Source organism: Lactuca serriola, chromosome 5, assembly GCF_051521515.1.
Source record: "Lactuca serriola cultivar US96UC23 chromosome 5, Lser_US96UC23_V15, whole genome shotgun sequence".
Classification (NCBI taxonomy): Eukaryota; Viridiplantae; Streptophyta; class Magnoliopsida; order Asterales; family Asteraceae; genus Lactuca; species Lactuca serriola.
In genome coordinates, this window is record NC_136412.1 from 283,568,548 (window position 1) to 283,628,274 (window position 59,727).

General features: G+C 35.3%; 6 protein-coding genes and 1 non-coding gene across 8 annotated transcripts; 3 read left to right on the top strand and 4 right to left on the bottom strand.

Annotated features, from left to right (window-relative positions):
- Positions 1-11,942: 11,942 nt before the first annotated feature.
- On the bottom strand, positions 11,943-14,427 carry LOC145054494 (Pentatricopeptide repeat (PPR-like) superfamily protein). The gene has a single exon (XM_079002703.1). It carries the CDS (start codon positions 14,339-14,341, stop codon positions 12,194-12,196), a length of 2,148 nt encoding a protein of 715 aa, XP_078858829.1. The 5' UTR covers positions 14,342-14,427; the 3' UTR covers positions 11,943-12,193.
- Positions 14,428-16,395: 1,968 nt separating this feature from the next.
- MED9 (mediator of RNA polymerase II transcription subunit-like protein) lies at positions 16,396-17,858 on the bottom strand. The gene is made up of 5 exons (XM_079002705.1): positions 17,454-17,858; positions 17,302-17,364; positions 16,991-17,071; positions 16,735-16,793; positions 16,396-16,660 (listed from the first exon to the last, which is right to left on the bottom strand). The coding sequence occupies exons 1-5, from the start codon at positions 17,742-17,744 to the stop codon at positions 16,603-16,605; spliced, it is 552 nt and encodes a 183-aa protein (XP_078858831.1). The 5' UTR covers positions 17,745-17,858; the 3' UTR covers positions 16,396-16,602.
- A 9,262-nt stretch (positions 17,859-27,120) lies between these two features.
- On the top strand, positions 27,121-30,406 carry GLYR2 (glyoxylate reductase 2). Of its 2 annotated transcripts, XM_079002706.1 has the most exons (12): positions 27,121-27,374; positions 27,679-27,757; positions 27,846-27,911; positions 28,278-28,353; positions 28,446-28,501; positions 28,822-28,906; positions 29,073-29,133; positions 29,207-29,259; positions 29,327-29,397; positions 29,520-29,592; positions 29,874-29,978; positions 30,101-30,406. In XM_079002706.1, the coding sequence occupies exons 1-12, from the start codon at positions 27,215-27,217 to the stop codon at positions 30,257-30,259; spliced, it is 1,044 nt and encodes a 347-aa protein (XP_078858832.1). In that variant the 5' UTR covers positions 27,121-27,214; the 3' UTR covers positions 30,260-30,406. The 2 variants fall into 2 exon arrangements, with proteins under 2 accessions (XP_078858832.1, XP_078858833.1); XM_079002707.1 differs by lacking the exon at positions 27,121-27,374 and having other exon boundaries at positions 27,672-27,757.
- Positions 30,407-38,118: 7,712 nt separating this feature from the next.
- Positions 38,119-40,890, top strand: LOC145054497 (Survival protein SurE-like phosphatase/nucleotidase). Its single transcript, XM_079002708.1, has 9 exons — positions 38,119-38,713; positions 39,015-39,177; positions 39,248-39,291; positions 39,386-39,463; positions 39,540-39,693; positions 39,771-39,923; positions 40,018-40,128; positions 40,248-40,313; positions 40,435-40,890. The coding sequence occupies exons 1-9, from the start codon at positions 38,427-38,429 to the stop codon at positions 40,531-40,533; spliced, it is 1,155 nt and encodes a 384-aa protein (XP_078858834.1). The 5' UTR covers positions 38,119-38,426; the 3' UTR covers positions 40,534-40,890.
- Positions 40,891-42,395: 1,505 nt separating this feature from the next.
- Positions 42,396-43,052, bottom strand: LOC145050567 (uncharacterized). The gene has a single exon (XM_078998793.1). The coding sequence runs from the start codon at positions 43,050-43,052 to the stop codon at positions 42,396-42,398; it is 657 nt and encodes a 218-aa protein (XP_078854919.1).
- A 4,256-nt stretch (positions 43,053-47,308) lies between these two features.
- LOC145054498 (Ribosomal protein L34) lies at positions 47,309-48,498 on the top strand. The gene is made up of 3 exons (XM_079002709.1): positions 47,309-47,660; positions 48,031-48,127; positions 48,214-48,498. Exons 1-3 carry the CDS (start codon positions 47,390-47,392, stop codon positions 48,284-48,286), a joined length of 441 nt encoding a protein of 146 aa, XP_078858835.1. The 5' UTR covers positions 47,309-47,389; the 3' UTR covers positions 48,287-48,498.
- Positions 48,499-51,704: 3,206 nt separating this feature from the next.
- TRNAN-GUU (transfer RNA asparagine (anticodon GUU)) lies at positions 51,705-51,778 on the bottom strand. Its single transcript has one exon. It is a non-coding gene; the product is annotated as a tRNA-Asn (tRNA).
- Between the last annotated feature and the right edge of the window lie 7,949 nt (positions 51,779-59,727).

Genomic DNA, 59,727 nt, shown 5'->3' on the forward strand with positions numbered 1-59,727 from the left:
ACAAATCCGATGATCTCAGCCTTGATCATCTCAACCTTCCAATTCTCCTCTCGAACACCCTTGGCATGGGCCTACAAGCGGAGAATCCATGAATATCCTTATACATGACACCTCATCAAAAGGTCCGGTCGACTTGCGGCTCAAAGCATCCGCCGCCACGTTCACTTTACCCGGATGCTAAAGGCTCTTGTAGTCATAATCCTTGACCACGTCCAGCCACCTGTGCTGCCTCATGTTCAGGTTCGACTGATCCATAATGTGTCTCAAGCTCTTGTGATCTGTGTAGATAGTACAACGGACCCCATAAAGATAATACCTCAAAATCTTAAGGGAAAAAACCACCGACCCCAACTCAAGATCATGCGTGGGATACCTCGACTCATGTGGCTTTAGCTGCCGCGAAGCATAAGCTATCACTCATCCTCTCAACATGAGGACCGCCCCTAACCCAGTGATGGACGCATCACCGAAAACCACAATATCCTCAATTCCCTCCGGGAGGGTCAAAACTAGGGCCTCGCAAAGCCTCCGCTGAAGGGTCTCAAATGATTATTGCTACTTAGGGCCCCACCGTAAATCCACCCCCTTTCTCATCAGATGAATGAGGGGTATTGCAATCTTGGAGAAATCCTGAATAAATCTTCGGTAGTACCCAACCAATCCCAAGAAACTTCGGATATCCGAGGGAGATTTCAGAACCTCCCACTGCATCACAACCTCGATCTTGTTCGGATCAACTAGTATCCCATCCTAGTTAACGAGATGTCCAAGGAACTGAACCTCTCGCAACCAAAACTCACACTTTGAGAACTTGGCATACAGTTGTTCTCGCCTCAACACCACTAGAAGCTCGCGAAAATGCTCCTCATGCTGCTCTCTGGTCTTGGAATATACCAAGATATCATCAATAAACACGATAACCAAACGATTGAGCATCGGTCTGCATACCCGATTCATCAAATCCATAAATACTACAGGCGCATTGGTGAGCCAGAATGACATCACCACGAACTTGTAATGCCCATAATGAGTTCGGAACGCGATCTTCTCCACGTCCTCCTCTCTCACCCTGACCTGACGGTACCCGGAGCTCAGATCTATCTTGGAGAACCAAGATGCTCTGCAACTGATCAGAGAGATCATCAACCCGCGGTAGGGGATAACGGTTATTCACCGTTAACTTGTTCAACTCTCGGTAATCGATGCACATCCGGTGTGAACCATCCTTGTTCTTCATGAATAAAATCGGTGCTCCCCTTGGAGAACTGCTCGGATGTAACATCCCGGGTTTTCAGTTATTTTTTAATCCTTCCATTCGTATTTTAATATGTCATTTTTGTCCTTGATGTTGGTTGTAATTAGCCCTAAGAAGCCCTAGTGGCAAATTAGTAATTCTTGGGAGCTTGAGTTGTATGTTGGGCGTACATGTGGGTACACTAAGCATACTAGGGCATGCCCTAGTACGTTGGGTGTACACATATGTACACAGGATGTACGCGTGTCCGGGTGAAACCCTAATTTTTAGGTTTTGTGGAGTATTTAAGCACCATTATGGGTCATCTTGACTCACTCTTTCATCCTCCAAGCCCCTTAGCCATTTTTAGAGAACCTTAACCCCCATAGTGAGCATATTGAGCTTATAGTGTGATTTTTGTGTGCCAAAAGGTGAAGTTAGTGCATCTAAGGAGTCAAGGATGGAAGCAAGCTTGTAGATATGGGATTATCATCTTCTTTGGAAGCTTCATAAGGTATAAAGCTTCTACCTTTATGTTTGGATTGTTTAGATCTTGTTTTGGTTGCTTTTTTGGTATTCTTCTTGTCCCAAGAGTCCCAATGTTGTGCATGCCTTGTTTTGGTCGTGTTGAGGGTTTCTTTCAGAACCTAGGATGGGTCCTAAAGCATAAAAATGAGGTCCCTTGAGCTAGTTTGGTCCCTTTTTCTTTGTAGGAGGTCTTAATGGATTTATACCATGCATTAAGACCTTTTTAGACTACCAAAGTCTTAAATTTTGAGACTTTATGGTTCTAGAGTGCTTTTGAGACATAGATCTGAAGTTTGAGCTTAAATGATTAATCCATTAAGCACTTATGAAGGTATTAAGTCTTGCGAGGGTACGCACCGTGTAAGGCAACGTACGCCCCACGTACTGCGTCAACCACCCAGATGGTGGTCAATGTGAGACGAAGTACACCCAGCATACCGAAGGGGTACTCCCCACGTATGCCTTCTGTATGGGTTTCGGAATTTGGGCTTCGGGTGTTGGGCCATCAGTTGGGCCTTGACACTTGGGCCATAATGGACCATCTGGATGAGTGTGTTTTGGGCTAATTAGAGGATCAGATCTTTGGGTGAGGCCTAATAAGGGGTTTGGGCCAATTTGGAAAATTGGGCCAATCATGGGCCTTGAAGTAATTTGGGCCTTTTGGATCAAAGATTTGGGCTTGGGCCTTGGGCCTTGGTCCAATTAGGGAAAAGGGTAAAATGGACAATTACCCTATGTTTAGGCCCTTAGTCAAGAATGGTATCCCAATTGTTAATTGGGTGTTTGTTTATTGTGATAGTTCAGGATTTTCTATGAGTAAGTAGTCGGAGGTTTGAGTTCAGTTCGACATTGTGAGGTGAGTCTCCTCACTGTACTTACGGTTCGAAGGCACCAAGGTCGACCCTTTGGATTTGATATCCTACTGTGCATGCTATAGTGTTGTAGTAATATGTTAAGTCAGTATCTTGGTGATTGGGATGTTTCTATGATTAGTGATATGTGAGATCTGACTGTCTATTTGCTGACTGGTTAGTAGTATGTTTATTTGTATTATGTGTACATGATTGGTTGGTGGTTGAGGCTTCACTGCTTTGTGCATAAGCCAACAGGCCAAGACATTCCAACCCGATGGTTGAGGGCCTAGAGTATTCCATCCCGAGGGTGATTGGACCCATAATATGTTGGCATTCCAACCCGATGGTTGAGGGGTTTGGGGTATTCCATCCCGAGGATGATTAAACCCATAGTATGTTGGCATTCCAACCCGATAGTTGAGGGGCTTGGGGTATTCCAACCTGATGGTTGATTGGGCCCATAGTATGTTGTTATTATAATTATGCTATTTGTTATGTATTGGTATTTTGGGGGAACTCACTAAGCTTTGAGATTATAGATTGGATTATGGTTCAGGTACTTCAGAGGATCGTGGGAAGGGGAAGGCGTGATCTTGCACCTCCTCATGTTTTGTTTTACGATTTTGGGATATCTCTAATGTGAAAATATTTTTGAAAACAAATTGTGATGAATGTTGGTTTTGTGGTTGTTTAAAAAAGTATAAAATTTTCAAGAATTTTATGAGTGTTACATCAGACGAATGAACTGCTTGCCTAGCAGCTCCTGCAACTGAGATGACATCTCCTGCATCTCAGGTGGTGCCAAATAGTATGACGCCTTGGCGATAGGGATCACACCGGGCACCAGGTCAATCCTGAACTTGACTTGCCTCTCAGGAGGCTCACTATGTAACTCCTCCAGGAATACATTGGCAAACTACCTGGCCGCCGGGACCTCTGAAACTGAAACCTAATCCCTAACACGTGTATCACCACATAAGCCAAATAACCCGCACACCCATGCTGAATATACTGTCGAGCTCTGACTGTAGAACAAAATCCTGAACCCATCCTGGTGCCCTCTCCATAGATAATCAGTTCTCCCCTACTTGGGGTTCGGCTAATCCATTCCTACAATCACGCAGACGTCCCCTATGGGAATAGGGATCAAATTGATCGGAAAGGATACGCCAAAGATCTGTAGAACACATCCTTGATATACTGATGATGCAGAAACCTCGTGTTTGTTGGCGATAGAGACTTGCAACGAACACTCTAACTCCCCAATAGGCATGTTAAAATCCCTACTAAACGATCCAGATACAAATGACCGACTCGCACCCGAGTCAAACAATACAAGAGCAGGAAAACAGTTCACTAGGAACGTACCTAACAGAAGTACACACATAAGCATAACACAAAACATAATCAAAATTATAAGGGATGGAAACATACCATCCACGACATCTGGTGCTGCTTTCGTCTCCTCGACGGTAAGTTGGAAGGTAGGCTGGAAAGCGTGACCTCAAGCCCTTGGGGGCTCCGTCTTGCCCTGACTCCCATCTGTGATCCGCAAAGTAGCTGGTGTTGGAGCTTGCGTCGGCTTAGCAGCAAGAGATAGGCAGTTGGCCTTCACATGGCCAACCCGGTCACAATGATAACAAATCCTGGAACCGAGTGCTGGAGCCCGCTAGCGGTAATCCCTCGCCATGTGGCCATGTGATATTGCCATATTTATACATATTTTTAGGCAATATTTAAGTACATTTTTATATATATTTTGGTCATTTGCATAGAATAATGATACTTATAAGGTTAAATTATATTTTCAGCCAAAATTAGGGTTGTTCACTATTTAGATAAAACCGAATTGTCCAATTGGACAATTCGGATTGGATTATTTGGTTCGGATATTCGGATTTTTGGATTGGTTTTCAACAAATAAACCGAATTATTATTTTGGATTTCGGATTGGTTTTGGTTTATAAAATAAGAACCAAATAGTCCAAAAAACCGAATAAACATTTATTATTTATTTATTTATAATATATATCTATAGTTATTTATTAATTTTGTAATTTATTTTTTCAAATAGATTCAAAACGTTTCACCCAATAAAAAAACATTAATATGCATTTTCTCTCAAAAGTTTTCTATCTATAAAATATTTAACTATAATATATATATATTCTTAGTAATTTTTTTATAAATTTTTAATCACAACTAAATAATTTGTTTTCGCTTCTTGTGTAAAGTTGGGTAATATTATAATTATATGTCGTTTTAAAATGTTTCGGTTTTTGAAAACCGAATTATAAAAACCGATCCAACCGAATTGTAATTGGATTGGATCGGATTGGATTTGAATTTAGTTTGGACTATTTGGATCCATGTTTTGAAAACCAAAATCAATTTGGATTCAATTGATTGGATCGGATCAAACCGATCCATCCAAATGAACACCCCTAGCCAAAATAGAAGACATTTTGAAGAAAGGGACTAAAAGCGTTAAAGGATGGAACTTTGGAGGTCGAAGGCTTGAAAGACAATAGAAACACCCAAAAAAGACGTATTCACGACGTGAACAGTTGATGGTTCACGACGTGAGTGAAAAGAATTAGAAGATAAGCATCCGGGTGAAGGAATCGTTGACGATCACGATTACTCCGAGTTCACGACGTGAGTTTTAAATGCTCACGATGTGAACGATGATTTTGCAGAAAATATATATATCCTTCTCCATATCGATTGGGGATAACTTTGGTTGGTTTAGGAGGATTCCTGGAGACGAAATTCAGAGGAAAAGAAGCTCTTGAAGTTGGTTTTAACACCAAGGAAGGAAGAGTTCGTAATTTGACTTATAGATTGGTACATTTAAATATGTTTTTGATTATAGTATTCATTTGTTTAGCTGTTAATATGTCCAACTAAATCTAGCTGCTTCTGTTAGCTAGATGAAGCTGGAACTCATGGTTGTAATGCATTAGACTTAACTTTACTTGTTGGTGATATGCTTGTGTTGATTGATTTACCTAGCATGCTTGAATTGATTGCTTTGAATTCTTGTTCTGTGTAGTTAGTGAACACAAATCTGCATGAACTTGAATACCTAATAATTAGTGAACACTGGTTTATTGGAGCTAAGATCAAACCAATTTTAGATTAGTAATAGAATCATTAAATCAAGCTGTGTTAGAGAACTCATATTATGACTGTAATTGTGTTTTGATTAATCAATCTTTCATGGCTCCAATCTTATTTAATAATTGATTATGTGTTAACTATTGTATGACCATAAATAGATTTACATGAATTGAGTAATAATTAGTAGATTTAGAACTAAATTACTAATACTTCTTTAATTGGTCACCAATAATAATAGTCACAGCTAATGTATAACCATTGAGTGAAAGCGGATTCGATAAAAACTAGTAGTAAATAGATTATTAATAGTTAGATTATTAATAGTTTATCTAAACTTTCAAAATTAGATAAAAACTCCTTTTTAGTTTATTAATAGTTAGATTAATTTAGTAGTAAATAGATTAATTAATAACACCGTTCCCTATAATCGACACCCAACTTACCAAACTATTCTATAATTCGACTAGGTACACTGCCTAGGTGCATTTTAGTTAGTTAGTTTATTAGGTTATAAATTATAAAATTAGTGGGTACTATCGTGCACATCACCATGTCGACCATAATTGTGGCACCGAGATGATTATCGACAAGCACCCTCATGTGTCTTGTCACACTTGCCACAAGTGCGGCCCTTACAGCCCCCATATCTGACATCAGCGGTCTTAAATCGTTTTGGCGCAGGCTGCGACTACTCTGGGGTCGGCCTCTGCTCTCTCTTCTTCAGATCAATCTCAATCTCACGCCGCCTGGCAGCCTTCTGCATCTCCAATAATGTACCATTGCGTCGAGTAGAAACAAACTGCCTGATCTCTGTCTTGAGCATGCTCAAGTAACGGGTCATCTGATCCTGCTCAAATGTAGCAAACTCAGGGCAAAACATAGCTCTCTCCATGAACATCTTGGTGATCTCCATCACCGTTACAGTACCCTGACTCAATTCCAGATACTCCTGGGCCAACCTCTCTCGCTCCAACAACGGCACATATCAGAACGGAACATCTTAGAGAACTGCTCCCAAGTCACAACAACTCTCTGCTCAACAAAGTACGAACTGGTAGCGAGCCTCCACCAGTCCTTCACTCCAGTCCTCAGAAGGTTTAGGGCGCACCTGACCTTCTGGTCAGCAGGGCACAAGCAAGTGAAGAAACATCCCTCCACGTCAGATAACCATCTCATGGAAATGATCGCATCTTGCACCCCATCGAAAGTTGGGGGCTTCGTATTGTCGAAGTCCCGATACTGAAAAACCCAACCTCATCCAACACCCACAACAACCATGGCCGCAGAGCCTGCAACAGCAGCAATCTCAGCAACCGATGCATATCTATCATCAAAGAACTCCATCATCTCGGTCTTAATAGACCCAAAAAGCTCCGGTATCTGGTCTCGGACAATGGATAGAACATCCTCATGGGGAATTCTCCTAATCCTTGCATCCAATTCATCTGATCCAATCTATCTGTTAACCCCTGATCCTGATCCGGATCCGGTCTCAACTTGTCTCGTAGTCACCCAACTAAAAATACACCAGGAAGATATCAAATAATACACATTTTATAACGGGGAACCAACTCCTAATGAAGCCCTAAGGGTTATGACTTCCTTGCTACGCATGCGAGTCCTGTACTTTCAGTAGTACGGGCCCATACTACCTTCCACACCTACCCGTATTTGTCTCAAGGATCATCACAACACCCTAAATATACTCATAAGCATAACCGTACACTCAATCCTCACTCCCTACAAGAAAGGCTAAACATCTCACAATTGGCCGGATGACCCCACACAACTCATCCATGAAACTTCCACTAACCCTGTAGCACTCGTGTATGCTAGCCATACATAATGTTGGACCATATAGACATTCGAATATCTGATACTACCCTAAGACCTTCATCAAACAAGAACAGGAAATAAGGCCAAACCAAACATTCTCAGGCTATAAGATATTCGTTATATACAACTGTGATGCATACACTAAGCAACTACAATAATGATGTCAATTTCATATAAGTAAAACCCTAGGCTATCAGGCATCATATAAACAGGCAATTCTATCATAACAGTATGGTATTTTGGGGTCTACTTACTGGCTCCGGCTGATCGTACACATTGCATCCTCCTTGAGTATTTTGAAAACCATTTAAAAATTATTTTTGAAAATCTTTTTCCTTAGTTTGAGACTGGATTCACACGAGTGTGCCTCCAATTCACTCAAACCAAAGCTCTGATACCAACTTGTAACATTCATAAAATGATTGAAAATTTTAAACTTTTTAAACAAACCCAAAACCATCATTGTTTAGAAATTGTTTTCAAAATAAGTTGAACATCATAGAAATCCCAAAATCATAAAACAAAAACATCAGGAGGTGCATAATCACGCCTTCGTCTTCTCACGATCCTCTAAGGTACCTGAAACATAATCCAAAACTATAAGCCCAGAGCTTAGTGAGTCCCCCAAAATACCAAGACATAACTAATAGCACAAATATAATAACAGCATGCAATGGGTCCACAGCTAACAGACTGGATTACTCTTGAGCCCACAACATAAGTTTGGCTTGCCCTTGGCCCACGTCTTATGGCTGGCTTGCTCCTCGGCCTGATCATTCCTTGGACTGAATGCCACTAAGCCCTTAGCACGAGTCTGGCATGCCCTCCCCGACCCTTAGCTCGTATTTGCAATGCTCATGAGCCCTCAGTATGAGTCTGGCATGCCCTCCTTGGCCCTCAGATCATATTTGGTATGCTCCAGGGTTTGTTGGCTACAAAATGGAGCATTACAACCTCAACCCAACCCACACAATATGTCGACATATAACAAATAGTATCATATACAGATAAACATACAATATCACAGGTAGTTCCACAGATCTACCAGACTAACATATCAATACTAGCATGCATATCTATTCCATACTCAGCATATCAACAATATTAGGTTATCAAACCAATGGGTCAGCCTTGGTGTTGTCGACCCCTAAGTATAGTGAGGAAAATTCACCTCACACTGTTGAATTCCTACTGAAAGTCTCTGACTGCTGGCTCATAGAAACTTCGTAGTACCACAACATAAAATCATCCAATTAAGACTTGGATTACAATCTAGGTTAACAGCCCAGGATTAGGGTAAATGGCCTCTTTGCCCTAAGGCCCAAGACTTGACCCAAAAGGCCCAAACACTACATAACCATCCAAGGCCCATAATTGGCCCAACTTTCCAAATTGGGCCTTACTCCCACTTGAACTATCATATAAATCCTACGCCTTAGGATACATAAACTCAATAAATGGGTCGGCCTTGGTGCCTTCGACCCATTGGCATAGTGAGAGAACTCACCTTATGATCAAGGAGTAATTGCACAGAACTCTGTAACACACGCACCGGCTTTACTGTCCGCTTAAACAATAAACTGAGACCCAATTCGTAATGTTAGTCTATAATACTCCTAAAAACCCGATAGTAAAACTTGGTAAATGGTTAAAAATTCAACACTACGAAGTCAACACAGACTAAGTACGCTTTGCGTACTCGGCTAATACGTCGCGCGTACTCTTGGTCCTAGTCGGGCTCCTCACAGCATACACTCAACGTATGCCCAGGGTATGTGATGGCTTAAGAATCCCATGTTTAAGGACTTAATACTTTAAGTCATTACGTCCAAGTCTCAGATCCAACCTAAAAACATATCCCAAACCATAAAGTTTCCAACTTTTTGGTTTTACGTGCCTAGAACAAACCCAAAAACAAAACCCTAACTCTTCTTAACCGCTACAGCTCTTAATGACTTGCATGAAAGGATCCTAGGGGCCAAGATCATATTTTTATGACTCTAGACATGGAAAAACGTCCAAAAGAACAATCCAAATGTTCTATAGCATGCCACAGGAAAGACCATATTTGGGGACAAAAGCTCATATTATCACCAAACAAGTTAGATCTAGCAACTTAATCATCAATGTGGGAACTTTATACCTTCTGTAGGTTGAGGGTAATGCAAGACTTCCATATACAAGCTTGCTTCTAGCTTCTAAGCTTCACTACTACCTTCTCCTTCCTTTAGAACACACAAGAACACTCTCAAAAGTCTGAAAATGCAATAATGGGGGCTAGGGTTTGCAAGAAAACGTCTCAAGTGATGGAGGATGGAATGGAGTGGGGAGTTAGGGCTTAAGGATCAATATATAAGGTCCTAAACCCAAGATTTAGGGGTTTCGTCTAGACCGAGTATGCTCAACGTACACTAGTGTATGCCTAGCGTACTCCAAAACGACGTTGTCTCCATAAGTAATCCTTATGGCCAGCGAACCACCCAGGTACGCCCCGCGTAAGGACCGAACTTGCAAAAATAATAAAGTGAAGGGTAGGAAGGGAAACTAACGAGGACTCGGGTGTAACAAAAAAAAACCATACCTAGAGAGCATAACCGAAGAGACAAAGCGAAGAAGAACTCCTACAGACTAAGGACAATCATCGACCAGAAGAGAGCACCAAAACACCATGTAAACAGTAGCTCAACATTCCACCACCCCTTACAGAGCACCAAAACACCACATAAACAACAACTCAACATTCCACCATCCCTTTCCGATTACCCAAGCATACCCACCGATAAAGAAACATACCTTGTCAGGCAATCCACAGAATGAGGGAAATAATCAAGCAAAAAATAATTAAATATATAACCTGTAAAAAAACACAACTACGATAACGGGTAAAAAGAAGAGAAAAAAATTACCATAACTAATGTTCATAAGACAATGGTCTGCTTTCATTATATGTATATAAACAAGAGCTATTAAATACTTGGTTCCATTAAGAAATTGAAAATAGTTAAATACTTGGCCCGAATTATCAGATAATGAAACATTGAATTATGAAGCCTAAGCCCTAGGGATGAGCAAAGAAACCAACCCGGCTGGAACCTACTCGGGAACCGAACTTGGTAGAAAAATAGGAACCGAACCCGACCGGACCACCTGTTCTTGTCGTGTCTTCAATGTTGGAACAGGTCCTTGAGATATAGCAACATATGGTTCTGATTTTTGCCGGTTCTACCGGTTTTTACCAGTTCTACATGTTTTGGTTCCTACAGGTTCCAGTTCCAAAAATCCACAAAAATATCGTCCCGGTCCTGGCCCGACCGGTTCCATTTGGTTCCGGTTCCGATACCGATTCCGGGCGGTTCCCTGGTCCATATGCTCATCCCTACTAAGCCCAACTTTCTTTAGGGTATACTCCCGGACTACCCGTAATCGGTAGATACCCAAGCTCGTGCTCCAGCATCCGCCCTCCGCCCTCTACCAACTCGCCAAGAGACACTGACTCCGTCTGCGACAAGCCGGCACCCCACCGACACCCCTCCATCTCAGGTTTGATATTATTCTTTGTGTTTCTATGATTTGAGGCGTCATTTTGAGTTTTTGGGATGCAAGTTTATAAGTGAGAATAATATACTGTTGGCTACTCTTCCAGCTCCTCTTAAGTTCCCAGAAGTCAGTCAGGATGAGGCGCCAAAGATGAAAAATTGCATCAAATAACAAAACTACTTTGTCGTATTTATTTTGTTTATTTCATGCTTATTGATTTTGTTTGAAAAACTCATGTAATCTGAAACCGAAATTTTAGAAGCTTGCATGAAAATTTTGATTTATTGCATGTTTATTGATTTGCTTTGAAGTTTGTATATATACTCTTTAAACTCTTTAACATCAAGTATTTGTTTTTATGACAACAATTATATGTATGTATGATCTGTGTGACGTGTCTTCTTCTTCAAAAAATCAAACAAACCACATGAACGTAAGTATAGTTGGTAATTGAATACACTTCACCAAAAACCAACAAAATCACACTTTAAACACAGTTACAACCTAATACGTACTCATTGAGTTGTTATTTGTAAGTTCACATAAGATGCCACATAATATTTTATATGAGCATAAATTTTAAAAAAGATATATTTTAATTTTTTCTATAATTGGTAGAAAATTGTAAATTCATTGCTTTGGTAGGTAAAAGTTAAAGTTCGTTTGTTAAAAAAAAAAAAAAAAAAAAAAAAAAAAAAAAAAGAGTTAAAGTATGTTGCCCATAAAGGTTAAAAGACAGAGTATGTTACTATTTCGTGCAATTTACCTTATAAGTATATTTTAACAAAAACAATTTGCACTTGCAATAATCATTATTATAGATAACCAGCTTCTTAAGTTTTGCTTTGAGTTAAAAAAAAAAAAAATATTCCCAACAGGAAAACAACAACCCTTCTTAAGATCAATCCATGTCAAAGATTTCATATGTTCCAACAAAATTTTCATATCTACATCTTTTGGCTTTTTTTTTTTCATATTTCAATATTCTTCATGCGGTTATCTTCTTTCGACTCACAACTCAAAACAAATTAAACACCACCAACCCATTTATATACAGAATCAATTTTCCAAGTCATCAAAATCATTCAAAGCCCAAATGCCAAATATACCCTTCCTTCATCTTCATTTCAAAACTCAAAATTTTGATCACCATCTCAACTTCCTTCATCTCACTTTCCACAAACTCCCCTGCTGTAAAAATACGCACTTTTTTGTTTAATTCAATCCAGCTTTGACCTGGAGTTTTGGTCAAACCCTGTGCCCTAGCTGACACTCTCACTTTTGCAGACTCCTCCCATCTACCATTTCCAGCATACATATTCGAAACCAACATATAATTCCCAATTCCAAAACTACCCTCAAGTATCTTTTCAACACACCCATCATCCCAATCTATCTTCTTTTGCTTTTGCATTTGCATTTGCATTTGTATTCTACTTGAGTTCAAAAGAGCACCCCAAACACATACATTAGGTTCAATCTTCATCTTCTTCACAACTTCACTTGCTTCTTGAAAAAGTCCACCACGTCCAAGAAGGTCAACCATACATGTGTAATGCTCAATCTCTGGTTCAATCCCAAATTCATTTTTCATTTTTTTAAATACCTCACGCCCCTCACTAACAAGGCCTGCATGGCTACATGCAGAAAGTAACGAAACGAAAGTAACCCCATCAGGGGTATATCCGTCATTCACCATTTGTTTGAATGTTTTTAAAGCACTCTCACCAAATCCATGCATCCCATATCCTTTAATCATGGTGTTCCATGAGCATAAATCTTTGTTTACTATGTTCTTGAATACTATATGCCCTTCTTTCAGGCTACCACATTTGGAATAAACATTTATCAACCCGTTTCCAACTAATAAATTATCATCAATTAACATTAACCCTCTAATAACATGACAATGTATTTCCTTACCATAAACAATTGTAGATAAATCTGCACAAATTGATAACATGGTGGATATTGTTACCACATTAGGCCTCACTTTTTCAACTTGCATTTGCCTGAAGAGTTTTAAAGATTCTTCATGTCTACCCTTTGAAGCAAATCCATTTATTATATCACTCCAGGTTATTACATTAGGCGTGATATTTCCTTCTGATTTTTTCAACTCTAAGAATGTAGAGAAAGCCTCATCACATAGACCAAGTTGAGTATATGATGAAATCAAACCATTCCAACTCTCTAAACTCTTTGTTTCAATCTCTGAAAAAAGACATTCAGCAGCTTGTAAAAAACCGTGTCTTCCATACATGCATAGAAGAGAGTTTTTAGCAAATGAATAGTTTTCAAGACCTGCCTTTATGACATATCCATGAAGCTCCCTACCCTTATTAGAATCATTACATATAGACACAACCACAGCAAGTGATTCAGCAGTTGCTTTGATGCCTTTAATTCTCATTACATTGTATAATCTCAATGTTTCCTGATGATGACCACATCTAGAATGACTAGACAACAAAGATGTCCATGTCACAAGGTCAGGCTCCCATCCATCAAGTTCCATCCTTTTAAAGATCTTCAGAGCGCCACTGGAGTTATTATTGAAAGCAAATCCGGAAACCATAGTGTTCCAAGAGATGTGGTTTCTAACATGCATTTCATCGAACAGTTGGTGTGCAAGGGCCATTTGCCCAAGTCTGCCATAAGCGGCCAACAGTTCATTTGCAACGTGAAGGTTATAATGGTATCCCGTTCGTAAAGCATGGCAATGAACTAAAGCGCATGAATATCGATTGCCCGTCTTAGCGCAAGCTCTCACTGCCAAAGGGAAACTAAACTCATCAGCTAAAACACCAAGATGCCTCATGCGGGTATAAACCTCAAGGGTTCCTCGACAATGGCCATTCATGACATTAGCTCTTAACATCGAATTCCAAATAATTGTGTTGCTGAAAAGGCATTCAGTTGGGACAGCTTCAAAAACTCTTCGAGCATCACAGAGACGTTCGAATCTTCCATAGACAGATACGAGCGTAGAGGACAAGAACGCGGTTGACAAGCCACCCAATAGCACGATTTGAGCATGTACTTGTTTGAATTGTCTGGAGTTGGTGCAACCTCGTAGAAGATGATCGAAGTGATCAAAAGCTTCATTGAGTGTATATGGTTCAAACAGGGTGTGGCAGCTGTAGCCATTGGAAATCCAACGCCTTGAAACTAATGCACAGGAGATATGAAGGAAACGCCTCGAATTTGAAGGAGAAACAATGATCATCAAGCTTGTCGATTCTGAGTGAAAAGATTTGGAAACTTTCTCATCAAACAGTAGAGGAAATCAAAAATCCAAACTTGTATTTTCAATGTGTTTGACTGTGTAAGTTCAATCTATGTGCATGTGTGATTTTAAATAAGTTAACCATGTTTTGCGTACACATTTAGGAATAAATCTTTTCTTTTATATGTAATTAACTAATATTTGAAAAATTATTAGTCCTTTTCCTTTTTCTTTTGTGTGTATTTAATCATAACCTTACATAATTTTTTTTAAGTGTTCAAAAATTATGATCAACAAACAATTTAGTTTCATTTCACAGATTTTTATTTTTTTAACATTTATATATATATATATATATATATATATATATATATATATATATATATATATATATATATATATATATAAATGTGTGTGTGTGACAACTTCTTGCCCCAATTTTTTTTTCTACATTTTTTGTAAATGTATGGAACAGTGAGTATGAAAGTACGTTCCAAACGTCACTTGACAATGACAATATAATTTTGTATATTTGAACACTAAAGTCATTTTTTTCTGTATTATCCCAAAGTTTTATTGGATATCGTCTAAGGTAGTACAGAGTATGACTTACTAGATTAGATTATAGGTTATAACACGGTTGAAACAGTTTGGAGTATGATTTACTAGATTATAGGTTATAACACGGTTGAAACTTCGTTCTCAAAATTTGTATAAATCATAGGTTTTCAAAATGATGATTGGATGCGCTTCTTGGATCACAAAGTTCGGTATGCTTATTGGAATTTTTTTATAAAGTTAAGTTGAGAGACATTTAAAATAGCTTTTAGCCAAATTTGGTCTTAACCGTAAATTTATAGGTCAAGTACATATGAAAAAAGTAAACATGCTAAATGTTTACAATTACAAAAGTTGGTTACCCTCACAGCTTTATTGGTTGCCAGAAAAAAATAAAAAACCTTTAATTGTCGGTTATAATGATATTTCTTGAACACTTTATATAAGTTTATTGGTGAAATATGTAAATAAAAAATGATTGAAAATATACAATTAAAAAACCTGGTTACCCTCATAAATTATTCTATATATCAAAACCAATTTAGCAATAATATATGTTGGGTTTGAGACTTTGACCACATAACTTTTTATGTTTTGTAGGTTTTACCCTTCATTGACATTTGACTACTTTCACCATTAGACAAGGGGCATATGTTGTGACTACTTCCAGGTTCCATCATTAAACAAGGGGCATATGTTGGAAGGTTTTACCTTTCCTTTGAAATTTGACTACTTTGACCATTACACAAGGGGTATAAATATCTTCCAATAGCTCTACAAAGGCTAAATAATAATGTCCTAGAATGTTAACCCATCGTTGTGTGAGTAATAACACTACATCAAATTATGCTCCCGGGATAACATCACTCTAGTTATATTAATTTTTGAATACATTCTGGGGGTTTTGAGGGCTACCAAAAGTTCAAAATAGGAACCATATGTAAGCAAGCAAAATTGTAACAAAAAGTTAAAACCGATTTCATTTACACTATAGATACCCCTCATCCAAATTTGTTGTGGATCAAAAGGTTAAAAGTTATTGAATATAATGGTGTATGTTGTTGTTGATCCACTGGGGAAGGATGTATAATAATCATCTTATGCCAGATTTGGTAGTTGTAAGATTTTCTTTGATATTTTTGTAGCTAGGTAGTTTGTTCGATTTTTTTTGGTAAACCTCCATATTATATTATTATCTTCTATTACTTGTACATTTATATCTAAAATTTGTGGTTAAAGTAAGTTTATCTACTTGTATCTTTTGTCAAATCAAAGTGTTTTGGTGAAGTTGCAGAATACAAGGATGGTTGTTTTATAATATAGATTACAGAGAGCAATATAAGCTACCAAAAGTTTTAGACTAAAACATGGATATACACTAATTAAAAATTTTGACCTTTTTAAGACAAAACTATAGCACTTTTTTCTTATGATAAAATAAAACTGTATTTTCAAATTATTTCTCATTAGAATATTATACTTTTGATGACATGGCATAGTTAATGATAACATAATTTGATATGAATCCAATTAAAACGATATGGCATACTAGAATTGTTATTTGAGAAACATCCAATTAAATTCATTTCTCACATTTAGTGAAGATTTACACTCAAAACATCCAATAAAATGTAACTATTACTCATTTTTCTCAAGCAAGATTTTAACAGAGACACCCTACTTTCTTGATATACTCAAGTAACTTACAAATCAGACTTTGTAAGTTCTTCAACAGAATTTTTGTACTTTGCAATTAGTTCCCTGGAATCATAAAAACATAAGAATTAAAAAAATTAGAAAGTACAACTATGAATAGAATATAGCAAACCCCATACCTTCTTTGATTTAGCATTTGTTCAGCTTCATCAACTTTACGTTTTTGCCCCTCCACCGTCTAAAATAATCCCAAAGAAGAAAGATGATTCAGAAATCAGAATGATATCATTTTTGCTCTCAAAGAATGTTTCTCTCAATCGTTTGGTGGAGCATATCTAGCATGCTTTCATTCTACTTCATATTATCCGATTTGCATATAACAGATAGAACAAACAACAGATAACATCTCAAATTATATACAAGCAACAAACATACCGCAGCTTTGGTGGCAATAGATCCAGATATTGTGTTCAAGAGCTGCTGGCATTTCTCAAAGTGGCTGCTCAATTCAGTAACCTTCAACAAAAACAAAATGTCATGTGATTTATGAGAATAGTACAAACAAAACAGAACAGAACAGAACATTGGTAACTTTTAGGGCTCTGATTGCAAGTCGTCTCAGAAAAACGATCAACTTTAAGTACAATAGAGTAATGCATAGAAGTTGTAATAGCAGCATGTCAAAACACAAAACTTAGATCGCATTGGATTAAAAAAGGGGGGAATTTAATTTTAAGAACACTCACCAGTGTATCAAAATGCTGATCTCGAGTTCCATTCTCAATCGCATCTGCTAAATTCTCCACCAACTATAAGAATGAAATCAAGATGACTCGGCCAATAATCAAAATGCCAATTCTACGATTAGGGTTTAATGATATCGAAAAGAAGGGCATACGTTTTGGAGGTGGAAGTGCGAAGCCAGTGATTGTGAAGTCTGTTGCTGTTGTTGTTGTTGTTGTTGTTGTTGTTGTTGCTGCTGTTGTTGTTGTTGAGAAATCTGATACCGTTGTTGTTGCTGCTGTTGTTGTTGCAGTTGAAACTGTTGTTGTTGATGAAATTGTTGCTGCTGTTGAAATTGCTGCTGTTGCTGGAGATATAGATGATCCTGGTTGGATGGCGTGGTAGGGTTGCTATGAGTTGGCATGGTTGGGATCATATTCCAGTTTCCTCCACCGAATTGATCCATATTCAAGGCTACGTAGTCGAAATCACACACTTTCTGGGCTAGGGTTTGTGTAGACGAAGAAAACAACCGAGAGAGATGAGAGTGAAAACAGAAAACCGGTTTTATGAATTTGTTTAAGCAAATTTTTAGCTGTTATATTTTTATTATCTTTTTTACTACAACTTAAAACATCTTAAATTCTGTTTTCAATTTGTTTATAATTATACTAGCTTATAACCCGTGGAAACCACGGTTATAAAATTAATTAAACTTTCACAGTGAGAAATTAAAATTATTAAATAATTATTTTAAATAAATTATTAATTAAGAGATTTTTTTAATTGTATAAAATTATAATCGTTAATTTAAATAAATACGTGAATTTATATCACCTTATAATGTGTATTAATTTTATTTTAATGTTGTTAATTTAATGTAATTAAAGTGTGAAATTTAAAATTTGAAATTTGAAATAGAAAATTAAAAGGTTGTCAAATGACATGCATTAATTAGGATGCCTAATAGGGTGCCACATGGCAAAAAAAGAAGAGGAAATTACACGAATGGCCCTTATGGTTTAGGGTAATTTGCGTGTTTGGTCTCTAACTTATTTTTTTAACTCAAAAGGTCCCTACTGTTTGTTTTTGTTACACGTTTGGTCCCTGTTTTACCTAAAAAAACTATTTTGCCCTTGATTTTTTAAAATATTTAAATAAACAAACCCTACCCCAACCCCATCGTCTTACCTTACTTATCTCACCATTTTTTTCTATTTAAATAATAGTCTTTTTAGGTAAGACAGGGACCAATCGCGTAATAAAAACAAACAATAGGGACCAAGCGCGTAACAAAAACAAACAATAGGGACTTTCCGAGTTAAAAAAATAAGTTAGGGACCAAACATGCAAATTACCCAAACCATAGGGACCATTCATGTAATTTACTCAAAAAAGAATAAAATATGCATTAATTAGGAAGTTTAATATGATGACACATGTCAAAAGGAGATTAAAACTATTCTTTTATTAGAATAGGGATTACAAATTTGTTTATAATTACATTACAAGTAAGTTAGTTAATAGTGCTAAATAAATATAAAATTATAATTATAATTTTAAATTAAATAAATTTTAATATTAAAATAGTATTGTTTGCTTTTATTTATAAAATTATATCTCTAACTTTTAACATTATTATTATCAATTTAAAGTCATAATTTTTGAATACTTTGTATAAAATACTTAAATCTTAAATCGTTAATTAAAAAAATCCAAAAATTAGTTTGTAAATAGTTAAAGGTTATAAATTATAATGTTAAATACAAAGTCTAAGTTATAATCTCAAATTAACCGAAAACGTTTCTAAAACTATTTTTATAATCATTAAGAGTTTTTAAATAAGTAGTTTAACAATAAGCGTACGACAACAATATTTAAAACTAACATTAGATAAAAAAAAAATTATATTGTTACCTTTAAAAAACCGATGGTTTGTGTTTTATGTAATTACAATATATAAATTAAAATGTTAAGTGATTTTTTTTTAATTAACTAATCATAACAACTATAAATTACATTAAACCATATATTATATTTAATTTTATTCATGAGTAATTTGTGTGTGAATACAATTAATCCGATTGATATTATATATTAATAGATGTTTATCTTATCATATAATTCAAAATAATCAATGTTTTATATAAACCTAGTATAGGAATTATTATATCAAAGTTAGCAACAATGTCATTGTTATATTTAAAAAAACCATATATTTGTAAATATTTCAACTATATAGTTCTATTTTCGACAACACGCGGATATTCGTCTAGTTTATTAAAAAACAATTGATTTGTATATAGAAAAGTTCATGTTTATAAAGTTTTTTGAAAAAAACTCATTTTTATTAAAAAAAATAGTAAAGCAAATTTTTGTCGGGTCATTTTCCCTTATGCTTTTGCAATCTGACATGTTTGTATAGTCCTTGAGTTAGTTGTTTGTTCTCTTTGTATAGTTCTTCTCGGCAGTGGCGAAGCTTGAAGTTTTGATTTGGGGGGGCAAAAATAGAATTTGTATAAAAATTGAAGAACGGGGGGGCCAAAGTCAAACTTTATAGTTTTTGGGCATAATATGTAACTCTTTTAATACTTATGGATTAATTATTTAAAAAAATGTGTGTGTGTGTGGGGGGGGGGAGGGGTTGAGCTCCGCCAATGCTTCTCGGTCTTTGATTCTAACTTTTTCAACCTTCAAACCTCACCAAGGAGATATACTCTGAAATCCAATACCTATAAATGAAAAGATAGTAAAATAACTTAAAATTTAAAACCCTAAGAAAAACTATGAAACTTATATTTCAGTCAAAATGTTTGGATTTGATTCTATTACTTGAAATGGCAATGAACAATTTTTTTTGCAATGTTCGGTAAATTGCCATATAATTAAAGAAAACATCATGTGAGTGGATTAGAGGTGTGTAGGCCGTGTTGGTAAATTTGTGAATCCTCATCATGACCCTTTCTAAATTTATGCAAGATTTTGTAAACTTGTTTTGGCTATCCAACATACCCATTCCAGGTGCTCTTGGACTTTACCTTGAAGATCGTGTTTCCTAGATAACTTTAGAAGATTTTTAGAATGTTTCAAATACTTTGGAATGTTCTTAAATGTTTTGTAGGACCTTCGAAAGTCAATATGATAAAACATTCATGCAGTGTCTTGCAGATAGTTATTGATAACATTGCCACATGATTATGATAGAGAGAAATTACAACGTTCTCAATGAAAAGCATAAAGGCTACAAAAATAAAGCGGATATAAATACCAGCTAGACAAAAACCTAATGGGATAAAGACTAAAGGGCCCATAAATATGTGGTCTAATAATATATAGGCTAACATCCCCCCCTCAAAGTTACAATGTCACAACAATAAGCATTGAGAGTTCGTCACATAAGAACCGAAACCGAGAAGCCGATAGAGCCTTCGTAAAAATATCTGTAAGCTGCAAGGTTGATGAAACAAACAGAAGCGATATGATCCCGAGTTGTAGGTGATGACGGGTAAAGTGACAATCAATCTCAATGTGCTTCGCCCGCTCATGAAAAACAGAATTATTCGCAATTTGTATCGCACTTTTGTCATCACAATGCAGGGGAGTAGATGAAGAAATGTGAACTCCCATATCCGCAAGCAGCCTCCGTAACCAGATAATATCACATGTAGTCACTGCCATAACACGATATTCAGCCTCCGTGGAAGATCTAGAGACAACGTCCTGTTTCTTGCTCTTCCATGAAATGAGAGACTCTCCAAGAAATACACAAAATCCAGTAGTGGATTTATGATCATGCCGATCGTCATTCCAATCAGCATCACTATAGCCACATAACTCAAGAGAAGACGTCGAGGGAAATAAGAGGGTTTGAAACTGAGTGACACGAAGATAATACGGAGTACAACTCCCCGATAAATAGAGGTAGGAGCAGTAACAAACCGACTGACAACATGAACAACATAAGAAATATCTGGACGAGTAACTGTGAGATAAACCAAACTTCCCACAAAAGCGCGATAAAGATTCGAATCGGATGAAGGAACACCATCAGTAGGAGAATACCGTTCATTGGTTTCAAAAGGAGTATCAACAGTCTGATCGTCAGAGAGGTCCGTCCGTGTAAACAAATCATATATATATATATATATATATATATATATATATATATATATATATATATATATATATATATATATTTAGTTTGAGAAACAAGATACCCTTTCTTAGACTGAGCTACCTCAATACCCAAGAAATAACGTGACAAGCCTAAATCCTTCATGGCAAATCGATGAGATAGATCATGCTTCAAAGACTCAATACCAGCATGGTCATCACCAATAATAATCATGTCATCCACATGTAAGGACAAAAGAATCCGTCCTGCACTCGAGCATTTAACAAACAAAGTTGAATCATGATTACTCTGGATAAATCCAATAAAAGTAATCACTATGAAGAATTTCTTAAACCAAGTACAATGGGCTTGCTTGAGACCATACAAAGCTTTGCGAAGTTGGCAAACCTCACTCGGCTGGTGCTGAATTCGTGGGGGAGGAGTCATATAAACCTCTTCATGGAGGTCACCATTAAAAAATGCATTATTGACATTCATTTGAAAGATCTTCCATTGTCGAACGGATGTAACCACAATCATAGTATGAACTGTCGTCATCTTTGCAACTGGGGAAATGTCTCCTCATAGTCAAAACTGTATTGTTGGGAATACCCCTTTGCTACAAATTTGGCCTTGTACCACTCAGCAGACCCATCAACTTTTGCTTTTATCTTGTACACCCAATGACAACCTATCGTATGTTTCCCAAGAGAAGGGAAACCAAATCCCATGTATGAGTCTGATGAAGAGAAGTGAGTTCCTCGGCCATAACATTCTGCCAAAGAGGATCTAAAACAATTTCTCTATACGATTCAGGTTCAGACAGATGATGGATGCTAGCTATAAATGAAGAAAATGGTCATGAGTATGTAGAGTAAGCAAAATCTGGAAGCTTGGTGGACTTGACAGGACGAGTAGATATCTTGAAGGGTGGTGGTGGATCTTCAATTTCAACAGTCGAAGGAGCAGAATCAGGAACAGGGAGAGTCGATGAAATCTTTGAAGAAGCGAATGTGTCATAATCTGAAGGATCAGGTGGCATAGGTGGGTCTCAGGCCTTTATCTCTTCATCAAAAGGATCAATATGCAGAAGATATAACTTTGTTACATTATGGGCTGTAACAGGAATCGAGTATAAAGGAATATGTTCCAAAAAAGTGACATGCTGGGAAACATATAACTTTTGACTCACAAGATCATAGCAACGGTATCCTTTACGTCCAACACCATACCCCAAATTACACAAATAGCAAATTTCGGCCCTGAATTTTTCCTCTCAACATGAGGACGAAGAACAAAACAAGTACATCTGAAAACTCGTAAGGAAGAGTAGTCTGGTAGCTGACCATATAGCTTCTCAAAAAGGAGACATTCCTGAATTCAATGAAGTAGGGATACAATTAATCACATAAACAACAGTTAGGACTGCTTCTCCCCCAAATGCACTAGGGACCTGCACATACAAGAGCAATGAACAAACCGTCTCAACAATATGACGTTTTCGTTCTGCCACACCGTTTTGTTGAGGAGTGTCAGTACACGATGACTGGTGTATGGTACCATCAGAAGCAAGTAATTAAGTAAAATCATTAGAGGTATATTTCACCCCCTAAGTCACACCTAAAGCACTTAATCACGACCGAATGTTGAGTTTTAACAAGAGCTCTAAAATTGTTGTAAATGCCAATAAAATCATATTTGCGTTCATGAGATAAACTCATGTATATCGAGTATAATCATATATAAAAGATACATGATGGGTTGACCCACCCTTTGTGGATACTGGTGCAGGACCCCACACATCAGAATGAATAATATCAAAAGTACCAATAGAACAATACATACTTTTATTGAAAGGTAAAGCAGAGATTTTTTCTAGTTTACAACCACTACAATCAGAAAGATCACTAGTGTTCAAATAACCCAAAACACCACTAAATGCTAGAGAACTCAAACGTGATACATACATATGTCCCAAACGAGAATGTCAAAGATAAAAATCTGACGGATAAGGACTCAAACGAAAAGAAGACATGTACAAGATAATTAAGGACCTAATATAACCGAGAAAAAAACCGAATAAACTGTATTAGTATTCTATAACCCGAACGTATGTAAGTTTTTTTTTCTGTTACGAATGATGAGGACAAAAATGTGAATCATGATTTTGATTTATGTCGATCAGAGAAATGGGAGGAGGAATGTTTATTTAGGTCAGGTATTTAGAACCAAATAATCACTTATTTGGGTAACCCAAACCGAATAACCCGATAACCGAATAAGCATAATATTTGATACCCGAAACCCGAACCGAATTGCTTGTTCGGGCCTAATTTGGTTCGGTTTGGTTTGGGTTTTGGTTCGGTTCAGGTTTTCGGGCCAAATCCTCATCTCTGGAGGGCAAATACTATCTAAAAGTCTCAAAAACCTTGGGATCCAATGCAGATGGTGGCATGTTTCCAACAAATTCTGTGTCAACTGGTGGTGTAGGAGCAACAACAAATTGTAGATGACGAGGTGTCTATGGAGGAGTACCAGAGGAACGTGGCTGAAACTTCTGTTGACCATACCTATTTTGTTGTCTTGACTGATCCCCCCCCCCCCCCCCCCCCCGCGGTAACCCCCAAGTGAACGTATCAAACCTCCGCTCTGATACCATGATAACATTGACATATGATTATGATAGAGAAAAATTACAAGGTTCTCAATAAAAAAACATAAAGGCTACAAAGAATAAAGCAGATGTAAATACTAGCTAGACGAAACCCTAATGGGCTAAAGACTAAAGGGCCCATAAACACGTGAGCTACTAATATATAGGCTAAGAGTTATAAAACATGGCAAAATATTTTAAAACCTTATAACTATAAGACTCTAGGACCTTCCCTTTGATGATGATGTGGAAGGTTAAGCTAGCACTTATTAATAGGTTTCTCAAATCATCCAAAAAGAACACTCCAAATTCTGTTGTAAGCTCTCAATCTCTCTTGTAGCAATACAATACAATACTATATATATATATATATATATATATATATATATATATATATATATATATATATATATATATTCTACCAATAGTTTATAACTCTCTAAGAAGTTCAATTTGAAGTAAGCTAGGTGGCACACGATTCCTACTAGTTAAAGAAGTCATCTTGTTATAGAATGTCTAAAGATCAATTACATACATAATATTATAAAAACCATCAAGGCCCAACCATAAACACGGTAAAACAAGCCACCATGTTGTTTTGATTCTAAACACCATCAAACCACGATCATAACATTACAACCATCACACTTACACGACCAGGAACCAAAATCGCTAACGACAAAAGTGCAAATAAAATTTTGCATCAGTAGTAATAATCTGTAATCATAACACAAATGGTACCCGAGTTTCAAAAAATTTCCAGCAAAATGAGACCAAGAATTAAAAACACAAAAACCATTGTCATAGAAAAATTAAGATTTTCGTATGTTGATAGATTTAGTCTATATGTTCTTATAAAACGTCTATGTTTATTTTTTTCTACAAAAATTGTCCATATGTTTAAAAAATTATAAATATAATCCCAATTAATAGAAAATTTATGGATTAGGACCACATAAAAAATTATAATATCACCTTTGTTTAGTTTAATAAATCTCTCTGTTCTAATAAAAGAAAAGTTTTATTCTCCTTTTGACATGTGTCATCCTATTAGGCCTCATAATTAATGCATATTTAATTACTCTTTTGTCATGTGTCACCATATTATGTCTCATAATTAATGCATGTCATCTGTCAATAGAGATGACAAAAAAACCCGTACCCGATGGGTACCCGAAACCCTAACCCGAGTTGACCGGGTAAATCCCCAAGTTGACCTGGGACGGGGATGGGGATGGGTATTACCCGAATACAAAAACCGGGGATGGGGATGGGGATGATTCTACCTATCGGGTACCCATACCCGTACCCGAAACCAGCCCCGATGGGTATCTGATATATATATATATATATATATATATATATATATATATATATATATATATATATATATATATATATATATATATATATATATATATATAGGATATAGATCCGATAAGAAATTTTTTTTGGTAGGAAGGTAAGAAAATTTTTTTCGGCTTATTTTTTTGGCGAACAAAACAAATGAATCATTAGATGAATCAATAATAATATAATTCGGAAAAAAAAAAAAATCCCGAAAAAACATTTCGATGATTCATTTTTACGATGATTTTGTTGATATTCACTAAAATTGTCAAAAAAGTGAATTTTTTTTCTTGATTTACCAAAAAATGAATCATTAAAGTGTTTTTTCCAGATTTTTTTTCGTATGAATCATCTTACTTTTGAATCATCTAATGATTCATTTTATTTTTTTTTCCTAAGAAAATATGTATATAAAAAATTTCTTACCTTCCTACCAAAATTTTCTTTCTTATTTGATCTTGATTCTCTCTCTCTCTCTCTCTCTCTATATATATATATATATATATATATATATATATATATATATATATATATATATATATATATATATATATATATATTATTTAGGTTTTTATTTTTAATAATGCATAAGCAAATGTTCAGTAGACAATGTAAGGTTTTTTAACAATCAAACATATAGTTTTGGGAAGACTTTTTGTGACTTTTTTAGCAAAAAATGATTTAATTTGTAACCTTAAATGTTATTATTCATGTTTGAAGACATTCAGTGATTATAGTGTTTTATATTAGTTTTGTTAGTTTTTGTTTTGTTGGTTAAGATATAATTATGAGTTATTTTTCATAAAAGTTTAAAACTTTGTAACGGGTAAAAATCCCCGATTACCCATTGGGGATGAGGATAGATTTTTAATCCCCGATGGGGATGGGGTCGGGTATGGGGATGGGGATGGAGATTCGGGTATGGGGATGGGGAACACGAAACCCGGTATACCCGTACCCATTGTCATCCCTATCTGTCAATCTATTTATTTTTCATTTCAAATTCAAAATTTTCACTTTAATTACATTAAATTAATAACATTAAAATAAAAATTATAAAATGATATAATTTTACATATTTATTTAAATCAATGATTATAATTTTATATAACTAAAAAAATCTCTTAATTAATAATTTATTTAAAATAACTGATTAATAATTTTAAGTTTTTACCATAAAAATTTAATTAATTTTTATAACCTATCTCCGAGGGATTAGAGCAAACGGTGTGGGTATAAGATTTGTTTGTTGTGGCTGAGGTGGACGTCCACAACCGCATTACATCTTGTTGTACACCACCCCGGCATCTAGTTGCTTCTTGTCATGGGGCTTCTTGTTGCCGTTACAACCTAAAGCAACGAGTAAAAATGCGAACATTGCCCTCTTTTTAGCTTTTATCAACAGTCAAAACAAAAAATAAAAAAATAAATAAAACATATTTATTCTCAAAATGTTAGTGTTACATGCTGTTGATCATTTCTCCACTTGATGTTATAACACAATTTGCTTATGTACATGTGAGATGAAAGAACTTAATATTGTATCTTGTTGCCTAAACCTAACGGTCTTGTAAATTAAACTAGTAACAGTAATAATAATTTACAATACAGCAAACGAGATTCGATTATTTTAAAAAGCGCTCTTCATCAATATAAAACCAATCAACTACCTCCGTTTACCACAAATATGCGTATTTTAGCCCCTCGACTTTTAATCCCTCAACCAAACATGGTAAAATGTTATCCTTGATTAGGATAGAAACTGCATTGAAATGTGTGAGCACATTGGCGCAACGAGAGAGATAACAAAAACAAGCCTATGTTGATTCTGGCCAGAGGGGCGAATTACAGTCACCACTACGCATCCATGGCAGCAAGCTTTTGCCCCGCACTCCCCCACCACTTGAAACCAACACCCATATCCAGATTTCCCAAAGTTTCTTTCTCTTTCAAAGTATTTTCTTCTCAAACCTCCGCAGGTATCCATTTTTTTTTTCAATTCTATTTACTTCATTGTGAATTTGGAATTCTTAATGAGTGCGTTTTAGTTGTGATTATCAGTGGGGTTTGATGACGGAGTAGAATTCAGTTTATACTTCCTCGTTCCTGATTAAATTCCAATTTTGCTTCTGCAAATTTAGTTGTCCAATTGTAATCACATTAACCAACATAATGTTTAATCTGGGAAAAGATGCTGCGAGGGGGAATTTGTTTAGCAGATTATGACTTTCAAAGCACACATCCAAACACCCAATTTCATCTATCTTTTATTTTGTATGGCAGATGAAAACCCTACGCGTGTGGGCTTTCTTGGTCTTGGAATTATGGGTTCTCCAATGGCACACAATTTGATAAAAGCCGGGTAAGAGTCAAATTTTTACCTTATTCAACTTCTGGTTTTCATAAAATTGTTATATATTTATGATTATATATTGATTGGCTTGTTGTAGATGTGATGTGACTGTTTGGAATAGGACCAAGAGCAAATGTGATCCTCTCATCGATCTTGGTGCAAAGTAAGGATTCATGTGCTACTTTCAATATATTTATAGCACAACTATTGTATTGATTTTCCTGTTCTTTATGCTTAAAAGATGCGATCTTTGTGAGAATATATTTGAACTACAGATACTTGTTTAGAGTTTAGAATTCAAGTAAAGGGAAGTTGCTGAGAATAGCAATGTACTTTACTTTCTTTTACCAATATAAGATGGTTCCCATCATCCCATGACTTTAAAAAGACTATTTGATTTATCAAGAAAAAACAGTATGAACATAAAAGTTAAGATAAGAACATCATTTTATGAATTCCTATTTTTCTAATTAATATCATTTTATGAAGTCATTTGATTTGTGTAAATATTTTTGTTGTATATGTGAAGATATAAGGCATCTCCTGGGGAAGTAGCAGCATCTTGTGATGTCACATTTGCCATGCTGGCTGATCCTGAAAGTGCAGTGAGTATGTCATATTATCATGTTTTTTTTTTTTTTTTTTTAATTATTTTAATGCAATTTTTGACTAATTGTGATAATTGTTTTACAATCAGATGGTTGTTGCTTGTGGTGAACAAGGGGCTGCAAGTGGAATGAGTCCAGGAAAAGGGTATATATATGTATATTCTTATTGCTTGTAAATAAAAGCATATAATAATCCGTTATTTAGGTTAATATAATTACTTTTTAAGTAGTAAAGTTCTAATTTTGGATATAAAATACTCATCAATGAAGACAAATTAAGCGAATCTTGTGGACCAAAGTCAATGCCTTTAGTTTATGGCAACGACTTCATAAGGGCGAAAACGTAATATTAGAACGATTTTTTTACAAAAAAAAGGGTATATGCCACATTTCCCTTTAAAACAACTTTGTGAAGGTTTATTATTATTGAATATTTTAGTTTGTTCTTTAAATGGATACTTGTAGATATGTAGATATATCAACCGTTGATGGGCCCACATCCACGTTAATAAATGCACAGATAAAAGAAACCGGAGCACTATTTTTGGAGGTGAGTAGTTCTTGATCTTTCATCCGTGCAAAAGACGTAAATGCCCTCCTCATCCTCATCACTGAAAATAAAAATAGTTCTAGAATGCTTTTTAGTTTAGAGATTCACAAACAACACAACAATTTCTATTTCTTTTAAATTTTAATTTTTTTTTTTTTTTTTTTAGGCTCCGGTTTCAGGGTCTAAAAAGCCTGCAGAGGATGGACAGCTAATATTCCTCACTGCAGGTAATAAAAAAAGTAATGATATAGTTCGTTACATTTAGCCTCATTTTAAATTATATAAATGTCTTTTTTGCAGGTGACAAATCTTTATATGATAAAGTTTCTTCATATCTTGATATCATGGGAAAGGTATCATATTTATAATTATATAATTTTTTAAGAAAAATTTATATTATTATTTATGTTATTGGTCCAGTCAAGATTTTACCTAGGTGATGTTGGAAATGGAGCTGCAATGAAACTTGTTGTAAACATGATCATGGGAAGGTTGTTCAAATCCAATTTTTTTTTTATTTTTTATTTTTCAAAATTTTCTTGTTCACCAATTTTTTTCTTTGTGTATTAAATTTTATTCTTTTTTTGTTTTTTGTATTCAATACCATTTGCAGTATGATGACTTCTTTTGCTGAAGGATTGCTTCTTGGTGAGAAAGTAGGACTCGATCCAACTGTCATTGTTGAGGTACTCTACTACTCTCAAATGTATTACCTATTTATGAAATAATAATAATAATAATAATAAAAAGTCAACCGGTCAACCCAACCCGTATTTTTCTTTTTTTGCCTGTTTGACCAAATCCTATTGACACACATGATACACCATCAGAATTCACAACCTGTCCGTTTTGTCACATATACCAAAAAGATTCAGTTTTTCATGTTATTTGCTTATTCAATATACTTTTGACCAAATGTAAGCAGACATTTAAAAAAAAAATATGTATTTGGTGTTTTTTTCTGTAGGTGATTTCACAGGGTGCCATTAGTGCACCAATGTTCTCAATGAAAGGCCCTTCAATGGTGCAATCCAAGTACCCCACTGCTTTTCCCTTAAAGCATCAACAGAAGGTAAAAAAAAATATTCGACAAATAAAAAGGAAAAATAAAAAGTTATGACTTAATGGGAAAGCCACTCACTTTCTTTAAGTTATTAAATCTATAAAAGTAAAAAAAAAGAATTGTTGTTGTAGGATATGAGGCTTGCTCTTGGATTAGCTGAATCTGTTTCTCAATCAACACCAATTGCAGCTGCTGCAAATGAGCTTTACAAGGTGGCTAAGTCTCATGGCTTAAGTGACCATGACTTTTCAGCAGTTATTGAAGCACTTAAAGTCAAAATAAAAGATTAAAAACACCACTTAATACTTAATTAATACTCCTGTATGTTTTGTGTATTCATTTAAATTGAACTGAAAAGATCCTTTTTTGTATAATCGACAAGTATATGTGTCTCATTCAACTTCAAATGTATGGGATTATATTATACCTTTTGAGTATATGCTTGTTTCTTTATAAAAAAAATAACTATCTTTTTATTATTCTATGGTAAGTAACATTTGTTAAATGTAACCTGCAAAAGAATTATTCCCCTCCGACAATGAATACACGGTAGTTTCTAACAGGTTGTAAGTAATGAAGTGGTTTTATGACGTTGGAGACATAAACTATAAAACTAATTCAATTATGGTTGGTGGTGTATTTAATTTCTTTTTGACTATTTCTACAAAATATCAAAACCTGTCTTCAATTATTATCACTTTTATGCTTTTGCAACTACAAAGCAATATGATGACATGTGACACAATAAAGAAGTTGGTTACATATACCTTTGCAACTCTCTACTTTTTAACAAGTTTTATAAGGTTCAATATAATTTTTGGTCATTATCATTCTTAAAGATACGGGTGGTATTTTTCTTGGTACATAATCTTGAGAAAGCTGCAAAAATGGTTCTTGTCGTTTGCTGGGTTTTTTTTTTTTTTGGATTGGATCCGAAAGTGTCATTTTTATAAAATAAATAAATAATAAAAAACCTTGAGGAAGTTGCAAAACTTGGTCTATGTAGTTTGTTGTTTATTTGTAGATTGGATCCAGAAAAGTGTCATTTTTGAAAAAAAAAAAAAAAAAAGGTTCTTTTGACATGATTATATTGTGGTTTTGGTCTATGATTTTAACATTATGTAATTGTTGGAAAAACATGCTTATAAGTTGTGATTGTGTAATAGTTTTTTACACTTGTTTTAGGTTGATGAGACTTATTAGTGAGTTGATTGAATAATAAATCTTATTTGTTTAACATCCTATTGAAATAAACTCCTCAACCAAGTTATAAAGTTAACCAATTATAACAAGCTCTTCAATCGGAACTAATCCGCTGTATAATTATTGAAAAAGCTATCAATAATTATGTGAGAATTGCCTTAATGTTTGTACAAACTCGAAAAACCAACAATTTTATCAATGGATTTTGTAATGTCCACTAACATCTATAACGAAGACGATAACATAATTCACTACTTTAGTCAATGGCTGATTACAAAATCAAACCACCACCATAGAAATTCAATAATCTAAACCCATATTGAGTGATCAAATTCAAAAGAAATATAACAACAAAAGTTTGTTCTAACGGAATTATATGGATAAAAAAAGCCTAATCAACAACTTCTAATATTAAACCTAGTTACTCACATGATTACAAAATCAAATGCTGACACCAATAATTTAGCCATTTAAGACAACTAAACCATCCAAAACTATAAAATATTATATGAATAAGATAATCAAAGACTTATAAATGGAAGAAAATCAAGTGTTTTGGTAGTAAGAATCCTAAAAGTTTTCAAGTCGTTGTCCCCCGCTTGTTTCTCTCGTGAAAACGTGGTGCTAGAAACCAAACCTCCTATTTTTTCCGGAAAAAAATCTCTTAAAATTTGAAAATCGATGTTTTGGAAAAATGATTAACTTGGTCATGGTACGCCTAAAAACTAAACTATGTCACTCAAAATTATAACAAAGAACTTCATGATATGGTCATGTCGTGCGAAGGCCAAAAACTAACATGGTCATGTCACTCCAAAGTATGTTGTCATTTTCTTAATTTCTTTAAAAGGCATGGCTATGTCTAAAATGCATGGTCATCTCAACTCCTTTTCAAAATTTCTTTGACTTTTTGTCTTCCGTATCATGCTTAACATTCACACATTACTTTTTCAGTTTGTCTATAATTTGTCTTCAAATTAGCTCGTGTCACTCTAAAGTGATATTGTCCAAATTAGTCATATATTTTGGGGTAATTATCTTAATATTTAGGACTTGATTTATATATTTAAATATAAAAGATACATATAATGCTTTGTTTTGAATAAATTTAGGAAAAAACATGGCTTGGAGTAAAAGGAACAAATTGGAACCGAAAAGAGCTAAATAAATACTGAAAAGAGAGAAGCAACCAAAATCACGTCGTGACGAGAAAGTAGTCGCACAACGAATTTCTACGATTTCCAAAAATCAAATTCGACAACGAGAAGATCGAAGATTGACTTGAATGCAAATAAGGCTTAGCGCCACGAACCATTACCCTTAGCATTGCAAAAATATGCCAACATAAAACACTATAAATAAATGTTTTCTCAACCATAATTCTTGTGTGCAACCCTTGGGGACTTTTCCTGAGAGGTCAGAAGGTATTCTAATCGTCCAAAAACTCGATTTTGAAGGTGGATAAGTAATTTGAAGCAAAGATTTGAAGAATCAGAGCGAGAAGCATTATGATTTTGAATCGATTTGCTTAATAATCATGTTTTGTAAATCGTTTCTTATGTTTTTATGTTTTAGTTTATCGATTATGGGGTAAAACTCTAATGTTTTCACTAGATTAGATGTAACCTAGTGATTTGGTGTGATTCAATCGTACACATATTGGTTATGTTTGATATATTAAAAAATCCTTGTGTTAAAGTTATGACTTTTCTTATTTATTGCTAAAGTTAGTAGAACATAGATCATCTGTAACGTCCCTAAAATAAGACCCAAAAATCTTTTATTTTAAATTAATAAAACAGTAACCATATCGTTGTCATAAAACCAATGTAATCAAAATTTATCAATACATCATAATAATCAGAGTGAACCACAAAATGCGGAATCGAGTGGTGTGTGCTCTGCAATCCTCTCGGGCTCTTCCCTTTGAAAAGAGTAGTACCTGAAACATAAACTAAAAACTATAAGCACAAAGTTTAATGAGTTCTCCATACCACATAACACACATACATAAATAAACACATAGTGGACCCCGCCCTTCATCGGGCTCCGCTTGGTATACATATATGTAAGTCATCGGGCCCCGCCCAACATACATATAAACATATAAACATGTAAACATATAACACATGCAATAATCACGAAGATACATAACATACAAAATGGTCATTGAGCCCCGCCCTGTAAGCATACGAGTACATATCACATGCAAGAGTCACACATACATCTAGCATCCTAACATAACAAAATCATGGGTCGGCATTGGTGCCTTCGACCCGCTAAACATGGTGAGGAAACTCACCTTGCATTGCTGAATCCCACAGATAAATCTTTGGTTACTGGCCCGCTAGAATCCCCGCACTATCAATCACAAAATAATCATCCAATCAATAATTGGATCTCAACTCACACAAAGAGTCTAATCCAAGGTAAAATACCTTTTTATCCTTGGCCCAAAGCCTAGGCCCAAACCAATTGTCCAAAAGCCCAAATTCCAAAATAATCATCTCAAGCCCAATTATGGCCCAATGTTCCAAATTGGGCCTAAATCTCTTTCATGGGCCTTTTCCAAGCGAACCCAAAACAAACATTAGCCCAAAAACTTGATGGCCCAACAAGGACCTATGCATCTAAGTCCAAACATGGCTCAAACCAAAAGCCCAAGCGTCTGAAGCCCAACCTGTTGAGTACGCTGGATGTACTCAGCACATACGTGCAACGTACTCACTCTAGGGCTTGTACGTTAAGCGTACCTACTTTTACGCCCATCGTACTCCCCCATTTGTCTGACTTCCATTTTTCCAACTCTTAATCGATTAAGACCTAAACCAAACTCATATATGACTTCCTTAAGACGGTTTATCACGTAACGTTGCCAACTTTACATGCTTTTATGGCTTAATGAGGCTCTTAGAGCTCAAAAGAGATTGATAAATGACTTAATGCATGCATGAGACCATAAACACCATAAAGTTTGCACCTTTAAGCTTAATGAGCCATCCAAACATCCATATCTACAAGATTTAGCTTCTAAAACGATCTTAGCTCATCAAGACCAACCAAAAAGGACTAAAATGGCCATAAATAAGTCCAAAAGAAGATCCATAAGAGAACCTATCAAGATAAGATCTTTATACCTCAGATGACTTGCAAAAGGAGTGATGATTCTGGATCTCTAATCTTCACACTAAGAAATGAACCTTTAACCTTCTTCCATCCCTTCAAAATAAGCAAATAAGCACCAACTTTTATTCTCAAGAGCTCAAAGACACAAAATGATGGCTAAGGATTGAAATTTAAGGCTTAAGAGGTATGGAGGCTAGTAAAGAGGCCAACCCTATGGACTTGAGGAGTTTATATAGAGTGCAACACCCTAAGATTAGGGTTTCATTAAACCCTCGTACGCCCAACATAACCTTCGTACACCCAACGTACGAGGCTCGACTCCACGATCATATTTCCCCCTTAGCTTCTCAGCTAGTACGCTAAGCGTACCCTATGGTACACCCCGCGTACTAATCACATTTTTTTAACATTCAAAGCAACCCGTGAAATTTTTACATCTTATTCGAAGCTTGTGGTTAATTTGGTTTTCATGATATAACTAATGTATATTTATACATTATGGTTTGAATGTAAAAAAAACACCTTGTATTTAAATAAAAAATGTGGTTTTTAAACAAAAAAAATGTATTTATACGGTTTAAAATGTAATAAAAAATATTTATATGGTTTCAAATGGAAAATGATCAAAACTGAACAAAATTGGAAAAATGATGTTCGATTTGGAACAAAAAAATAGGGTGTCAAAACTAAATGAAAAAATTAAACTTAATCTTAAAATCGAAAAAGTTAAAATTTAATGTCTTTTGTGGAAAAAAAATCAACTTTAACACGTTAGCATGCCACGTCAGCATGTGATCGGGTTGATCGGTCAGGTGGTCATAATTGTAAAAAATTAGAAAAAACAGTGTAAACTTTGAGACAGAAAAAAGCACAGTGTCGAATTAAAATTTTGGTGTAAACTTAGTGTAACATCCCAAAATTTGAGGTTAAAAATTCTATTTTTAAATCAAGTAAATGATAATTTATGTTACCAAAGCATTGTCACTATTTCATCATTCATAAAATCATAAAATCATGTCTCGAAAACCATATCATCAGGAACAATGAAAATCAGAGTACAATCCCAGAAAATCCGATGCGGAAACCATGTGTGTGATGCGCTGCTACACCGCCGACTCTTTCCCTTTGGACGAAGAGGTACCTGAAACTGTAAGCACAAAGCTTAGTGAGTTCCCCCATCATACCACATACCACATACCACATAACACCGTCGATATCTTTCAATCGGTAACTGTCATCGGTATCTTTCAACCGATAACCATCATCGGTATCTTGCAACCGGTACACACCATCGGTATCTTTCAACCGGTAACTGGGTACTATTTCACCCCCTAGCACTAGCATACAGTAACGAGAGGTAATCATACAGTCAGGCATAACTGGGTAAGGACAACTAATCCCTTCTACACACATAGCATATCACACAGACATATCTCATGACCATAACACATTAACATACCAAGATAATTATCACAAAGACAATCATCTAAAATATAACTACCTACTGTTGGGACGACATTGGTGCCTTAGACCTACCCCTACTAGAAGGTAACTCACCTCGTAGTAGTAGCCGCTGATTTGTGCGGGAACTCTCTGTTTGCTGCTGCTGCTCCGGAAATCCTCCGGCTATAATTCCCACAAAACACTTAATCAGAGTCTGATAACTACTCTTATGGTAGAATGACTATTTTACCCCTGACCTAGTCAAAGTCAAGCCAAAGTCAACTTCTAGTTGACCTGACTCGCCCAGTTGGGCCGCCAACTCGTCGAGTCCTTATCCATCCAATTGTCCTCATTCTCGTCCCTACTCGTCGAGTTAGGAAATGACTCGACGAGTTCTCCTTCTATTTGAACATCGAATAATCCTTCATCTGACTCGCCGAGTTGTATGAACAACTTGCCGAGTTCATCTTCATTTGAAGAACAAGTCCTGTCCTTGACTCGCCGAGTTGTATGAATAACTCGTCGAGTTCATATTCATGTGCTGGGAGATAGCCTTGGACTCGTCGAGTCTGTTCATGTACTCGGCGAGTCCCGTGAACTTCAGGTCTAAGGCTAAGTCCAATACGTTGGGTCACTCTTTTGGATCCTCTAAAACTCTTACATCACCCAACTGAGTTCCTTCGAACCCTAACAGAAAAAGGGAGTCAAGTCTCGGACTCGCCGAGTCCCAAGAATGACTCGCCGAGTCGATAACGTCCAACTCTATTTCTTCGATTTCTGGTGTGCAACTCTTGTCCAAATGATAGATCTATGCCCCTAAGATCGATCTAGCACGTAAAGTTACAAACTTTACGTGTATGCATGGGACTTTGAGCCTAAAACGCCCAAAAAGAAGCTCTTAAGATGCATGGAGCCTTCCATGGGTGCAAAAGCAACCCCTAACTGCCTTGTGACCCCTCCAAGGTCCTAGATCCGAAGCCTTGACCCCTCCAACCATGCTTGCAGTCATGGTTGGTTACAAAATATGGCTTAAAAGCCCTAAATCTCCCCAAAAAGTGATCTAACAAAAGAACAAGCAAGGTATAGACTGTATACCTTATGGAAACTGCAAATAATGAACCAACAAGGACTCATTTGGTCTTCTTTTGATCCCTCTATGTTCTTCCTTCTTCCTTGTGATCAAAACCACCAAAAATCACCACAAATGCCTTAGATCTTCACACACACACACAATTAGGGTTCGCTATGGAGGGTTTCTAGAAGCAATAAGGACGAGTGGGGGCTGAATGAGATGATTAAATAGGGTGCAAACCCTCAGATTAGGGTTCTGTCCAGTCAGAGTCTACTCGTCAAGTCCGACCGCCGACTCGACGAGTCCACCACTTAAACCCCGGGTCTAAACCGCTTTTACTCGATGAGTTGGGCTGCCAACTCGCCGAGTCCTAGGTCAAAATGCAAAATTCTTAAATAAAAGAAATACATATTAGGAACTAGGTGCTACACTTAGGTGCCATTTGTTTTTTTTAAAGCAAAAATCTATAAAATATGCGGACCACCTCTGCAACCCTCTGCAGTAGAAGAGGTGGACCAAACGGCTGCAGACTGTAATAAGAAGCGTGTTTGTTTTTTTTAACATTTGCATGGTGCTGCATATATTAAAAAGGTAAAATAAACTGATTTTATAATCCGAAAATAGTTTTTTAATACCAAAAATTTAATAATATATGACATTTCGGCAATAATTTATGATATTTCAGCAAAAAATAATGATATTTAAACAAAAAATAAAGATATTTTAGCATAAAATAATGATATTTCATCAACAAATTATTATTATTATTCAATATTAAAAAAAATTCAACAAGAATAAACAAAAAAAATGAAATAAGACTTCAACAATATATAATCAATATTTAAACAAGAAAAAGAAGAAGAAGAAAATGTAGGAAAATGCAAAACAAGTGTTGTGCTAAGAAAAACACACATAAAAGTTTTTTAATCCGAAGACTTCTGAAAAACAAACAACTGCGAGATGAAATGTGTTGCGCATGTGCTGCGCCGCAATAAAGGCCTGAAGAGTTTTTTTTTTCCAAAAAACAAACACCACCTTAGTATCCTGTGTGCTATTTACCCTTAGTGACATCTTGTGTGCTATTTACCCTTAGATGACTTTGAATAAAAGAAAAACAAAGCATAAATAATGAGTAAATATTAAATAATTAAAAATTAACAAGTATTCAAGTTATATATAAAAAAAATATATGTAACAAAATAAATCTAATACACTAGAAATATATCTACGAAGACAATTTTTATTTGATATTCACTATATGAAAAGAGAGGAAACTGTAAATAACTCCGAAGGGTGAATGAAGGATATCCCCATCATTCATTATCACACTGTTTCTTTATCCTTCCCTCTTCCTCTCCCTCTCCCTCTCCCTCTCTTTGATTAGTGGTACCCCATTCAAGCAACATTCTTTATTTCTCTCTCTACATCTCCATCGCCATTTTTATATACACGCCGTTTGAATCGCTCTATCCATTCCTTCCATCATCAATCACACTTTTTCCTCAATCCCTCATCACATTCTCTCTCCCTATCCTCCCCCCTTTTTTCTCTTTTCTCTCTCTAGGGTTTGATTTCCCTAACTTTCTATCTTTGTTTTGTAAAAAAGAAAAATAATGACGACTCCTGGCATGAAGTTGCCTCCAGGTTTGGTTTCGAATCTACAGGATGTTCTTAAGAAGAAAGGCAACCCTGCTCCCGAAGAAAATGATGACAAATCGAACAATAAAAAGGATGATGAATCCGCCGTTCAGTCTTCTGCTCCTGTTGATGATTTTGACCCTTCCAAGCCTGTGATTTTTGTTACAAATAGTGACGGGATCGATTCTCCTGGTCTCATTTTTCTCATTGAAGCTCTTGTTAGTCAAGGCCTCTATAATGTCAGTGTCTGCGCCCCTCAAGTGTAAATTTCTTCACCCTTTACATTATACATAAGTGATTTACCGAATTAGCTCTAATATGTTATAAATCCCTCCCTCTTTTTTTTTTTTTTCCTGCTTGATTCTCTGGCTTATGGAATATTGGGAGGTGTCTGGATGTGCTTTTCGAATTTGATCATGTGATGTTAATAATTCAAAACTAATTTTACTTTACATCTGGATTTGTTGTCGGTATCAAACACCAAAATCTATCCTTCGAATCAAAAAAGATCATTTCTTTGCAATCTTGAGGTTAATTGATACATTTATCCATGGGATTTGCAGTGATAAATCATTATCTGGCCATTCGTATACATTCCAAGAATCAATTGCAGTAAGCCCAGCTGAAATCAAAGGTGCCACTGCTTACGAGGTTTCTGGTACTCCTGTGGACTGTGTTTCTTTAGCCTTATCTGGGGCTTTGTTTGCATGGTCAAAACCACAACTGGTATGTCTTTTTAGGTTTATCAATCCTCATTTTCATCATAAATTTTGACTCATTTTGGTATGATCATCAGGTGATTGTCGGAGTCAACAAGGGTCCAATTTGTGGCAATGATATGTAAGTACTTCCTCTATGGCTCTACCCCCAAATATTCTCAAATTTTAATTTACCAAAATCCAAAAAAAAAATCATTTTTTAACAATCAAAACAGGTTTTCCTCGAGTGCTATAGCTGGAGCTAGACAAGCCTTAATTAGTGGGATACCATCTTTATCAATCTCCCTAAACTGGTAAGTAACCAATTCTCCTTTAGATTATTAGTTTACACACATTTAATAAATCAAATCAAATGTTCATATGTTCCAGGAAAAAAGGTGAAAGTCAAGAAAATGAATTCAAGGATGCTGCATCTGTTTGTTTACCTGTTATAAACGCAGCCATAAAAGATGTAGAAAATGGGACTTTCCCCAAAAGCTCTTCCTTACATATCACAGTTCCTTCCTCCCCTTTAGAAAACAAGGTTTGTTATATATATTTTATACGTTAATCACAATTTTATCTTTGAGGGACTAAAACCGTTACTTTTCATATTTGCAGGGGTTTAAGTTGACAAAACAGAGTTTATGGAGGTCAAAACCGGTATGGCAAGCAATTGCAGCCAATAGAAACCCTTCAGCTGCAAGGTTTATGTCAAATCAACCAGGCATGGGTTTGCAACTTGCACAACTTGGTCGAGATGCATCTGCAGCAGTAAGTAATTTATATAAAAGCTGTTAAATTTGTATAAAAGTTTGTATCTTTTTTTTTATAATTTGATTGATTTGTTGTGGTTTATATGTTGAAGGGTGCAGCAAGAAGATTAAACTCACAGAAGAAGAATTTGGAGGTTGTTGAATCAGTTGGTGTATCAGGGAAAGTTGACCCCAATAAAACAGTCAAATACTTCAGGCTAGAGGTAGGCTTTTTAATTTTTAAATATCAGTTATCATATATCGAAGAATGGATTTCAATCATAGTTTCTAGCATTATTTATGTTCTGAAAATAAAAAGCATTTTATAATTAATGATATGCAGTTTCAAGACACTCCCCAAGAAGAAACAGATGAAAATCTTGATTTCAGAGCCCTTCTAAGTGGATTTGTAAGTCCCCTAAACTTATTTCAAGTTTTCAACATTAAAAAACTAACTTCTTTTTTTTTTTTGTTGATTATAAAAATTGTGAAAGTACATACACTAAATCTGTTTAAATGTTTTGAAACAGGTGTCAGTTACTCCCATATCTGTATCTCACATGATTGAGCCAGACATTGAAAAAGCTGCATCTGAATGGATTACTGCTGCACTTCAAACCGATAACTGAGGTGGAGTGGAGTAATTAAATTAATTATTCCATGTATATTTGAAGAAGATGAAAATTGGTATTTAAGCTTTTAGCAATTATTTGAAGGAATTGGACATCATTGCTGAATTGTGTTGTTGAGGTTAGATTTTTCAACTTTATTTATTTATATTGGGTGAGAAAATCATTCCCCACAAGATTGTGTGACATGTTGTAAAAGACCTTTTTGGTCTTTTGATTATTTATTGCTGACAATTGTCACCATTTTTTTTAAATGTAACTTTGAATTGGAATTGTAATTTTGTAGTTGTTTGTTGTCAAAATGGATATACATACTGCTACATTTTAAGGTTATTTATTTATTTATCCTTTTTTTAATTGTTTCTTTTTTGTATGGAGAAAATGGATCGTAGGTGTTTTTAGGTGTTTGATTTTGAAATTTTGTATCCAAACTATTATGTTCAATTACTAATTATAAATGATGTTATAATTAATTATTTTTGAAATTATATCATCATCTTATGTCAAATATTGTTTTTATATAATTGATTCATAAATCAATGATTTGTTTTTGTCATTTTAAATTATCATTAACAATTTTTTATTAAACATGTATTTCAAACATCCATTATTTTTCCCGACAAACATTTAATCCAAATAATGCTTTCCTAACAAAATAATAATGATAATAAATAACAACCCAATAATCTATATGATTGTTATAGTGAGAAGACAATTTCTTGACAAGATTGCCCTTTATTAAGGGCAAAAGTCAAAATCTTGACTTGACAATTCCTGTTAAGGTGGTTGGTGCCATTGATGAGGGTCATAAAGACGTGGAATGTGTTTTTTTCATGATTGTTAGACATGATTTGGCCAAGTACTTTCTTACCTAGATTAAACTGTGGAGAAAGGCCCTTTTAAAATGATTACACTTGTTTGGTGTAATGGTCAAAAATCTTGAAAAGTAAGTTGAAGTGAAGTGTTGATGACACTTCCCTTTTTAGGCAAAATGAGTGGGTGGAATAATAAGTTATGTAATGAGTAAGTGTGAGTTTGAATTAAAAGGGTACTTTTTAGGGTTTGTTAAGATATAATGAGTTGATCTGTCAATTATTTTTTTTAGTTTGCATGGGGACAAGTTCATATATTGATAAAAATGAAGCGAAAACAGAAGAATTTAGATGAAATCTCCTGTTGTTAAAATATTAGTTTGTTTTTTAAATACACATTTGAACGCATTCCGCAGAGCTTAAATCTATTTTACCTATGGAGTAGTGTGACAGATTGAGATTGCCGGAAATTTATCAACCTTTTGAGTTTTGGAAGAAAACTCAAATGGACACATATAATTATAAGGTAATCTGTTTAATACTTTAGATTGTTGCCTCTAATTTTTCTATGAGCTATCAACAGATGAAGCGTGTTTAGTAATAAATTAAATAATGATTTAAAGTATATTTTTTATGTTTTAAAACATTTTTTTGGTGTCTTGTGATTGTTTGTGTCTTTTTCCTCTTTATTTTTTCTTTTGCTTTTTTATGATGTTCTCTTACCAATTATTACTATATCTTTTCACCTACATCTCTCTCATGTTCTTTATGAATTATTACAAGTATATATTTATTTACTTTGTCTTATATATAAAATAGTACCTGAATTATTACAAGTATATATTTATTTGCTTTATCTTATATATAAAATAATTTGGAAGAGTAAAATAGTACCTCATTTGTTGCAATACAAATTATTCTGAAGGGTAACATATGTATTATACTTGGACAAAGAGATCGAATTTCAGTTAATAAGGTCTTTTTTTTAACCAACGATTGTATTAAGACCACTGCCAAGAAGCAAAGGCAGGGCAAAGGGAGAAACAACAATTACAAAATGTTTAACAGACAACAACACCAATTAGCCCAATTATAGTTTCCAAAATTACCCCCAACACTCACCCAACTATACACCAATGTAATCACATTATCAACCAACTTTGAGGAAGAAGTATGAATTTTGTTAAAAACCATGTCACTCCTCGTCTTGCAACAACACCAGAGGAAACCGTGCCAAATAGAAAGAACTATCTCTCTCTTTTTGGGATAATGTCCCCATGTGCCAGCAAAATTGACAAATTCCCCGATCGAGACAGAGCTTTGAAAAGGAATATTGCACCACTTGTATAACCAAACCTGAGCTTCAAGGACAACATCACACCCAAGAAGAATGTGATATGTGTCGTCTCTCCCATAATCACAGAAGGGACATGAAACGGAGGCAGGTTGAATGCCCCTACACGAGAGAGCCACCGTCGTAGGGATTCGGTCCATAAACGTGCACCAAACAAAACCAATAACCTTTAGCGGGACAATTTTAATCCATAATGTAGGATTATCCACCGGGGTAGTTAATTTGTTGTCGATCAACGCCCTGAGATCTTTCACATAAAACTCATCGTCTCCGGAGATTTTTGACACCCAATGATCCATACCACCATTCAGAAAAAAGTGGTCGAGTAAATTATTAGCCTCCTCCAACTCCATAATTTCCTGACTACCGAAACAAAGCCGTTTCCAATCCCACATAACACAATTGGGGGGCCATCATCTCAACAACATAAGCATATTTTTTCTTATCCAGATCAAAAATGGCAGGGAATCGAGTGGCAAGCGAACCGACTCCCGTCCAGTCTTCAAGCTAGAAAAGGGAGTTACAATCAGAGTCAATTTTCACCTTTAATAGGGAGGCTTAGTCAATGCCTAGAGAGTCAAGGGAAGCAACATACTTTACAATGTTGTGCCAAACTCCATATAAAGTCTTTTTTCCCCATAAATTCATTGCTTTCCTGTAGCAATTGTGAATCCCGCAAATTATGCAACCCCATAAGGCGTTAGGCTCATTTTTGAATATCCAAAGCCACTTAATTAACATTTAACAATGTTGCATTGATAGAGATTAACGACCCAACTCCAAGGCCTCCTTTATCTTTTGGGCTTAAAACCACACTCCAAGCAACCTAACATATTTTGTTTTTATCATCATTACCCCCCCCCCCCCCAAGAAAATGACGCCTTAATTTCTCGATGGTATTAATAATCGAAGCAGGGGGCTTAAATAAGGAAAAGTAAAAGAGCGGAATACTACCTAAAACCGACTTGACCAAAGTCAATCGACCTCCAAATGGTAGAGTCTTAGCCTTCCACGAGGAGAGGCGGTTTTCACACGGTCAATAATACGTGCCCAATTATTCTTTTTAGTCATGTTAGCCCCAACCGAGACTCCAAGGTTGCTAAAGCGGAACCTGGCTGCCTCACAACCAAGGATACGAGCGCAACTAGCCACTTTACCCTTCAAAACACCAATGCCATAAACTTTAGATTTGTGAAAGTTTACCCTAAGCCCGGATGATGCATGAAAACACCGAAGGATTCTAGAAAGATTTATAAAGTTTGAGCTATTCCAAGAACCCGAAAAACATGACATCGTCCACATAGAAAAGGTGAGAGACCGAGGGTCCATTGTTGGGATATTGGATGCCTTGGTAAAGAGATTTGTGACATGCATATTTCATGACAACTTTGAGGCCTTCCTTTGCAATTATGAAGAGTAAGGGCGAGAGCGGGTCACCTTATCTAATCCCTCTAGTAATAGGAAACTCTTTCATTTAGATATTGATAAATTTTAAAATTAATATTTTCAAAAACGTATTTGTTAATTTGCTGCAAACCAACTATAGTGTTTATGTAAGGGATAATGACTTGAGAGGGTAACCAATTATACCGTTTGTATATATATTTGGTTACTTAATTTTTTTGGTGCCCTGTTAGCCATTAAACTTGTTATTTCGTTCAAAAGATACCATTATTACCGGGTATTGAAGGTTTAACCGGTCAAGTTGAATTTTCTGACGAAACTATGAATTTTCCGGCGAATACAACCTGAAATCGAACCCTAGGTTCGAGTTCTGGCCCTTCATCCATGGCACCTTTGAATACCCATCACACCTCCACATCTGTCTTCTTACATGGCAGATCTCGAGTTCATCATCTGTTCATCATCCCTCTTCATCATCTCCATTAATAAATACACATCACACCTCCACCTGCAACACCTTCGAATACTCATCATTGTTCATCATCTCCACTAACGAACCTGCAACACCTTCATCCATGGCAGATTTCGAATTGTTTCTGACCCTTCATATTCCTTAAGTTTAAACCATACAAAAAGCCACGGAATCATTTTCTAGACCTTCGATTTCTGATGAACAAGATGTTAGTGTGTGTGTTCTAGAAATAGTTTTGAAAAATCGTTTGAATTTCTGGACCTTCGATTTATGATGAACGAAGAACTCGAAAACTAAAACTGTTTTCAGAAACAGATGAACATATGACAATGTGTGTTCTTGAAATCGTTTTTAGATCTGAAATTGTTCCTAAAACCATTTGGTCGGAACACCGCCGAAGAAGATGACCGAAATGACATACTTGGCGGAAACCTTCGATACCCGGTAATAATGGTATCTTTTGAAAGAAATAACAAGTTTAATGTTTAATATAGCACAAAAAAAAGTTAAGTGACCAAATATTTACAAAGGGTATAGTTTGTTACCCTCTCAAGTCGTTATCCCTTTATGTAATGTAGAGAAGAAACACTTGATTTTGCTAGAAATGACTTGGATCAAGCTTGTGGACTATTCTAAAATATCTTTGGTAACACTAATTTTTATTTTTTATGAAAAGGCAAATTGATACACTCATAAACTACACCTAATTACATCTATGTTTCACATGAAGACTTGAACCCTCGTTCCAAACGAAGGAAATCAACACCTTATATCGGTGGGTTAGAAACTTTTTGGTTACTAATGCCAATTAATTACAAATCACTAGGGATTTGATGTGCATTCTCAACTTGATTAGTGTAATGTTCAAAATTAACATGCACTATAATTATCAAAGATTAGAGACGGTTCTTAAAACAATCTAAGATACAAAAACTTACTTAGACTATTGTTTTTCACGTGTAATAGTCTCTTAGCAACCCACAAATAGATTTTGATATGCATTTTATTAACAAGAATTTGATATAATAGTGTTTCTCATTATTTCGAACAAATAAAATGTGTTTTTATTTTTATTTTTTTAAAGATTCTAATACTGAAATTCATTAACAATATAAACAATAAAAGAACATGAGAATTATAAGTCAAAAGAAAATTCCCACTCAAATGGAAACAAAAATTAATTCTCAAAAGATTGTAATGAGATTATTATGGATCAAATTACTCCAAGATTGAAAACGTTTATAATCAAGAAAACATGAAAGTTGAAATTAGCTTCCAACAAAATTGCCACATGTGAAGTTCAAAGTTTTATTATTATTATTATTATTCCCCTAAAACCAGAAGATCAGCGGTAAACTTGAAAAAAAGGAAAAAAAGAAAAAGAAAAATACAAGGCCTTTTGAGGAAAAACATAAGTTGAAGTTTAATTCGAAAAAACTCAATATAGTGTCTTTTATTGTATTAACCATTTCGATTATTAAAAGGGCAAAATATAGAAAAACACAACCATTTATCTAGCAACATTCAGAAAAACTCTTACATTTTGTTTACATGCAAAAAACCACTACGTTTTCAGTTACTTTTAGATTTCCCAAATATCTGTCTTTTAAGAAGCTACTGGTCTTTTGTGGCATGATATCTATCTTGTTCGATTTTAGGTTGATAAAGAAAAAAAATAAACGATGTCACTTATTTTTGCTTGAGTAAATGACAGTTAAGTAAATGATATAGTTATCGTGTTTTACCTTAAACAAGAGGAACATACTTATTTTTGTTTCCATGTTAATCTAAAAACAAAAAATATAAATGTCATCATACAAAACAATCGGTAATTTCTTAAAAAAACCGGATATCCGGGTTATTGTTAACGGTAATTGAAAATGTAAGGTTTTTATGCATATAAACAAAATGTAAGAGCTTTTTTCTGAATACTTATAGATAATTAATTATGTTTTTCTGTATTTCATCCTTATTAAAAAAATTATATAATTTAACATAGAGACTGGTGTACTTGACCAACTATAACCAATCCATATTCTTATCATGGTTTCTCTAACCAGATTTATTTTTCAATAAATTTTATTAATCAGTACGAGAATCAAGAACACAAACATGAAATTTGATATTCAAGATTACAAAACATGAAAGCCGGATACAAAAAATTTGTCGAAAATACATGATAGAAAGCATTTTGTGTTGAACCAAAGAATCTCATCCCTATTTAAACACACCCTAAAAGGATAAATAGTCATAAATGTACCAAATTTTGACTCAATCTATTTGCCACATAGACGGTTACATTAAATTTGTATCTCTTCTTTCATTTCCATTTTCTTTGTAACCCATAATACAAGGGATCCGTTTTTTTAAACCCTCCCAAGTCTCAACCGACTTCTTAATGTACAAGTACTAAAGCCAAATATACAAGTTGAGAGGGAAAGATTTAGCAGGCTACTAAAGCCGCTCACTGCCGCCATTCTGAACCTGTTCAAGGGGAGGAGCCATGAGCTTGAAGGCACCGTATTTACATTTTACCCCCACTCTGTCCATATGGATATTGGAATTTGGAAATTACCCGACCTTTTGGGCTTTCTTGTACCAATGTTGGGCCAAACCCGGGCCCTAATAGGTTAACCGGGTATAACATATAAAATAGAGTGACTCCGTTTATAGGAAAACATAAAATAGAGGGACTCAGTATTGAAATATTCTATAGTTTAGAGTCTATACCGAAACTTTCTCGTTTCTACAAAATTTAAGATCGCCGTCGAAAAATCCCTCTATCACCCTTTAGCCCTCTGTTTTGCCGGAAAGATGTCGTCTAAAACCCTAATTCGCACCGGAGTTTCGATGTTGAGCCGTATTATGAATCCGTTTGTTCATCCCGACCCGGCTCATAAGTTCGTTCCCCAGATCTTTGAAATCGCACCGAAGCTTTCCACCCCACAGCCATTTCCATCTCTTCTGAATCTACAGAACCCGCTGAATTTGATCCAAAACGATGCAGAAACCCTAAAAAGAGTTCTTGCAGAAGGGTTCTTGTATCCCTGCGGACTTCCTTCTCTCCGATTCTTCCTCCCTGACGGTAATTACCTGTTTCCCGATTTGAAATCGTGCAATATATGTTCAATAGAATGTAGACGCTAAATAAAAATTAGAGAATTTGTCTAATACTGCGATTTGAACATATGTAAAAACTTACTCTTACCTATCGAATTATTACTTTGTTGTCTTCACGACATTGATGATGCTTAATTTACAGTTTTCATTACCTACAAAATATAAAGTAGGTCATCGGTGAAGAACAGGGTCTTGTGTAACTACGAAATTTGATGAAAAATGAAATTTTCAACATGGAATTTAATGGAAACTTGATAAGGCAGAGTTTAAACCATGTTTTGATTCTTGTGAAGAGGGTTAGAATTAGGGTCTCATATTTGTTTCTATTTGTTCAGGAGATGATTCATCATCAAGTGAACCTTTGTTGTGCATCAAGAGAACTTATCAACCTAGCAACCTCAGGAGGAAAAGGGTTCATGGTTACCTGGCTAGGTAGATAAGAATTTAGCTTTCATGATCTTGTAATTACACTCTGCATGTTGGCTGCTAATAGCAACTTGGTGTTGAAATTTATGCAGGAAAGCAACAAAAGGAGGTAGGCGAGTTATTGCTAGGAGGATTGCTAAGGGTCGATCTAGAATCACAGCTTAAAAGAGGTCATGCTAAATCTTTGAATCATTTGTAATGGCTGTCAATGTCTGCAATTGATTTTGATGCATTTGCAACTAATTGTTAGGGCTTTTGTGAGGGAGATAGGAAATATCATGTTGATTTTTGCGTAAGTTTGTGTTATTTCTTTTTGGTAATTTCAGCAATAACCAAATTTGTCCCTTATGTTAATGGATTAAAATTTCGGATTATAATTCCGGGTGTGGCATGAAGATTGCTTAGTCAGCATAAATGTTTGTCATGTAAAGGAGATGGAAAAAGATAAGGGCAAAATAGTCATTTATGAATATAAAGGCTACACCATTTTGTTTTAGGATGGAAAGAGCAGAAAATGAAACTGTTGCCATATTCACACAAAAAAAAAAGATTAATAAGTGGAATGTATTTTGTTATGTAGTCATTTCTTTTTACATGGAGTACCTATGCTTTATAGTTTTTGTTCATGTCAAATATAGTTTAGAGTTTGATCATTAGCAAATGAAGATATTTTTTATAAATTTTTTTACAAAAGTAAATTGTCTAAGAATGATAATTGACCTAAACATCAAGTTAGTTGGCATCATGTGTATTTTCACCTTAGATACTTGAAAGAAGTATGTTTATGAATTGATAGCAATACAAATTTCATCATATTGCGCACGAATTCTTGATCTTTTAGAGAAAAAACATGGAGATTTTCCTTAGTAAATATTTTAATATTTCATGGTATTAAATTGTTTTATTTTGTAAACAAATTTTTTAGATGATAAATAGTTTGTTGGAACTATTTCAATATATGTAGCATATATTATTTACATGTAATAGAATATTTTTTATATTGTAGTTTATTTAAGGATATGCCTTTCTTTTATTAAATATTGCTTTTTTAAAATTAACATTTTTTTCTTTATCAATTTACGTTTTTTAGTTTCTATCTACACCTAACAAACAACATTTTTGAAGGCGCGTTTAATTTCTTCGAGCCAAAATGATCAATTTTATTACACTATTTATTTCATTACATTGTTTATTCTACTATTTTATGATTTAATTCTATAGCCAAGTAGACAATATCATCCTATAGTTTGAGCCACGCTCACTTTTTGTCCATTTTTTTAAAATATGATTACATAAAATAGGCAACTAAAATAATATATGATATGTTCCTATAAATCGATCTAGAAGCGTGAAATCATTTGAATAACAATCTAGAAAATTTTCAACCAGTTTTAGTTTGATTTGTTGTTTGAATGGGACTTTTAATTCGTGGAAGGTAAAATATAAAACAAACTAGCCCCATGTATTACATGGTTGTATTTAAAACAATTAGATATGTATAAACATTTGTGAAATTTGAATTTATACGAAAAATGAGAAAAAAATTGAATTACTAAAATTAAAGTGTTTTTTTTTTATCTCTTTTAAATATAAACAAATCATTTAGATAAAATAATCAAAGCAATTTAATGAGATTTTAATTTAAAATTTTGAAATTATAAGGAAAGTCAATTAAGCATTTATTATTAAATTTAAATACCATATGGAATTTAATAAAATAGGAAAACCACAAAATTACATATGGAATAAAAATTAATTCAAAATAACCACAAAATGACATGTGACAAAATGAATAAGAGTATGACAAGTGGCAAAAAAAACCTTCATTTATTAAAGGAGATATATCTCTTATACATAAATCTAATAGATCTCTCATACATATAATAAAAGAATTGTTATATCTATTAGGGGTGTGAAATATTTGATATGAGACCCCAAGAAACTGAAAATCAAACCTAATCGACCTCGAATTTTAACCAAACTAAATTTTAAATTCATATTTTTGTTTAGTTTCATACCAAACTAATTATGACTTGGGTTATGGTTTGATTTATGGTCTGGTGGAGTTCGTATCAAACCAAACCAAATTACATCATTTAATTATTTTTTTTATTAAACTAATAAATGATTTATAGTTTACACAATGAAAAAAGAAAATTTTAACATTAAATACATATTAGTTATTTTTAGAGTGGCAAACACAACACACTCCTTATAATACTCCTAAACCTAAACTACTCATTTTGTTTCTAGCAAGACTTGACCCTCAATTTTTGGTAAAAACATCATTCCAAAGTTACTTGATATCACTAGGCTACAAGCCCTTTGATAAATACATATCAATTAGGGCTCTAAATTTCAGTAGGGGAGGCTAGCGGGTGCTTTGTCTCCCCCTAACATTTTTTATTTGATTAGCCAAAAAAATTTGTTTCCTTTTCATAGCATTGAATTTCATCACTTAAACCCATGAATTATCATCATTTAGCCCACTTGCCCCATGACCCAGTTGTTTAATTTGTCTAATGCTTTAAGAAATTCGGCAATCACACAAACATAATCCTTTTTATAATAATCATCAGCGGACACAAACGGCATCGCTTTTACCCTCTACTTTACAAACATCAATTTCAATAACAAGTCATTTAAATTCTTATTAATTATTGCACACTTAAGTTTTCTGTAACTTGTAGTTATTTTATTTAGCAATATAATTTGTAAATGATGTATTATGATTAGTTTTTTATAATCTTAGGCTAAATGATAAAATCATAGAGTATATAAAACAAGAACAAGAAAGAACCATTAATTCATTTTTCAAATGAAAATAAGATATTTATTACCTAAAATTGCATATTATTAGTAATAATAATATGGAAGATGTTCATAATACACACCACAACATGAAATGAATAGTAATATTGAAAAACCAACTAATATTGAACTTGAAAAAAAATCGATTTTAAGAGAGGTAAATTTTTATTAATTATTACTACATAAAGCTTATGTTGAAGCTATTAAATGACTCATGTTTCGAGCATGTGCTTTTAAATTTGCTTGCTTTTAATAGCAAGAATATTAAAGATCTTGTGCTTGAAAATGCTTATTAGACAATTTTTCCTTGTCAAATTCATCATCTCTATTAAGTTATTGAAATATAAAATACACTTTAACATCTTATTAATATAAAAATACATTTTAACAGCTTATTATAATTCAAACCCCTCTTATTCTAAAATTCTAGCTCCGCCCCTAATTATCACATCAATATTATCGCATTAAATCCAGTTGTCTTATGTCCACATTTCACGAGTTCCATAGCAACACTTCAATTTCTATTATCAAATGTATGTCTTTTGTGTTTGGCGTGGGATTTGTATGTTATGTTTGGTTTGGAACGTTGGTTTTTATATTTAAAACTTCGGTTTGGAATGTTTGGATTTTATATTTGATACTTTGGTATTTATGATTATGTTTTCAGTTTGTTTGGATTTTTTTTAAAAAAATTGACAAAGAAACATAAGAACTCATGAAACGAACCGGGGTTAATCTCTATTTAAGAGGGAAAAAAAGAGTTGATAAAAAACGCTAGAAGGAGGGCTTGAACCTCCGACCTTGTGGTTAACAGCCACACGCTCTAACCAACTGAGCTATTCCAGCTGAACGGCATTAACGTTGGGTTAATGATCATTATCCATTGCGGTAGGACCATAGGACAGGTTTGTTTGTCGGTAAGATAAATACTAAATAATACTCTTAGTTAATAATTATGATCAATAAATTTGTTTGTAGTTTTAATAATATACAATTAATAATCTTGCTAAATAACCAACAGATAGAATATCTCGTTTTCCTTTTGGCTGCAGCTCCTGAACATTTATATTTACCAAACCATCACTGAACTAAACTAGCATATTTTACATGGTAAAAATACAGGAAACAATTATGATAAGAAAAACGTAAAAAATACCATCATTTTTGTAACACTTGAGAATTTGAAACGAGTAATTATGAGTTATATTTTGGATTGGTAAGTATTTTTATGAATGGAGTTATTGGAGGATCTATTAATACTTTTGGATCTAGAAGTTTATCTGAGAGTTAATAAGTGATTTTTTTTTTAATATATATATATATATATATATATATATATATATATATATATATATATATATATATATATATATATATATATAAGAATCGAGTTTCTATTTATCAACTTTTGAGAAAAATAAGATGTTTTGTTTTTTTGGAAAAATACATCTGTTGGATTTTTCTAGTAAATGAAGAATAGATAAGAAAGGTTCTATAAGTCAAATCATGCTAATGTTTCAGTATAAACAAGAAGTAGGATTTGCAAATACACCATGCACCATAAGTTTACTTGTGATGATGTAAAGTTCATGATCATTTTGTGGATCAGGAATTTCAGTTGATATCAATTTATTAATTTGTGCTCGTGGTTTGATTTTATGTGGAAGTGAAAGGATAGGAGTGACAATTGATGACACGACATGAAACGAAATTGTGAAGAAACTAAAATTCGAATTCATGTTCATTGCATGTTTGTGTCAAATGTAAAAAACACGACTTCGTGCCGTGTTTGTGTTCAAAATTCGATAAGAAATTGACATTATTTAGAATTTGTTTTTGGTGTTTGTCGTGTTATGTGTGATTAAATATTAATTACATAAACTTATTGCTATTTTATGTTATTTTTTTCGTGTCTGTCGTTTTTTAATTGGTTTGTTTTCATGTTAGTTAAACAAACACGACAACGTGTCGTGTCATGTTCGTGTTCGTGTTAAATAAAAGTTAAAATCTTGTCATGTCGTTTCGTGTCAGACAAAAAAACATGACAAGATTGCTTGATTTCCACACGTAGGTGAAAGTGAAACCCGAAGTGTATGACAATGGGGAAGACCCTTTTTTTTAAAAAAAAAAAAATTCTATGGTATATAAATTTGTAAATGCATACAATGAACATAGTTCTAGTCATTTTAAACGACCAAAAGGAATATTATGTAAGATTTGAAGAATTGTAAGGTACGTGTAGATACATCGCCGAATGGTTTTTCATTTTTCAGATAGGAAACAAAATGATGTACTTTCATCTGAAAGATTCTTATAGCAATGATATCACTCATATCTTCGGCATTCATTTATGGTAATCTTTGAAAATGTCTTCTAATCTTTAGATGTTCAAATAAATGTAATAAAACATTACGGAATTTTGTGTACCCTACATATTGCAGAGCTTCCTAGTAATGCTTGTACATGTATCTAGGACCGCCAATAAAAAAAGGTGATGGTTTATCCTTTTTCCAACATCGTGGCCATTAGAGTCGTCTTTTTTTTATTTTATTTTATTTTTTTTATTTTTTATTTTTTATTTTATTTTTTTTAATAATGCATCATGAATAGTTGAATACCTTGAAGATACTCGTTTCGCAAAAGACCTTCTACCGATTCAATATATTCCAATCTATTTTGTTCAATAAAGATGTCAGCGATAATTGAATATTGCTGAAACAATTTTCCTCCTTGATTTAACAATGTATGCAGATTGTAACGATCATGAAGCTGGTAACTATAAAACATATTCATGGTGAGTTACTTGGCACCTCGTGAACATTCTTCGAGCAATTTTAGTTTAGGTGACCATCCATGCTCACCAAATACAAATAATAGTGGGAATTGCAACGCCATGTAAAAAGGCTACAATTTGTTAACTCTTTGAGGTGTGCTATCCTTTAAGCGAATAATGAAGTCAAAATCGTTTTTGTTTATAGGACCGTCGTCGAAAACAATTGCACCTAATGTACCAAAAGCAAGGGGATTATAACAATGTTGAGTGTCATTGTTTATATAGCCCCACAATCTTATACATTTTGGTTTAAAACATCCATATTGTATTTATTTTTTTTGGCTTTTTAAGGGTACAAATTCACAATTTACTTGCTTCTAAGGTCATTTTCTACAAAATGAAGGGGTCGCCCGGTGACCCCCTTCCTAATCAGTCGGTTTTAGTGTACATGAAATTAAAAAAATCCCAAATTGGATGCCACCTAATCTATCGTTAATTGAGCTACATAACCCTTCCTCTAGAAGATAAAGGACACATTCTTCTATAGTCGCTTTCTTCTGCGGCTTTATTCTATTTTCTTCTAATGTTCCTCGCAAAAAACTCTCCACTGTATTATTGCTATGGTCGTTTACATGTAGATCGATCTTCATTTTGCTGGTATGTTTACAAGGTACCCGGTGATTAGTTACTCAGATGAAGTGGAGCAGAGATTTGAGAATGTTGATTTTTCTGGTAGGGATGAGTAGTTTGTCCCAAATCCTGATCCCGTACCGGAACCGGAACCGAACTTTATCGAATTTAAAAATATGGGACGGTACTTGGTATTCCAAATACATGAAATTCGAGAATCGGTACCGCCGGTACCGATACTAGTACCAAAAACCGGTACCATTCCCGGTACCGATACCGGTGTTGTTAATTCAGTTCGGTACTCGGGATTGACTTTCAACCAAATTCGGTTTTCGGGAAATCGGGAACAGTACGGGTCGGTACCGGTTCCGTTCCACGCTCATCCCTATTTTCTGGAATGGACAACAACGAATTAGTGGTTTTCCTTCAAAGATTCACAAACGAGACATGCATGAATGTATACTTTTGCATTCCCGATATTAAGTTTCCTGATGGATTGATGATAATAACGACTAAAAAAAGACTACCGGGAGTTGATCGAAGTATGTGGTTGTGTAATTTTTATGTACATAGATCATCTTGGTCTCATTGTCCATCAATGGATTGTTGATGAGCAAACTGAAGTATGCACCCACGAGGACAAGCTTTCTAGTGTAGGTGAAGTTATAGAAGAGTTGCATGCTGAGAGAGAAGTTGACATTGACATAGATGAAGTGCAAGGTAATTTGGACGTTGAATATGTTCATTGCATTCCAATGAACAAGACCTTCAATGATGTGTTTTTGAACAAGCTCTGCCCCAAGGTGCAACCAACCTCAAACAATCTACCTTATGACGATCCATATGTTCAGATGGATGACAACGAGCCAATACTTGAGGAGGTAATAACTTTTAATGAAAATGTACATTGGAAAAAGTAAAAGCTTATGTAACATCCCAAAAATACAGATAAAATTTTGTTTTTAAATTCATTCAAAACATAAGATACTCATATCAAAACAGTCAAAGTGTATTGTAGCCACATGTTATCAGAGTACAAATTCCCACAATATCAAAATGCGGAAACCGTAGGGTGATGCCATGCGATCAGGTCCAACCCTTCCCCTTCGAACTGGAAGTACCTGAAGCATAAACTGAAAATTGTAAGCAAAAAGCTTAGCGGGTTCCCCCAAAATACCACGTACCATACAAACATACAACCAAGCATATATGGGTGTTTGCACTCCCCTTCAGTCTATTTCAACCGGATACTATCAAGCATATCTGGGTGCTTGAAATCCCCTTCGGTCTATTTCAACCGGATACTATCAAGCATATCTAGGTGCTTGCAATCCCTTTTAGTTTATTTCAACCGGATAACGGGTCTATTTCACCCATACCACTTCCATATAATATCATAACAAGAATCACAGAGTCATTAAGCAAATACATGCATAACTGACAGTTGTCATGAAGATAATGATCATACTACATAATGAACTAGTGGGTCGACATTGGTGCATTCGATCCACAAATACAGTGAAGGAAACTCACCTCAGACTGAAGGTGTCAAATCGCACTCAATGGATGACTCGCGAAATCCTCTCCCTAAGGCACAAGTATAAAACCCTAATTAGAAATTAGGCCAATATTCTAACCCGAAAGTCCAAACCCTCATTCTTAACTTTAAGGCAAAAAGGGTTTCTTCACCCTTGCCTCATTGGGCCTTCCTACCACCAAGGACCAAATCCATACAAGTCCAAAAAGGCATCCAAGCCTAACCACAAGGCCTTTAAGGCCCAATATGGCCCCATAGTACCCAACATGACCCTAAGCCTACAAATACCTTGCTACAACAGGTGGGCCTGAGGCCCAAACCTAAACAAGTCAAAAGCTCAATAGTACTTGAGCCCAAAAATCTTCTAAGTCCATAGATTGCTTACGCATGACGTACATGGCTCGTACACCCAACATATGCATGACTCTAGAGCACACCCGACGTACTGGCCAGCCATCCCAAACTTGCATCCAAGTCTTAATCCATTAAGCCCTAACGTCTAAAACTTAGATCCAAGCTCATAATAGTGTCTTAAGCCATAAAGTTGCAAACTTTATGCACTTCCATGCCTTAATGGGACTCAAACCGTGAATTAAGCCCTCTAACTCTCTTAGGTGGTCACTAACACATGCATTATTGAGTCTTAACCTCCAAGATATGATTTTTATGAATCCATGCACTTCCAAGAGTCCAAAAGGACAACTCAAATGGCCCGGAGTATCCCATACTCCAAAAGAGCAAATTATGGGACCAAAAGATGCTAAAATCTTCCCTAAGTCTAGATTTAAGCTTAGAATGAACGATTTTCAGACTTTATACCTTCAATAGGCTAGAAATGTTCCACAAACTCTGGATCTACAAGTTCCTTCTTCTCCTTTGCTTCTTATCAAACTTCCTTCTTCTTCTTTAAAACCACCAAAGAACACCTAAACACATAATGCAAGCTCAAAAATGCACTCAAGATGGCTAGGGTTTTTGAGATTAGCACTAAAAGGCAATGGAGGATGAAAGGGTGATCCACTTGAAGAACTTAAGGACCTTAATTAGGGTGCGAACCCTAAAAATTAGGGTTTTCCTTGGTTTGAATACGCCCAACATACGCCAGGATCACCCCGATGATGCGTATGCAAGGAGTACGTTGTACGTACCTAATGTACGCCCATCGTACTCTTGAACTTGTTCACCACCTTTTTGTTTAATTAATAGGATAATAAATTAATTTCATACCCGACGACTCAGGCACTAAAATTCTCCCCCGCTTGAACCAGACTTCGTCCTTGAAGTCTGTTACCGGAAATAACTCTGGGTAATGCTCCCTCATCTCGTTCTCTGGATCCCATGTACATTCTGAACCCTTACGGTGTTACCACTACACCTTTACCAACTTAACAACCTTGTTCCTCAAGGTCTTCGTCTTCTTGTCGAGGATCACTAACGGCCTCTCAATATAGTTCAGGCGGCCGTCCACCTAATTATCCTCCAATGTAACCACTATGGAATCGTCAACCAAACACTTCCACAACTGAGAGATATGAAAAGTACTGTGAATCTAACTGAGTTCCTCCAGAAGATTTAACTGATACGCTACCCTACCCACATGGGCTATAACCCTGAAAGGACCGACATACCTAGGGCCCAACTTGCCCCGCTTCCTGAATCGGATGACACATTTCCAAGGTGACACATTCAGGAGAACCATATCTCCAACCTGAAACTATAGGTCTGATCTGGACTTGTTGGCATAACTCTTTTGCAGACTCCAAGTTGTTTGAAGTCTACTCCAAACCTACTGAATCAACTCGGTGGTCTTGAGTACCACTTCGGTACTTACCATGACTCGCTGACCGACCTCGCCCCAACATATCGGGGTCCTGCATTTCATCCCATAGAGCATCTTAAAAGGAGGTCGATCAATGTTGGCGTGGTAGCTATTGTTATACGAAAATTCTACTAACAGAAAATACGTATCCCAGCTACCGCCAAAGTCCAGAATACACTTCCGCAGCATATCCTCCAATGTATGGATGGTCCACTCGCTCTGACCATCCGTCTATGGGTGAAAGGTTGTACTAAAATGCAGACGGGTACCCACCTCCTCATGAAAACTCTTCCAAAAACTGGAAGTAAACCTAAAATCCCTGTCTGAAACCATCGAAACTGGCACCTCATGCCGTGCCACAACCTCCCTGATATAAATGTCAACCAATTTCTCCACAGAGAAACTCTCCTGAATTGGAATAAAGTGCGCGCTATTGGTCAATCGATCCACAATGACCCAAATCGAATCTACTCCATGCGCTGTCCGAGGCAACTTTGTAATGAAATCCATGGTAATCTCTTCCCATTTCCAAATGGGAATGTCTAACGGTTGCATCTTGCCGTGAGGCCGCTGATGTTTGGCCTTGACTTTCCTGCAAGTCAAGCACCTCTCTATATACCAAGCTACGTCCCGCTTCATATAGGGCCACCAATGATCAGGACGAAGATCTCTATACATCTTTGTCGCCCCATGATGAATGAAGAATCTTGAATTGTGTGCCTCCTCCATCAGAACCTAACACACACCTCCCCAATAAGGAACCTACACTCTCTGATGGAGAGTCAATAAACCCCGACTATCATAATCAAACGAAGCCACATGACCCACTATGCACTCCCTCTTGTGGTGCTCTTCCTTCATAGCCTTGACATGAACCTCTCGTATTAGATCCAAGAGTGGAGTAATCACTTTCATCCTCATACAGATATCCCTGATCGGAGTCGTGACCACCTTGAGGCTGAGAGCATCGGCAACCACATTGGGCTTCCCCGTATGGTAAATGATCTCATAATCAAAATCTTTCACCACATCCAACCACCGAAGCTACCTCATATTTAGATTCGGCTGGTCCTTCAAGGACCTCAAACTGTTATGATCCGTATAGATAGTACAAAGGACCCCATAGAGGTAATGTCGCCAAATCTTGAGGGCGAAAATCACAGCCCTCAACTCTAAATCATGCATCGAATAATTCGCCTCATGAGGCTTTAGCTGCCTCGAAGCGTAAGCTCTGCATCAAAACCGTGCCCAATCCCATGATAGACGCATCACAATAACCACAAAATCCTTAACACCCTCTGGCAAGGTCAGAATTGGTGCCTCGCACAATTTCTTTCTCATGGTCTCGAACGTTGCCTGCTGCTTAGACACCAACGAAAAGTGGCAATGTTCTTTGTCAGTTGAGTCAGAGGAACCACTATCTTGGAGAAGTCCTGGTTGAATCTCCGATAATAGCCTGCCAACCCAAGGAAACTCCGAATCTCAGATGGAGATCTCGGAACCTCCCACCTCATCATGGCCTCAACCTTGGCTGGATTGACCATAATACCATTTTGGTTGACAAGGTACCCTAGAAACTGCACCTCACGCAACTAGAACTCACACTTAGAGAACTTCGCATATAGTCTCTCCCTTATCAGGGTCTCCAACACCTCCCTCAAGTGCTCCTCATGCAATCCTGGTCTTGGAATAGACCAAGATGTCATCGATGAATACAATAATATAGCGATCCAATATCGGTCGGTACACGCGGTTCATGAGGTCCATGAACACGACTGGAGCATTAGTGAGCCCAAATGGCATCAACACGAACTCGTGATGACCATAACGAGTCTGGAAGGCCGTCTTCTGCATATCGTTCTCTCTGACTCTCATTTGATGATAACACAAACAGAGATCAACCTTGGATAACCAAGATGTACCCTAAAGCTGGTCAAACAAATCATCAATAATTGGGAGTGGATAACAATTCTTCACCGTTAGCTTATTCATCTCCCGGTAGTTAATACACATCAGATGCGACCCGTCCTTCTTCT

Bases quoted from the DNA above. Each gene is read 5' to 3' on its own strand.
- LOC145054494 (XM_079002703.1), bottom strand. From the start codon at position 14,341: ATGATCATTGTTTCTCCTTCAAATTCGAGGCGTTTCCTTCATATCTCC.
- MED9 (XM_079002705.1), bottom strand. From the start codon at position 17,744: ATGGATCAATTCGGTGGAGGAAACTGGAATATGATCCCAACCATGCCA. The intron at 17,072-17,301 runs GTGAGTGTTCTT...TTTTTGTTGAAG, and splicing joins ATCAGCATTTTGATACACTG to GTTACTGAATTGAGCAGCCA. The intron at 16,661-16,734 runs GTATGGGGTTTG...TTATGATTCCAG, and splicing joins CAAATGCTAAATCAAAGAAG to GGAACTAATTGCAAAGTACA.
- GLYR2 (XM_079002706.1), top strand. From the start codon at position 27,215: ATGTTGATTCTGGCCAGAGGGGCGAATTACAGTCACCACTACGCATCC. The intron at 27,912-28,277 runs GTAAGGATTCAT...GTATATGTGAAG, and splicing joins CTCATCGATCTTGGTGCAAA to ATATAAGGCATCTCCTGGGG. The intron at 29,593-29,873 runs GTACTCTACTAC...TTTTTTCTGTAG, and splicing joins ATCCAACTGTCATTGTTGAG to GTGATTTCACAGGGTGCCAT.
- LOC145054497 (XM_079002708.1), top strand. From the start codon at position 38,427: ATGACGACTCCTGGCATGAAGTTGCCTCCAGGTTTGGTTTCGAATCTA. The intron at 39,694-39,770 runs GTTTGTTATATA...TCATATTTGCAG, and splicing joins CCTCCCCTTTAGAAAACAAG to GGGTTTAAGTTGACAAAACA. The intron at 40,314-40,434 runs GTAAGTCCCCTA...GTTTTGAAACAG, and splicing joins GAGCCCTTCTAAGTGGATTT to GTGTCAGTTACTCCCATATC.
- LOC145050567 (XM_078998793.1), bottom strand. From the start codon at position 43,052: ATGGAGTTGGAGGAGGCTAATAATTTACTCGACCACTTTTTTCTGAAT.
- LOC145054498 (XM_079002709.1), top strand. From the start codon at position 47,390: ATGTCGTCTAAAACCCTAATTCGCACCGGAGTTTCGATGTTGAGCCGT. The intron at 47,661-48,030 runs GTAATTACCTGT...CTATTTGTTCAG, and splicing joins CCGATTCTTCCTCCCTGACG to GAGATGATTCATCATCAAGT. The intron at 48,128-48,213 runs GTAGATAAGAAT...AAATTTATGCAG, and splicing joins GTTCATGGTTACCTGGCTAG to GAAAGCAACAAAAGGAGGTA.